Genomic DNA, 72,089 nt, shown 5'->3' with positions numbered 1-72,089 from the left:
TTCCACCTGCACCTCGCCAAAGTCCCCATCTTTTACAAAGTGTGCAGAAGCGTGTGTGAGATCAGGAGGAAGGTCCTGGGGGGAAATCAAAATGAATTTTGCTGCATCCCCTGATATCCCCTAAAAAACAAAATGGATGGTCAAGACTGCATCTGGGAGGCTAAGTGATATAAAATAGGTCACGCTAGGCTAGAGTCACATTATGTTATAAAGAGTGACCTGTCATGCCACATTCCGTTAAAAGAAAAAAAAAAAAAAAAAGAGTGATCAATTTGTCCACGCTTTCTGCTGTTTCAATACAGTGCCTAGTCAAAAAGTATGTGTACCTGATTAAAAAAAACCATCAAACTGAAAGACTCGCAAGTTATTTGCCCGTTAAATGCTAAGAGAATTTTTCGCAACCGCACAAAAGCAGGAGCAATAATTCAGAAAATGACCAACAAGGCGGTAATAACATCCACTAGACATAGAACACCACTTAACCCTTAACATCAGTATGCAAATTCTCCATAATGTTTTCTATACATTTCCTGAGGTACCAGCAAGGAGAATTTCTCTAACAATCAAGAGTTCCTTAAGTTAGTGATCATTTCCTTTATTCTCAAGACCTTCATGTTTGATTCAAGGGCGAAATTGTAAGGAGAGATTAGACGATAGTAACTCTTAGGGGTGAAAGAGTTAAATAGCTCGCGGATCTTTTGATCATCATGAAAAAAAAAGCAAAAACAAATACTAAAACAACAACAACCACAAAACAAAACAAAAAATAAATAAACATCAAATTCCTCTTAATTTTCTCAAGTCAAATCCGAGGAAATGCCACAAATTCACAACAAAGCAAAGGTCCTTACCGTAATGGAAGTTTTATCTGGAACCATCAACACTGTTTGTAAACAAACAAAATGTTTGTTAGTCTAGGGAAAAAACCTGGACAAAGTAAAGTCAGTGTGTTTCAAACCAAAACATGCTCCCCCCCCCCCCCCCCCGGAAGAAAAATGTTCAATGTACTTCACTTGGGAAAGAAAGATTACCTTGACTTTGCTCTCTACAACACAATCAGCAAAACTAACAACAAAAATTAAATTCAGTTTGGAGTTGTCATTACTCCAGTGTCATAACCAAGGATTGACGGGTACTCAAGAACCTGAGTTATGCTAGTATCGCCACTGCACAGCATTATGCCTTCCATTTCATTGACTAAATTGGGAAACTTCAAGTCAAAATTGAGTCAAGATCGAAATTCTGTTGTTACACCCACTCACTCATCTTGACAACATATGCAGCTTTTCCTTCTACTGCAAATGATTTTAAACCAGACCTACACTTCAAATCTTGTAAAGGCCAGCTCTTATTGGATTTTTGAAAAACTCTATCTGGTTGAATTGTCTAAACAGACATAAATCAAGGAATCTGCCCAAGAACCCATGTTTGAGGGATGTCACAAAATGAGACCAAAGAACCCCAAGACTTTTTGGAATTCTTTCAGTCAATTTAATCTTAACAACGAAAGTTTTGATAAAAAAAAAATTATAGTTTATAAGGACGTACTGATCCAAATTTTGGTTTTTCGAATCGTTACAATGACCATTAATCAAAGGTCATTTCAAATGATTTGCATTCAGAAGAAGAGCTACAGATTTCACACTGACAACACTCCTCTAACATCTCATTAGGAGATGTTGGAGGAGTGTTCTTAGTCTGCTAAGCAAATCAAATCAGATCAAACCAGTAGCAAAAGGCTCTACATGGATGGATAAAAGAACTCGACATCTTAAGACTGGTTAAATAATATACCAGCAGTAACCAGTCTCACATATCTCGTACATTACCCTGGTTCCCATCGTCTGATGAATCAGATGACGAGGCTTCATCATCCCCATGATATTCACTTTCACTTATTGCATATTCTGTAAAATGAAAAGAAATTCTTATCACTATAAATCCACTCCACTTTTAAAACCCTTAAGGCAAAACTTCCCAGCCTTTCAGTATTGAGCACCAACTTCCCTTAAAGTTTTGTTTGAAAGCCCCACAAGAATATTTTGCAAGAACGACCCAAAGAGGAGCTTTCCTAGGGAGAATGCGAATCCCAACTGAGAGCGTATGAGCAGATTGACATTGGATTTGATAAATTTTCAATTGACCAAAAAAAGAAATCCAAATCGCCTAGGTTAGATTTATTACGCTCAACAATTGGTCTGGGATACGCCAGCCACCGTCTCAAACAATTACATGACAAGCTGCAGCCAACACGACCAAGTTAAACATGTTTCTACGTTCCTCATAAAAGTTTGATGATTTGTGGTCAGATGTAAGCAAGAGAAAACCTTGCAAACAAAGATCATTGTGTTATGATGAAAATATTTCTTGAGTGAGGCAAGGCAGGGTCAAACATAACATAGGATGGAAAATAGGAGAATCTAGACTGCCTGAGGTATGCATTTATTATTCTGCAGAGTTTCAAAGAGTTGGATTACAGATTTCAGTCATTCTGCATATCTCCTTGACTTTCTGCAAGCTTTCAAGCAATGTCACAAAGTGAGACCAAAAAACCCTTGGACCTCTTTGGAGTTCTTTCCGTCAATTTAATCTAAAGGCAAGTTTTAAAAATAATCGCTCAAACATCACATTTCTGAGTGAAAAAAAATTCTAGTTTATGAGAACATAACAACCCAAATTTCGGTTTTTCAAGTCATAAAAATGACCATTAACCAAAATTCCTTTTAAAAGACTTATATTCAGGAGAAGAGCCGCAGATTCCATACAAAGAACACTCCTCCAAGGAGAAAGGTGAAGACTGAACCGCTTTTTGCTTTAATTTGGTTGTAATGTTCCCTCACACATTGTAGAACCTCGAGTTAACGAAGTCCTCGGTTTAACGAACGACAGTCTTCAGCTCGGCCAAAGTTACAGTAAAATGTACGAGATATAGCAAATTCTCGTTATAACGATAACAATCCAGAAGCCCAAGCGTGTACCATACCCCCATGTAACGGACAAATGTCAACACGTGACAAAAGACAAATGCGAAACAGACCAACAAGAATGAAAATCCTTCAATTCTGTAACCATAACACAACTTCACAGTTGACAGCCCATTATAAATGCCGACAATGACACTATCGACACATCTGTAGATCCGATCCGATCTATCTTCGCAAAACAGGGTAATTCAGTTTACCAACTGAGTTATAACGTAAATAGGCCACCGTAAAGAATTTAAAAGCTAACATTTGGAGCGTTAGCCCTTCGTCGATCGCTCTGGCGCAGCAACACAGCTTCTTTAGAAACTTAACTCCCTCATTCATTTATACAGGAAACGGTCTGAACCCGTGGGAAAAAGCACATTAAAATCACTCACCATCTCCGAATTCAGCCCCACGTCTAGACATATCAGGTAAATATTTATCCCAAACAAAATTTTTATCAAAAAGGACAAAAATCGATGGCCAAACCAACACACTATCGACGGCGTTCGTCGAGGGTCGAACACACAACTTTACAGTACAGCGGTCAAATTTAAAATATGTCATGTAAGCTTCAGCAATTGTTCCCCACGAAGAATTCAAAAAAGGAATTGTTCAAGATCGTTCTGAACAAAGGAGCTTTGAGGTCCTGCGGTAGTTTCTTGATTTTGTTTGGGTATTTTGTGGTTGTCATAAAATAACCACTAAGATATATTTCTCTTGAACAATTTTCATGGAATTTTTTACCTGTGAGCTAAATGCGAGTACAATTTTTTTTTTAACGGACACATAAAATAGCATTACACCGTTACTATTTTCTTCCGGTATCAATCATTAGGAGAAAAAGAAATATTGCTAAATGCGTGATCGCGTAGTTTATAGCGATTCCCAAAATCCTAGATTCATGAAAACAAGCCATCACACTACACTTCTCTGTTTTCTGTTTGCTCACATGTGGGTCACAGATATATATGTTATTTGCCGGCTGGGAGGTCCGTATGGTGAAAAACTGTGATCGAGGTCTTGAAAATACTGCCCGAGGCCGTAGGCCGAGGGCAGCATTTTCAAGACCGAGGTCACAGTTTTTCACCGTACGGACCGACCCTTAGCCGGTAAATAACATATTTATTGTTTTTAAACTTGACGAAATTCTTTCCGAAAGAACCCGAATGATTTAGGGCTGTAAATACGGCAAGATCTTCCATAAACTGAACAATTTTTGAGTGAGTAAATGGTAGTTAAAATAGAGGTGATGCAAATTAAAGAGAGATGCCTCAGCGAAACATTTTCATTTCCGCAACGATAAAGGTGATTTAAAAGGCTTCTTAACAAACTTTGAAACATTATTTTTACAAGTATCTGTCACAATCTGACACCTGTCAATTAGAGAGCGCGCAAGAAAAAGAAAAGCGAAGGAACATTTGAAAACCAACAGAACTAATTTGGCAAGGACTGTCACAACCATGTTTTCTTCAAAATCAGTTAATGATCTAACGGAAAGTATTATTCACTCTCATCGACCATTCACTCATGTACGAAGATTTACCTCTGTTCATTAAGTAAACGGCGAGGAAAGTAATTGTGAGTAAATTCAATTTTTTTACTTTAAAGTTGTGAGAGTTTGCTCGTTTGTTTGCTGCAATGGCGTGTGTGACTCTGGTCTTTCCTTCACAAAAACTAAATTCGAACGGCACACTTCAACGAGACAAAAGGGAATTTAATGCGGCTTTTTCTCAAAAAATTCCTTCAATTTCTGTTGAGCAATTTACGGTACAAATGTCCAAATTAAACGGAATTGGAAAGATTTACCGGGAACGTATATTTGTTGTAAACTTAAATTAAAACTTCGCTCGCTCTTTCACTACGAACAAATTGCTCGAGAAAATTCAGATATTAAATGAATGAAAATTCCATCGTTCAGTTTAACTGTAACCAAATACTTCACGTTTCAACTTTCTGGGTACTTTTTGTGGACAATAAAAATTAATTGCAGACGGTTTTTAGGCTGCTTGTCAACCAACGTAATGACACTATTGTTTATTCAAATTCATTCTGAAATCAATATTTTTCTGTCAACCAAAGTGATTTGATAGAGAGAAAAGAGAGGATTCATAAGTTATTTATCGGCTTGAGGTAGCGACCGACGTTTTGCTTAAAAATACTGCCCAGCCGGAAAACGAGGTATATTTATGAAAAAATGACAACGAAAGTTGGGATGTACTTACGAAACGAAACGAAAGCGTTACCGTGGCCCGTGAGCAGAGATAGGAAAATACTGACCGGGTAAAGAACCAATCAGATTGCAGGATTCGTTACCGTGCCCTCTAAAAAAACAATAAAAAGATATACAATTAACAAATAGAGAAGCCTTGACTGTGCTCTGTTCTGTTATAAAGCACGAAGGAAGCGGCTAGAGCACGAAAGAAGTGTAGGGAGAAACACGAGACGTAGTCGAGTGTTTCTTCCCACTTCTTGAGTGCTCTAGCCGCTTCCTAAGTGCTTTATAACAGAGCAGAGCACAGTCAAGGCTTCTCTATTTGCTTTACAATAAAGAATCCGTTCAATTACCCAAGCATTACATTCAATTTTCAAAACAAACTTTATTTCCAAAGCGAACAACAGTGTCGCCACCATGCTCTATACTCTCATAAAGCACGCTACAATAAGCCAATCAGAATCCCTGTTAGAATGGTTCAAATAATCTGATTGGCTGTACAAGACTAAAGCTGTCAAAACTGTCAAACCATCAAAGTTCAAAAACCATCAAAGTTCACATTCTACGATAGTTTACAAACTAAAATAGTTCGGCAAGTCGAATTTAACACTCACTTTTGCTTGAAGTTTTTAAGTCTCTAATACAGAACCTTGAAGTGAAATGTTCAGTGAACTTCAGCCGAATTATGGCTCATAAAAACACGTGAGTTTTTTCACATGACAAGGTAGAAAACAAACTGTTCAAGGCGAGTGCTTGTTAAATGAACGACAGCCGAATTCACCGGGACACTGATGAAGATCGCGCGGGATGACAGCGCCGCAAAACTCGGCTGCAGTGACTGATGTGACTTTCCACTCAACGTATCGGAAAGGATATCAGAACAAGCTCTTATTTTTTCACTCGAAGGGCGGCCGATGTAGTTTCTGAGGCTTGCTTTATTGTGATGACTGGAGATCGCCATGATGAGCGAGCCGCGATGAACTTCAGCATGATCATATTCTCTCAGACACCGTCATGATTAGTATGAATTTTAACAATTATGCCAGTTTGGTTATATTTTTCATCATTTCTGTTTTTTTTCTGTTTTGTTTTTGAACACTGAACTTTATATACTATACGAGTGTTAGCTGTGTTTGAATTTTATTACCGTACGTAAGCTTGCAATCTAACTGAGCGTGAAAATCTTTAAACTCGGAATGTCTATTTTGTTTTTCCTTTGAGGATTTTTGTATCTGCTCACGTTTTAGTAACGTAAATCACGGCGCCTGGTATCTTTACAAATGTTTGTTTGGTTCTTCTGTTGCTACTTGCCGGCTCGCTTGTTCCGAAATTTCGCCTTCAATTATCGGAAAAAAGCCAAAAAAGAAGTCCCGGAGAAGGTCGAACATGCAACAATATGGCAGATGGCGTGACAGCTGTAGCTCAGCTTTATGCTCCATACTCTCATAGAGCACGCTCTTTCAACCAATGACAGCGCGCGTTATATCCAAACTTTATTATAAAAACTAATAGAAATGTTTTCAGTATGTTTGAGCTATTTACTAGGTTATCAATGCGCTAATAAGCCTCGGCAGTAACGTTTGAATTTTGGACGGTAATGTCGTCTCTTAAAAGTAAACTAGACCCTGTGTGCAGGGTAACTGGGATACCTGGATGGTACTGGATCCGTGGAATCAAGTGTAGTGATACTACGCGTGTCGGACTAGTATACTGAAATAGTGAGCTCAAGTCTGGCCAAGGGCATACACCTGTCTCAAAACATAGGCATGCTATGCATGCAAGAGTTATTTTTTCTAGGGTGGGTGGATTACTTGAAACATTGTAAGTGGTCTACATTCTTACAAAAGGAAAGAAGATTATTAACGCGGGAAAGAATGAAAATGTCGAATTACCTCACACACAGGTATTTTGTGGTAGATTATGTGTGTTGTGCAAATAAATGTAACCAAAAAAAAACTGTATTTGTGCCACGGATACCTTTTAGTACAAAATGTAGACAGCAGACTGCAGACCGGATACAAAATATAGACTGCAGAGTGGGTAAAAAATGCAGACTGAGAATCTGAAGAGTTTTTACGTCTGGTATATAATAACATGTCATCTTACAGCTTACCGAGCGTCACGCAATCGCTTTTCCGCGATCAGCCTTCACGATTATTTGCACTATTGTGGAAAATTCCTGGCCCATTTCTTGATGAAAATCGATCGTAATATAATTTCAAGTCTTCAACATAGTCTTCTTACTTTGCGCGCGAGTTGGTTGGTTTGATGTCTGTACAGATTTTACCAATGTAATAAAAGTAAATGACGTGAATAATAGTGATGGTAAAGCAAGCTTAAAACGGCAACAATCGCCAGAAACTACAACGGATACACAGGGTATGAGTAAGTTTTATTGATTTTTCGAGAAAAATCTTCATATTTCGAAATATTTATCGTTGTAAATCGACCATATTTCGTTCCCTATACTATTCCTTATAACGTGTTCAAATTTTCAACGGTTCCTAGAATAACTTACTCTGAGTCACACAACGCGTGACGCGTTCGTAAATTAATCGTTGGCTCTTTCTCGAAACGTGACCTTGGGTCGCCTGTGACAAGACAATTGCGTAAACGATACTTGACATAATAACACTATACACAAAAAACACGGGATTTTGGATCATGTATTTATTAAAAAAGAATATCCATACAACTACAATGAAAACAAACATAAGATTCACCTTTCTGATCGTGAAATTAATACCATTCGCACTGTTATCGTAGCTACGTTCCCTGGCATCAAGTGAATCCAACGTGGCGTCTTTCTTCATTAGCAGTTTGTATCCATTTGAATTTTGTTCTTCAGTCTCACGGTAGTAGTGTTGTTCAATAGATTGCATAGAGTATATGCAGTTTGGTTTCAGATTTCAGATTTTGCTTTTTACAACGAGTTTACGTTTTCAACTAAGACATTGGCATACTTGGCATACAAGACATACAAGGCATTCAATGCTTTCATGGCTTTCAAGCGTTCGCGATTCTGTCCGATCCAAAATTACCGCTCAATAACATCTTTTTGTGTGGATTGGCCGCGAACAATACGACTTGTGTATGTGTCTATAACTATTTTGAGCGTTTGCCCCATAATTCTCCAGATGATCGTAACCCAATTACGTTGAAATACAAAACGACTGACAAAATAGTTTTATGGGCAACTAGACCCTGTGAGCAGGGTAACTGGGATACCTGGATGGTACTGGATCCTTGGAATCAAGTGTACTGATACTACGGGTGTCGGACTAGTATACTGAAATAGTCCGCTCAAGTCTGGCCAAGGGCATATACCTATTTCAAAACATAGGCATGCTAGGCGTGCAAGAGTTCCTTTTTTGTAGGGTGGGTGGATTACTTGAAACATTGTGAGTGATGTCTTCATTCTTACAAAAGGAGAGAAGAATATTAATGTGGGAAAGAACGAAAATGTCGAATTACCTCACTCACAGGTATTTTGTGGGAGATTATGTGTGTTTTGCGAATAAATGTAACCAAAAATAAACTGTATTGGTGCCACGGATACCTGTTAGTACAAAATGCAGACAGCAGACTGCAGACCGGATACAAAATATAGACTGCTGACTGCAGAGTGGGTACAAAATGCAGACTAAGAATCTGAAGAGTTTTTACGTCTGGTATATAATAACATGTCATCTTACAGCTTACCGAGCGTCACGCAATCGCTTTTCTGCAATCCGCCTTCTCGATTATTTGCTCTATTGTGGAATATTCCTGGCCCATTTCTTGAAGAAAATCGATCGCAATATTATTTCAAGCCTTCAATATAGTCTTCTTACTTTGCGCGCGAGTTGGTTGGTGTGATGTCTGTACAGATTTTATGAACGTAATAAAAGTTGATGATGTGAACAACAGTGACGGTAAGGCAAACTTAAAACGGCAGAAATCGCCAGAAAATACAACGGATACACAGGGTATGAGTAAGTTTTATTGATTTTACGAGAAAAATGTTCATATTTCGAAATACGTATCGTTGTAAATCGACCATACTTCGTTCCCTGTACTATTCCTTATAACATGCAGTTCCTCTCGTAACTTAACACCGAGTCACACAACGCGTGACGCGTTCATAAATTAATCGTTGGCTTTTTCTCGAGACGTGAGCTTGGGCCGCTTGTGACAAGACAATTGCGTAAACAATATTTAATATAACAACATTATACACAAAAAAACACAGGGTTTTGGATCACGTATTTATTAAAAAAGAATATCCATACAACTACAATGAAAACAAACATAAGATTCACCTTTCTGATCGTGAAATTAATATTATTCGTACTGTTATCGTAGCTACGTTCCTTGCCATCAAGTGAATCCAACATGTCGTCTTTCTTCACAAGCAGTTTGCATCCCATATAGTTATGTTCTTCAGTCTCACGGTAGTAGCGTTGTTGAATAGATTGCATAGAGTATATGCAGTTTGGTTTCAGATTTCAGATTTTGCTTTTTACAACAAGTGAACGTTTTTCAACTAAGACAGTGGCATACTTAGCATACAAGGCATTCAATGCTTTCATGGCTTTCAAACGTTCGCGACTCAATCCGTTCCAAAATTACCGCTCAATAACATCTTTCAGTGAGGATTAGCCGCGATTAATACGACTTGTATATGCGTCTGTAAGTATTTTGCGCGTTTGCGCTATAATGCTCCAGGAGATCGCAATCCAAATACGTTGAAATGCAAAACAACTAATCAAAGAGTTTCATTAGCAAAATCTCGTGTTCGTCATGTGACCCGGCCCTGTCTGTGCATGACAACGTCAATCATCATCAAGATAACACGAGTGATCAGCATGCGAACACCTCATTGGATCACAGTTAGTTGTCATGGTGTCGAGGGATAACACGCGTGATCAGTATGTGAACACCTCATTGGATCACAGTTAGTTGTCATGGTGTTGAGGGCCCAATGACCTCTGGGTACTATTGCGCAATTTTTCCATTTTGTGGCGGAGGAAAAAAAAAACTAGACCCTGTGAGCAGGGTAACTGGGATACCTGGATGGTACTGGATCCGTGGAATTAAGTGTAGTGATACTACTACGCAGACTAATATACTGAAATAGTGAGCTCAAGTCTGGCCAAGGGCATACACCTGTCTCAAAACATAGGCATGCTATGCATGCAAGAGTTATTTTTTCTAGGGTGGGTGGATTACTTGAAACATTGTAAGTGGTCTACATTCTTACAAAAGGAAAGAAGATTATTAACGCGGGAAAGAATGAAAATGTCGAATTACCTCACACACAGGTATTTTGTGGTAGATTGTGTGTGTTGTGCGAATAAATGTAACCAAAAATAAACTGTATTGGTGCCACGGATACCTGTTAGTACAAAATGTAGACAGCAGACTGCAGACCGGATACAAAATATAGACTGCAGAGTGGGTAAAAAATGCAGACTGAGAATCTGAAGAGTTTTTACGTCTGGTATATAATAACATGTCATCTTACAGCTTACCGAGCGTCACGCAATCGCTTTTCCGCGATCAGCCTTCACGATTAATTGCACTATTGTAGAAAATTCCTGGCCCATTTCTTGATGAAAATCGATCGTAATATAATTTCAAGCCTTCAACATAGTCTTCTTACTTTGCGCGCGAGTTGGTTGGTGTGATGTCTGTACAGACTTTACCAATGTAATAAAAGTAGATGACGTGAATAATAGTGATGGTAAAGCAAGCTTAAAACGGCAACAATCACCAGAAACTACAACGGATACACAGGGTATGAGTAAGTTTTATTGATTTTTCGAGAAAAATCTTCATATTTCGAAATATTTATCGTTGTAAATCGACCATATTTCGTTCCCTATACTATTCCCTATAACGTGTTCAAATTTTCAACGGTTCCTAGAATAACTTACTCTGAGTCACACAACGCGTGACGCGTTCGTGAATTAATCGTTGGCTCTTTCTCGAAACGTGACCTTGGGTTGCCTGTGACAAGACAATTGCGTAAACAATACTTGACATAATAACATTATACACAAAAAACACGGGATTTTGGATCATGTATTTATTAAAAAAGAATATCCATACAACTATAATGAAAACAAACATAAGATTCACCTTTCTGATCGTGAAATTAATACCTTTCGCACTGTTATCGTAGCTACGTTCCCTGGCATCAAGTGAATCCAACATGGCGTCTTTCTTCATTAGCAGTTTGCATCCATTTGGATTTTTTTCTTCAGTCTCACCGTAGTAGTGTTGTTCAATAGATTGCATAGAGTATATGCAGTTTGGTTTCAGATTTCAGATTTTGCTTTTTACAACGAGTTTACGTTTTCAACTAAGACATTGGCATACTTGGCATACAAGACATACAAGGCATTCAATGCTTTCATGGCTTTCAAGCGTTCGCAATTCTGTCCGATCCAAAATTACCGCTCAATAACATCTTTTTGTGTGGATTGGCCGCGAACAATACGACTTGTGTATGCGTCTAAAAGTATTTTGAGCGTTTGCCCTATAATGCTCCAGATGATCGTAATCCAATTACGTTGAAATACAAAACGACTGACAAAATAGTTTTATGGGCAAAAATCTCGTGTTCGTCATGTGACCCGGCCCTGTCCGTGCTTGACAACGTCAATCATCATCAAGATAGCACGCGTGAGCAGCATGTGAACACCTCATTGGATCACAGTTAGTTGTCATGGTGTTGAGGGCCCAATGACCTCTGGGTACTATTGCGCAATTTTTCCATTTTGTGGCGGAGGAAAAAAAAAAAAAAAAAAAAAAAAAAAAAGACGACAAAAAAACAAAGGCATTTTATGACTGGGCTACCACAGGTATCCCAGTAACTAGACCCTGTGAGCAGGGTAACTGGGATACCTGGTTGGTACTGGATCCGTGGAATCAAGTGTAGTGATACTACGCGTTTCGGACTAGTATACTGAACTAGACCCTGTGAGCAGGGTAACTGGGATACCTGGATGGTACTGGATCCTTGGAATCAATTGTAGCGATAATACGGGTGTCGGACTAGTATACTGAAATAGTGAGCTCAAGTCTGGCCAAGGGCATACACCTATTTCAAAACATAGGCATGCTATGCATGCAAGAGTTATTTTTTGTAGGGTGGGTGGATTACTTGAAACATTGTAAGTGGTCGACATTCTTACAAAAGGAAAGAAGAGTATTAACGCGGAAAAGAACGAAAATGTCGAATTACCTCACACACAGGTATTTTGTGGTAAATTGTGTGTTGTGCGAATAAATGTAACCAAAAATAAACTGTATTGGTGCCACGGATACCTGTTAGTACAAAATGTAGACTGCAGACCGGATACAAAATATAGACTGCAGAGTGGGTAAAAAATGCAGACTGAGAATCTGAAGAGTTTTTACGTCTGGTAAACAATAACATGTCATCTTACAGCTTACCGAGCGTCACGCAATCGCTTTTCCTCGATCAGCCTTCACGATTATTTGCACTATTGTGAAAAATTCCTGGTCCATTTCTTGATGAAAATCGATCGTAATATAATTTCAAGCCTTCAATATAGTCTTCTTACTTTGTGCGCGAGTTGGTTTGTGTGATGTCTGTACAGATTTTACCAACGTAATAAAAGTAGATGATGGGAATAACAGTGATGGTTAAGCAAGCTTAAAACGACAGAAATCACCAGAAACTACAACGGATACACAGTTCGCGACTCAATCCGGTCCAAAATTACCGCTCAATAACATCTTTTAGTGTGGATTGGCGCGAACAATACGACTTGTGTAAGCGTCTGTAAGTATTTCGAGCGTTTGGGCTATAATGCTTCAGGTGATCGTAATCCAGACACGTTGAAATACAAAACGACCGACAAAAGAGTTTCTAAGCAAAAATCTCGTGTTCGTCATGTGACCCGGACCTGTCCGTGCATGACAACGTCAATCATCATCAAGATAACACGTGATCAGCATGTGAACACCTTCACCCTCATTGGATCACAGTTAGTTGTCATGGTGTTGAGGGCCCAATGACCACTGGGTACTATTGCGCAATTTTTCCATTTTGTGGCGGAGGAAAAAAAAAAAAAAAAAGACGACAAAAAAACAAAGGCATTTTATGACTGGGCTACCACAGGTATCCCAGTAAATAGTGAGCTCAAGTCTGGCCAAGGGCATACACCTGTCTCAAAACATAGGCATGCTATGCATGCAAGAGTTATTTTTTCTAGGGTGGGTGGATTACTTGAAACATTGTAAGTGGTCTACATTCTTACAAAAGGAAAGAAGATTATTAACGCGGGAAAGAATGAAAATGTCGAATTACCTCACACACAGGTATTTTGTGGTAGATTATGTGTGTTGTGCGAATAAATGTAACCAAAAAAAAACTGTATTTGTGCCACGGATACCTTTTAGTACAAAATGTAGACAGCAGACTGCAGACCGGATACAAAATATAGACTGCAGAGTGGGTAAAAAATGCAGACTGAGAATCTGAAGAGTTTTTACGTCTGGTATATAATAACATGTCATCTTACAGCTTACCGAGCGTCACGCAATCGCTTTTCCGCGATCAGCCTTCACGATTATTTGCATTATTGTGGAAAATTCCTGGCCCATTTCTTGATGAAAATGGAGCGTAATATAATTTCAAGCCTTCAACATAGTTGGTTGGTGTGATGTCTGTACAGATTTTACCAATGTAAAAAAGTAGATGACGTGAATAATAGTGATGGTAAAAGCAAGCTTAAAACGGCAACAATCGCCAGAAACTACAACGGATACACAGGGTATGAGTTTTTTTTTTTTTTAGAAAAATCTTCATATTTCGAAATATTTATCGTTGTAAATCGACCATATTTCGTTTTCCCATACTATTCCTTATATCGTGTTCAAATTTTCAACGGTTCCTAAAATAACTTACTCTGAGTCACACAACGCGTGACGCGTTCGTGAATTAATCGTTGGCTCTTTCTCGAAACGTGACCTTGGGTCGCCTGTGACAAGACAATTGCGTAAACAATACTTGACATAATAACATTATACACAAAAAACATGGGATTTTGGATCATGTATTTATTAAAAAAGAATATCCATACAACTACAATGAAAACAAACATAAGATTCACCTTTCTGATCGTGAAATTAATACCATTCGCACTGTTATCGTAGCTACGTTCCCTGGCATCAAGTGAATCTAAAATGACATGTTTCTTCACTAGCAGTTTGCATCCATTTGAATTTTGTTCTTCAGTCTCACGGTAGTAGTGTTGTTCAATAGATTGCATAGAGTATATGCAGTTTGGTTTCAGATTTCAGATTTTGCTTTTTACAACGAGTTTACGTTTTCAACTAAGACATTGGCATACTTAGCATACAAGATATACAAGGCATTCAATGCTTTCATGGCTTTCAAGCGTTCGCGATTCTGTCCGATCCAAAATTACCGCTCAATAACATCTTTTTGTGTGGATTGGCCGCGAACAATACGAATTGTGTATGCGTCTACAAGTATTTTGAGCGTTTGCCCCATAATGCTTCAGATGATCGTAATCCAATTACGTTGAAATACAAAACGACTGACAAAATAGTTTTATGGGCAAAAATCTCGTGTTCGTCATGTGACCCGGCCCTGTCCGTGCATGACAACGTCAATCATCATCAAGATAGCACGCGTGATCAGCATGTGAACACCTCATTGGATCACAGTTAGTTGTCATGGTGTTGAGGGCCCAATGACCTCTGGGTACTATTGCGCAATTTTTCCATTTTGTGGCGGAGGAAAAAAACAAAAAAAACTAGACCCTGTGAGCAGGGTAACTGGGATACCTGGATGGTACTGGATCCTTGGAATCAAGTGTAGTGATACTGCGGGTGTCGGATTAGTATACTGAAATAGTGCGCTCAAGTCTGGCCAATTGCATACACCTATTTCAAAACATAGGCATGCTATGCGTGCAAGAGTTCCTTTTTTGTAGGGTGGGTGGATTACTTGAAACATTGTGAGTGATGTCTACATTCTTACAAAAGGAAAGAAGAATATTTATGTGGGAAAGAACGAAAATGTCGAATTACCTCACTCACAGGTATATTTGTGGTAGATTATGTGTGTTTTGCGATAAATGTAACCAAAAATAAACTGTATTGGTGCCACGGATACCTGTTAGTACAAAATGCAGACAGCAGACTGCAGACCGGATACAAATTATAGACTGCAGACTGCAGAGTGGGTACAAAATGCAGACTAAGAATCTGAAGAGTTTTTACGTCTGGTATATAATAACATGTCATCTTGCAGCTTACCGAGCGTCACGCAATCGCTTTTCTGCAATCCGCCTTCACGATTATTTGCACTATTGTGGAATATCTCTGGCCCATTTCTTGATGAAAATCGATCGCAATATTATTTCAAGCCTTCAATATAGTCTTCTTACTTTGCGCGCGAGTTGGTTGGTGTGATGTCTGTACAGATTTTATCAACGTGATAAAAGTAGATGATGTGAACAACAGTGATGGTAAAGCAAGCTTAAAATGGCAGAAATCGCCAGAAAATACAACGGATACACAGGGTATGAGTAAGTTTTATTGATTTTACGAGAAAAATGTTCATATTTCGAAATACGTATCGTTGTAAATCGACCATACTTCGTTCCCTGTACTATTCCTTATAACATGCAGTTCCTCTCGTAACTTAACACCGAGTCACACAACGCGTGACGCGTTCATAAATTAATCGTTGGCTTTTTCTCGAGACGTGAGCTTGGGCCGCTTGTGACAAGACAATTGCGTAAACAATATTTAACATAACAACATTATACACAAAAAAACACAGGGTTTTGGATCACGTATTTATTAAAAAAGAATATCCATACAACTACAATGAAAACAAACATAAGATTCACCTTTCTGATCGTGAAATTAATATTATTCGTACTGTTATCGTAGCTACGTTCCTTGCCATCAAGTGAATCCAACATGTCGTCTTTCTTCACAAGCAGTTTGCATCCCATATAGTTATGTTCTTCAGTCTCACGGTAGTAGCGTTGTTGAATAGATTGCATAGAGTATATGCAGTTTGGTTTCAGATTTCAGATTTTGCTTTTTACAACAAGTGAACGTTTTTCAACGAAGACATTGGCATACTTAGCATACAAGGCATTCAAGGCTTTAATGGCTTTCAATCTGTTCCAAAATTACCGCTCAATAACATCTTTCAGTGTGAATTAGCCGCGATTAATACGACTTGTATATGCGTCTGTAAGTATTTTGCGCGTTTGCGCTATAATGCTCCAGGAAATCGCAATCCAAATACGTTGGAATACAAAAAAACTGACCAAAGAGTTTTATAAGCAAAATCTCGTGTTCGTCATGTGACCCGGCCCTGTCTGTGCATGACAACGTCAATCATCATCAAGATAACACGCGTGATCAGCATGTGAACACCTCATTGGATCACAGTTAGTTGTCATGGTGTTGAGGGATAACACGCGTGATCAGTATGTGAACACCTCATTGGATCACAGTTAGTTGTCATGGTGTTGAGGGCCCAATGACCTCTGGGTACTATTGCGCAATTTTTCCATTTTGTGGCGGAGGAAAAAAAAAAAAAAACTAGACCCTGTGAGCAGGGTAACTGGGATACCTGGATGGTACTGGATCCTTGGAATCAAGTGTAGTGATACTACGGGTGTCGGACTAGTATACTGAAATAGTGCGCTCAAGTCTGGCCAAGGGCATACACCTATTTCAAAACATAGGCATGCTATGCATGCAAGAGTTACTTTTTTGTCGGGTGGGTGGATTACTTGAAACATTGTGAGTGATGTCTACATTCTTACAAAAGGAGAGAAGAATATTAATGCGGGAAAGAACGAAAATGTCGAATTACCTCACTCGCAGGTATTTTGAGGTAGACTATGTGTGTTTTGCGAATAAATGTAGCCAAAAATAAACTGTATTGGTGCCACGGATACCTGTTAGTAAAAAATGCGGACAGCAGACTGCGGACCGGATACAAAATATAGACTGCAGACTACAGAGTGGGTACAAAATGCAGACTAAGAATCTTAAGAGTTTTTACATCTGGTATATAATAACATGACATCCTACAGCTTACCGCGCGTCACGCAATCGCTTTTCTGCGATCCCCCTTCACGATTATTTGGACTATTGTGGAATATTCCTGGCCCATTTCTTGATGAAAATCGATTGCAATATTATTTCAAGCCTTCAATATAGTCTTCTTACTTTGCGCGCGAGTTGGTTGGTGTGACCTCTGTACAGAATTTACCAACGTAATAAAAGTAGATGACAAGAAAAATGTTCATATTTCGAAATATTTATCGTTGTAAATCGACCATACTTCGTTCCCTATACTATTCCTTATAACGTGTTCAAATTTCCAACAGTTCATCTCGTAACTTAACACCGAATCACACAACGCGTGACGCGTTCATGAATTAATCGTTGGCTTTTTCTCGAGACGTGAGCTTGAGCCGCCTATGACAAGACAATTGCGTAAACAATATTTAACATAGTAACATTATACATAAAAAAACACAGGGTTTTGGATCACTTATTTATTGAAAAAGAATATCCATACAACTACAACGAAAACGAACATAAGATTCACCTTTCTGATCGTGAAATTAATACCATTCGTACTGTTATCGTAACTGCGTTTCTTGTCATCAAGTGAATCCAACATGTCGTCTTTCTTCCCAAGCAGTTTGCATCCATTATAGTTATGTTCTTCAGTCTCACGGTAGTAGTGTTGTTCAATAGATTGCATAGAGTATATGCAGTTTGGTTTCAGATTTCAGATTTTGCTTTTTTACAACAAGTGAACGTTTTTCAACTACGATATTGGCATACTTAGCAGACAAGGCATTCAAGGCTTTCAAGCGTTCGCGACTCTATCCGTTCCAAAATTACCGCTCAATAACATCTTTCAGTGTGGATTAGCCGCGATTAATACGACTTGTATATGCGTCTGTAAGTATTTTGCGCGTTTGCGCCAAAATGCTCCAGGAGATCGCAATCCAAATACGTTGAAATACAAAACAAGTTTATCACGTGTTCGTCATGCGACCCGGCCCTGTCCGTGTATGACAACGTCAATCATCATCAAGATAACACACGTGATCAGCATGTGAACACCTCATTGGATCACAGTTAGTTGTCATGGTGTTGAGGGCCCAATGACCTCTGGGTACTATTGCGCAATTTTTCCATTTTGTGGCGGAGGAAAAAAAAAAAAAAAAAGACGACAAAAAAACAGAGGCATTTTATGACTGGGCTACCACAGGTATCCCAGTAACTAGACCCTGTGAGCAGGGTAACTGGGATACCTGGATGGTACTGGATCCTTGGAATCAAGTGTAGTGATACTACGGGTGTCGGATTAGTATACTGAAATAGTGAGCTCAAGTCTGGCCAAGGGCATACACCTATTTCAAAAAATAGGCATGCTATGCATGCAAGAGTTATTTTTTGTAGGGTGGGTGGATTACTTGAAACATTGTAAGTGGTCTACATTCTTACAAAAGGAAGAAGAGTATTAGCGCGGAAAAGAATGAAAATGTCGAATTACCTCACACACAGGTATTTTGTGGTAGATTGTGTGTTGTGCGAATAAATGTAACCAAAAATAAACTGTATTGGTGCCACAGATACCTGTTAGTACAAAATGCAGACAGCAGACTGCAGACCGGATACAAAATATAGACTCAGTGCAGACTGCAGACTGCAGACTGCAGAGTGGGTATAAAATGCAGACTGAGAATCTGAAGAGTCATCTTACAGCTTACCGAGCGTCACGCAATCGCTTTTCCTCGATCAGCCTTCACGATTATTTGCACTATTGTGGAAAATTCCTGGCCCATTTCTTGATGAAAATCGATCGTAATATGATTTCAAGCCTTCAATATACTCTTCTTACTTTGTGCGCGAGTTGGTTTGTGTGATGTCTGTACAGATTTTACCAACGTAATAAAAGTAGATGATGTGAATAACAGTGACGGTTAAGCAAGCTTAAAACGGCAGAAATCACCAGAAACTACAACGGCTACACAGTTCGCGACTCAATCCGGTCCAAAATTACCGCTCAATAACATCTTTTAGTGTGGATTGGCAAGAACAATACGACTTGTGTAAGCGTCTGTAAGTATTTCGAGCGTTTGCGCTATAATGCTTCATGTGATCGTAATCCAAACACGTTGAAATACAAAACGACCGACAAAAGAGTTTTCTAAGCAAAAATCTCGTGCTCATCACGTGACCCGGACCTGTCCGTGCATGACAACGTCAATCATCATCAAGATAACACGTGATCAGCATGTGAACACCTTCACCCTCATTGGATCACAGTTAGTTGTCATTGTCATAGTGTTGAGGGCCCAATGACCACTGGGTACTATTGCGCAATTTTTCCATTTTGTGGCGGAGGAAAAAAAAAAAACTAGACCCTGTGAGCAGGGTAACTGGGATACCTGGATGGTACTGGATCCTTGGAATCAACTGTAGTGATACTACGGGTGTCGGACTAGTATACTGAAATAGTCCGCTCAAGTCTGGCATACACCTATTTCAAAACATAGGCATGCTATGCGTGCAAGAGTTCCTTTTTTGTAGGGTGGGTGGATTACTTGAAACATTGTGAGTGATGTCTACATTCTTACAAAAGGAGAGAAGAATATTAATGTGGGAAAGAACGAAAATGTCGAATTTCCTCACTCACAGGTATTTTGTGGTAGATTATGTGTGTTTTGCGAATAAATGTAACCAAAAATAAACTGTATTGGTGCCACGGATACCTGTTAGTACAAAATGCAGACAGCAGACTGCAGACCGGATACAAAATATAGACTGCAGACTGCAGAGTGGGTACAAAATGCAGACTAAGAATCTGAAGAGTTTTTGCGTCTGGTATATAATAACATGTCATCTTACAGCTTACCGAGCGTCACGCAATCGCTTTTCTGCAACCGTCTTCACGATTATTTGCACTATTGTGGAATATTCCTGGCCCATTTCTTGATGAAAATCGATCGCAATATTATTTCAAGCCTTCATTATAGTCTTCTTACGTTGCGCGCGAGTTGGTTGGTGTGATGTCTGTACAGATTTTATCAACGTAATAAAAGTAGATGATGTAAACAACAGTGATGGTAAAGCACGCTTAAAACGGCAGAAATCGCCAGAAAATACAACGGATACACAGGGTATGAGTAAGGTTTATTGATTTTACGAGAAAAATGTTCATATTTCGAAATATGTATCGTTGTAAATCGACCATACTTCGTTCCATGGACTATTCCTTATAACGTGCAGTTCCTCTCGTAACTTAACACCGAGTCACACAACGCGTGACGCGTTCATGAATTAATCGTTGGCTTTTTCTCGAGACGTGAGCTCGGGCCGCTTGTGACAAGACAATTGCGTAAACAATATTTAACATAACAACATTATACACAAAAAAACACAGGGTTTTGGATCACGTATTTATTAAAAAAGAATATCCATACAACTACAATGAAAACAAACATAAGATTCACCTTTCTGATCGTGAAATTAATACCATTCGTACTGTTATCGTAGCTACGTTCCTTGCCATCAAGTGAATCCAATATGTCGTCTTTCTTCACAAGCAGTTTGCATCCCATATAGTTATGTTCTTCAGTCTCACGGTAGTAGCGTTGTTCAATAGATTGCATAGAGTATGTGCAGTTTGGTTTCAGATTTCAGATTTTGCTTTTTACAACAAGTGAACGTTTTTCAACTAAGAAATTGGCATACTTAGCATAAAAGGCATTCAAGGCTTTCATGGCTTTCAAGCGTTCGCGACTCAATCCGTTCCAAAATTACCGCTTAATAACATCTTTCAATGCGGATTAGCCGTGATTAATACGACTTGTATATGCGTCTGTAAGTATTTTGCGCGTTTGCGTTATAATGCTCCAGGAGATAGCAATCCAAATACGTTGAAATACAAAACAACTGACCAAAGAGTTTTATAAGCAAAATCTCGTGTTCGTCATGTGACCTGGCCCTGTCTGTGCATGACAACGTCAATCATCATCAAGATAATACGCGTGATCAGCATGTGAACACCTCATTGGATCACAGTTAGTTGTCATGGTGTTGAGGGATAACACGCGTGATCAGTATGTGAACACCTCATTGGATCACAGTTAGTTGTCATGGTGTTGAGGGCCCAATGACCTCTGGGTACTATTGCGCAATTTTTCCATTTTGTGGCGGAGGAAAAAAACAAAAAAAAAACTAGACCCTGTGAGCAGGGTAACTGGGATACCTGGATGGTACTGGATCCTTGGAATCAAGTGTAGTGATACTACGGGTGTTGGACTAGTATACTGAAATAGTGAGCTCAAGTCTGGCCAAGGGCATACACCTATTTCAAAACATAGGCATGCTATGCATGCAAGAGTTCCTTTTTTGTAGGGTGGGTGGATTACTTAACACATTGTGAGTGATGTCTACATTCTTACAAAAGGAGAGAAGAATATTAATGTGGGAAAGAACGAAAATGTCGAATTACCTCACTCACAGGTATTTTGTGGGAGATCATGAGTGTTTTGCGAATAAATGTAACAAAAAATAAACTGTAGTGGTGCCACGGATACCTGTTAGTACAAAATGCAGACAGCAGACTGCAGACCGGATACAAAATATAGACTGCAGAGTGGGTACAAAATGCAGACTAAGAATCTGAAGAGTTTTTACGTCTGGTATATAATAACATGTCATCTTACAGCTTACCGAGCGTCACGCAATCGCTTTTCTGCAATCCGACTTCACGATTATTTGCACTATTGTGGAAAATTCCTGGCCCATTTCTTGATGAAAATCGATCGTAATATAATTTCAAGCCTTCAACATAGTTGGTTGGTGGGATGTCTGTACAGATTTTACCAATGTAATAAAAGTAGATGACGTGAATAATAGTGATGGTAAAGCAAGCTTAAAACGGCAACAATCGCCAGAAACTACAACGAATACACAGGGTATGAGTAAGTTTCATTGATTTTACGAGAAAAATCTTCATATTTCGAAATATTTATTGTTGTAAATCGACCATATTTCGTTCCCTATTCCTTATAACATGTTTAAATTTTCAACGGTTCCTAGCATAACTTACTCTGAGTCACACAACGCGTGACGCGTTCGTGAATTAATCGTTGGCTCTTTCTCGAGACGTGACCTTGGGTCGCCTGTGACTAGACAATTGCGTAAACAATACTTAACATAATAACATTATACACAAAAAACACGGGATTTTGGATCATGTATTTATTAAAAAAGAATATCCATACAACTACAATGAAAAAAACATAAGATTCACCTTTCTGATCGTGAAATTAATACCATTCGCACTGTTATCGTAGCTACGTTCCCTGGCATCAAGTGAATCCAACATGGCGTCTTTCTTCACAAGCAGTTTGCATCCATTTGAATTTTGTTCTTCAGTCTCACGGTAATAGTGTTGTTCAATAGATTGCATAGGGTATATGCAGTTTGGTTTCAGATTTTGCTTTTTACAACGAGGTAACGTTTTCAACTAAGACATGGGCATACTTAGCATACAAGACAATTACAAGGCATTCAATGCTTTCATGGCTTTCAAGCGTTCGCGATTCAGTCCGTTCCAAAATTACCGCTCAATAACACCTTTTTGTGTGGATTGGCCGCGAACAATACCACTTGTGTATGCGTCTATAGGTATTTTGAGCGTTTGCGCCATAATGCTGCAGATGATCGTAATCCAAACACATTGAAATACAATACGACTGACAAAAGAGTTTTATGGGCAAAAATCTCGTGTTCGTCATGTGACCCGGCCTTGTCCGTGCATGACAACGTCAATCATCATCAAGATAGCACGCGTGATCAGCATGTGAACACCTCATTGGATCACAGTTAGTTGTCATGGTGTTGAGGGCCCAATGACCTCTGGGTACTATTGCGCAATTTTTCCATTTTGTGGCGGAGGAAAAAAAAAAAAAAAAAGACGACAAAAAAACAAAGGCATTTTATGACTGGGCTACCACAGGTATCCCAGTAAAAAAAAAACTAGACCCTGTGAGCAGGGTAACTGGGATACCTGGATGGTACTGGATCCGTGGAATCAAGTGTAGTGATACTACGCGTGTCAGACTAGTATACTGAAATAGTGAGCTCAAGTCTGGCCAAAGACATACACCTGTCTCAAAACATAGGCATGCTATGCATGCAAGAGTTGTTTTTTGTAGGGTGGGTGGATTACTTGAAACATTGTAAGTGGTCTACATTCTTACAAAAGGAAAGAAGATTATTAACGCGGGAAAGAATGAAAATGTCGAATTACCTCACACACAGGTATTTTGTGGTAGGTTATGTGTGTTGTGCGAATAAATGTAACCAAAATAAACTGTATTGGTGCCGCGGATACCTGTTAGTCCAAAATGTAGACAGCAGACTGCAGACCGGATACAAAATGCAGACTGAGAATCTGAAGAGTTTTTACGTCTGGTATATAATAACATGTCATCTTACAGCCTACCGAGCGTCACACAATCGCTTTTCCGCGATCAGCCTTCACGATTATTTACACTATTGTGGAAAATTCCTGGCCCATTTCTTGATGAAAATCGATCGTAATATAATTTCAAGCCTTCAACATAGTTGGTTGGTGGGATGTCTGTACAGATTTTACCAATGTAATAAAAGTAGATGACGTGAATAATAGTGATGGTAAAGCAAGCTTAAAACGGCAACAATCGCCAGAAACTACAACGAATACACAGGGTATGAGTAAGTTTCATTGATTTTACGAGAAAAATCTTCATATTTCGAAATATTTATTGTTGTAAATCGACCATATTTCGTTCCCTATTCCTTATAACATGTTTAAATTTTCAACGGTTCCTAGCATAACTTACTCTGAGTCACACAACGCGTGACGCGTTCGTGAATTAATCGTTGGCTCTTTCTCGAGACGTGACCTTGGGTCGCCTGTGACTAGACAAGTGCGTAAACAATACTTAACATAATAACATTATACACAAAAAACACGGGATTTTGGATCATGTATTTATTAAAAAAGAATATCCATACAACTACAATGAAAAAAACATAAGATTCACCTTTCTGATCGTGAAATTAATACCATTCGCACTGTTATCGTAGCTACGTTCCCTGGCATCAAGTGAATCCAACATGGCGTCTTTCTTCACAAGCAGTTTGCATCCATTTGAATTTTGTTCTTCAGTCTCACGGTAATAGTGTTGTTCAATAGATTGCATAGGGTATATGCAGTTTGGTTTCAGATTTTGCTTTTTACAACGAGGTAACGTTTTCAACTAAGACATTGGCATACTTAGCATACAAGACAATTACAAGGCATTCAATGCTTTCATGGCTTTCAAGCGTTCGCGATTCAGTCCGTTCCAAAATTACCGCTCAATAACACCTTTTTGTGTGGATTGGCCGCGAACAATACCACTTGTGTATGCGTCTATAGGTATTTTGAGCGTTTGCGCCATAATGCTGCAGATGATCGTAATCCAAACACATTGAAATACAATACGACTGACAAAAGAGTTTTATGGGCAAAAATCTCGTGTTCGTCATGTGACCCGGCCTTGTCCGTGCATGACAACGTCAATCATCATCAAGATAGCACGCGTGATCAGCATGTGAACACCTCATTGGATCACAGTTAGTTGTCATGGTGTTGAGGGCCCAATGACCTCTGGGTACTATTGCGCAATTTTTCCATTTTGTGGCGGAGGAAAAAAAAAAAAAAAAAGACGACAAAAAAACAAAGGCATTTTATGACTGGGCTACCACAGGTATCCCAGTAAAAAGACGACAAAAAAACAAAGGCATTTTATGACTGGGCTACCACAGGTATCCCAGTAAAAAGACGACAAAAAAACAAAGGCATTTTATGACTGGGCTACCACAGGTATCCCAGTAAAAAAAAAAAAAAAAGACGACAAAAAAAACAAAGGCATTTTATGACTGGGCTACCACAGGTATCCCAGTAAAAAGACGACAAAAAAACAAAGGAATTTTATGACTGGGCTACCACAGGTATCCCAGTAATTATGAGAGAGATTCTCCTTGCAGCGTTGAGTCCGTTGATAGAAGTTCAATGTTTTTTACTAACGTAAAGCGAAAAAATTTCTCAACGCTGAAACTTCAGATAATTCGTGAAATAACGAACGGGAATTTCAGGAATTGTACACACCTTACGTTTATGGGGAATTCTGAAGTAAATGAATGTAAATGACCTTTCCGATTTTGTTTCCTCAGTATGCGAAAAGCTCGATGGATTCCTTTACTAAAATACCTAGAAAAATTAAAACAGTTTCTCGGGTTATGCAAAAATCGAATACCACTGGTACGTTTCATTATATTTCAAACTCTGTTTTCAAAAGGAATTCTCACCTTTGTTGGTCCGTGGAGGCAATGCTGAGTTTCATTGCTTATGATACATTACCACCATTGTGTTTAAAGACGGGAGACGCTGCAAATGCGTAATTTGAAAAAGTATTTAGGTATACTAGATTACGCACTTGGAATGTTTTCCAAGGGCTTTCTTATTTATGAAATACTTTTAAATGTTTCAACACTTTTACGCCCGGTGCATTGCGTAAGTTTTTACAAAATTGCTGCAAAAGATCAAGTCTCTACAAGGCCCACATCGAACTGATAAAGACAAAAAATCAGCTAAAAATAAAAGAAACTGCCAACCATTTTTCGAATACCTCTATTGATTTAACTTCTTGGAGTGCAAGGCCTTCTTTACAAAGCATGTGAAATTAATAAGAAGGAACCTCTCGAGTATATCCTCGAACTCGTCTCTTAGCTCTTAACCAGTCCCAAGCCGCGTGTCGCTCGATAGATCGCAGGATATGATTGGCCACTGTATCACATTACGTCAGAGGACATATCTGCAATAAGAGGACATAAGTGCAACGGTACAACCCCACTACTTCTCCAAGGAAAGCACTATGTATCATCGTCCTAAACCAGATGAGCCCACGACATATCAGCGGCATCTTGTATGAGTATCCGCTGGTTACAACGTGACTTCCGCTTATTCTTGTTAAAGCGTATTTTACAGTGTACTCATGGAATAGGAAGTGCGTTTGAGCCAGTTTCTGGCAGATTTGAACAGAAAAGCGGGTCTTTTGTTGGAGTGTAATGACATTTTGATCGATGGCGCTGTTAACGAAATGTTTGGCTGGTTCGTAAGTTGTCGACCTGGTTTCGGTCGATCTGATTAATTGACAACACCCCTCGGGCAATACATATCATCGTCCCAAACCAGATGAGCCCATGACACGTCAGCGGAATCGTAGCGAGAGTCTTCTATTTTTCTGCTCGTTTCCGGCGAATCAAGAGACCGTGACCTGTGTGACTGACGATAAAGCGTCGTATTCTTCAATATTTTATTGCGAAAGTATTCTTCCCATAACTTGTACAAACTAATTTCTGTCTAGATCACATATTAAAGAAAAAATCTAGCCTGTTATAAAGGCGTTAAAAGGAGGATCGACACTTAAATATGACCGGCCTAATAGTTTCGGTCGATGTTATCCTCTGACCTCGCTATCATCGACCAAAAGCAGATTCAGGTCAAAGATCATTTGCATAACTTTGCACTGTAAAATCTTTCGATTGGAACAAACATACAGTTCTTTTCTGTTTGTAATAAATTAGCTTTACGTTTTATTTGACCATGATCTCTTGGTTTTTGTTCAACATCTTATTTGCTACTAATAAATATATTTGCCAAGGGGTGGTCCAGTTAATATTTAACACTCGTGCATTTATGTTTTGCGGCTCGCGGGTAAATATTGGCGGGAAATCTAAATGTTTGGTAGAAGAACAAACATGGCTGATAACAGTACACCTAAGGCTTCAAGATGGACCGTACAGTTTGACCCTTATTCCGGGTATGTTAACGATGAAAGCAGCGCTGACGAACTCATAAAACAGTACGAGATAGCTACGACGACACGCTTCACTGTATTTAAACAAACAAGAGGATTTTCAAATTGCAGTAGGCTGGGTAAGTAAGCTCACATGTAAAGATTTACAAAATAAACCATACTGACAGTAAAGTAAAGTGAAGTATAACTTTATTTAGACACTATAGGTATTTAAAGCCAGGGGCGTGTGAGATCGTGTTATTAACATGAAATATAGATAAATCAAAATAAAAAAAGGGATTTAACTTTTTTCCAATAATTATTGATATCTTAAGAATACATGTACACATCATTATTCTTCGGTTTACACTGGTCAGTTAGACTTTCAAAATTAACATGTAATTAAAATTCAACTTAGCTTCAAGTATCAATTTACTGTGAGCCTGCAGCAAGAGTTGGCAAGAAATGCTTAATTAATTAAGATCAAGCTTAAAGTGTCAAAACCCTACTCAGTGCTATTGACACACAGCTGCCAGCATCCCCATCCATTACACCAGTCCTTGGGCTACAACTGGGTGGGGCAGGCTTGATTTTCAGGCCCTCCATTTTATGCACCCATGTGTACATATGTACGTATGTGTTTGTGTACATGTATCGTATTGCTAACTTAGCTTGCTTCCTCTTCTCACATAAAAGAAAATGCAGATAAAAATGCTAAGAACCACCGTATACAATGGGCTGACTCACAGGAGATGACAGGATGCAGACTAAGTTTTGATGGCATCCCATTCCAAATTGTGGGGGTCAAAGTTTTAGAATGCCAAAATGGGCCAGACAGAAATAAGGCACTCAAAAGGAAGAAGGCTCAAAAGAGACTACAAAAAGATGTAAGCATGCATAATAATTAACTAAATAAGAATGTAAACAAGATGATATTATTACTTAAGGACTCCCAAAGAGGATATCATATATAGGGCATTACATAGTTATTGATTTACCTTCACCTATTTGCTCTTAAGCTAACAAGGTGGTAAGTCCCAACTGATTTTTCTAAGCAAGTTGGTGAGCACTCATCTCTCCCTCAGGGCTAATAGTAGGCAATAATGTTTTCTTTTTTACCACTTGCAAGTAAAAGGACATATCACATTTTATTTGTTAAAATAAGCAAAGTCGCAAAAAAGGACCACTGTGACTGCAGTTTACAAGGTAGGAATCAAGTACTATTTTAAAGAATATATTGATTTTATATTATGTCATACATGCATATGTATTGGAAGAAATGATACAATCTTCATAATTTAAGTATCATGTTTTAGTTGCAAGAACATTAGAGAGATTTCTATTTAAATGGTAGTAAGCTTCAATAAGTTTTATTATTTGAACTCAATAGTATTGGGATCAGGAAGACAAATTACAAATAAAACAATATTCTAAATTATGAGTTGCAGTTGATTGCAGTGCTATTGTTGTTGTTGCTTTTGTTATGCTTTGGTCACCTTGTGTGACCCAGAGAAAGCATGACACCTTTATACATCCTTCTCACTTGTAGAACAAAAACTTTTATATATCTACATTCTCTGAAAACACCTTAGGCCTAAAATCATAGTCATGTGATATCAATATATAACACACTGAGATCTAAGGTCAAGATGAGCTTTTGATTCCTTACCTTCTGTACTCATTTGGCAGAAATTGTGTCACTAAAACTGTGATGACACCACTTAAGGTCTTGTCTCTATTGTCTGCAAGAAATTGGTGCTTATATGTCCTATTCTTTCTTTCCACACCATTGGTAGTGTTCACTTTCACATTGAAGCGGTCCTTCCTGTATACCCAAACCCAGCGCTGCCAATAGAAACAAAGTGTCCAAGTAAACTTCATGAATATAAACTGCATGTAATCTGATTTTCATCTTGTGGATCTCCTTGTAAGAGCATCTTGGACCCATCTCAGACTCATGCTGAATGATTAATGGCCCAAAATGACATCATCCGAGGAGATGGCCTGTTTGATGTTTAAAGTCAGAGCGACAAGGATTTTAAGTGAACATAATAAGATGTGAGTGTAATTTTTAAGCCAAAAATCTTGAATTGTTGCTGGATAATTTATAAGGGATAATTCTACAATTATTATAATGTATGCAAGGGATACACTTGCCTGTCTTTCGGGAAGCCATGTTGTGTTCATCCACTTTTGGAGTCTTGTATTGGTCCTCCACAGTTCACTGTCTTGAAGATCTCTAAGTGCTAAATTGAAGTCCCCTTCTGTGGAAGTTCTTGCAAGGTTTCGCAAACTGTTCAGGAGGTTGTCTTTCTTGTCTTTGTTAATGCCATTCTTTGAGTTGTTGATCCACCGTACCCATGCTTGTTCTCGATGGAAATCACAAATATACACAAGACAGCCTGGAAAAGTTATAAAAATGAGTTGTAAAATCTCTCTGATAAGAGAATACATGCTGCCAACCACTTCAGCTAACACAAGGCCTATTGCATGCTAAAAATTAAACTACCAACAAAGGGTGCCTAGCATGACCTGTGAGCCATAGAGTGAAATAATAATACTATTACTACTACTACTACTACTAAAAATAATACTTATAATGCTAATAATAATAATAATACTAGTAATTTATTACTATCATTATTGTTGTAATAGTAACATTGATTTTTTCCAGGAATGGAAAATACACATTGACCCTTTTGCTTCCAAGATCTCAATGTTAATTATCCTTACCATCATCTACACATTTCTTATTTTTTAATTGATTCTAAAAGATTTCCAAAACTTTCTAGGACCAGAAGCCTTTTTCCAGGACTTTCCAATTGTGCAAATGCCAATATAAAATTCTGGGACTTTCCAGGTTTTCCAGGACAAGTATGAACACTGTTGATATTTTCATGAAATTAAAGTAATGATTTTGGAATGTCTGGAGAATTACTGGTAATTGGCAATAATTTATTGTCATTATTTTCAGGTTAGTCCTGTAAGAAATAATTTTTTTCTTTTTTTGGGGGGGGGGGGGAGGGGGGGGAAAGAACTTATTCCTAATAAGTATTGCCTCTCTATATTTCCCACTTGAAATAAAGAAAATGGTTATAAAATGGTTATTATCAATATTTACCAGTATATGTTTACATGCTTACTTGGAAACAGCCTTTCAATGGCATTGATCTCAGCCTCACTGAAGTCCACCATAAAGAAATCAGGGTTCCATGTTGGGTTCCAGTCCTTAATGAGCTGTAGAGCTTCATTAATGGCATCTGCATTTTCCAGCAGAACCACAAAAGAAGCAACAACACAGTAATCTACATTGGTTTTCACACACAGAAAGAATGTGGGGAGGGCATAGCGTGAAGTTTTGTATGTTGCATCCAGTAGGCAAATTTCACCACCATACTTAAAAAGCAGCTCTCTTTGCCACTTCGTCTGGTGAACAAGGAGGAGGTTGTTGGATGGATCACCTATACTTATTTTAATTACATCAGTGCTGTCTTCTTCCTTCAGTGACTGTGGTTGTTGATAGGACTCACTATCACTTGTAAGGCAGTAAGGCCTGAAAAAGAAATTATCATCTGGGCTTTCTTCTTTCCACTTCTTGATTTTTAAGTCAAGGTTTTCTTGATCACTTTGTGAATGTCTGCACACCACTGTGGCACGATACATGTGGTTCCTGACATCCATGGTTGTTGGGAAGAACCGTCTGTTGGTTAGATCTGGAGGCTGTTGGCCTGTGAAAAGTTCCTTCTTTACATAATGATGCAGGTGCTGTTGCATTTCAGAAACACAATTAACACCACTTCCAACAAGCTCATTAATTTTTTTAACCAGTGTCTCATCAATAGGCTGAAGTAGCCCAGCAGTCTGATTACACAACAAGAAAGAAAGAATAATTGCTTTATTATTTATTCATTTATAAAAAAAACACAACCTCATCCCCAGGTTTTCTTGGTCAACGGTTCAATAACCTGGAGCCGGCTGCTTTTGATGTCATTGGTTCAATATGAGAAAATTTTTTCCAAATTTGGTCAACAGCAGCTGGTTATGATGAAATATGTGAGTGGTTTTAAACCTTTCAGAAACAGGGAAATATTTTGAATGAATAATAATGCAAATTATACCAACATTACTATCGGCAGTCCTCTGGTAGGGCTTTTCAGTAATAGTTACAGAATGTTATAATTACAGAGTACTGAACACTGTATTTTTTAAGAAAATCCATTTAAAAAGTCCATGACGGCATTCCATTAAAACAGTGCCAGTGGAAATCCCTCTCCGATAAAATTGTGATATTATAGTCTTGACATTAAGTTTGAGGAATGAGTGCCAGTGTAGCTAAAAGAAGCTCTACATGTAGTACATTTTATTGGTCTTTTGTTGTGATGTATAATCTTTATTCATTCTTTATATATATTCGACATGACAGTGAAAGCAGCACAGTCTACAGTAGACTGATGATCTGTGTGAAGTTAAGTCACCTTCAATTCCCCACCAAACTTCAGTTTCCTGATTGCAAAAAAAATTTAATTGATGGCCAAGTACTTACCCTCCCCATGGGGTGAAATAAGTGATCCGTAGGTTTAGGAAGTAATATGTAAATACACTCCTCTGTAGCTATTGTTTGCTTCTTTTCTGACTCTAGGGATGTTCTCAGAAATTTTGACATTGTCTCCCTTCTACTCTTTGTGTTCTCTGAAATCTAACGATACAATGTTTTAATTAAAATAATATTTGAAAAATTGGTTTCTAAAATATTCACTCTGTTTCCATTACAGGTAAATTTGTTTCAATTCTGCACAACGAAATGTCCAAAGTCGCAAAAAAGGACCACTGTGACTGCAGTTTACAAGGTAGGAATCAAGTACTATTTTAAAGGATACTTTTCATTACTTCTAAGTTTATTGATAACTTGACTATTCCCATATGACTGCTCTATCTAACAATCCAATAAATCTATTTGGTTTCAGAAGGAGAATGCTGATCACTGCTATAACAACACCAAACAGCGCTTTATAGTACAGGATACGAAGAAATGTGACTGTCCAGCAAAGATCCACCTAAGGAAAATAATCAAGTATCCTGAAAATAAGGTCAGTTTATTTTAATTATTGAATAAGGGTTCAGGGGGCACTACCATTAACATGAATGATCACTAGCCTAATAAAGGGTGCTTAATCCTAATGGGCCTTGTGTTACATGTAGGTGAAGTGGACATATGATAAGACAACCTGGACATTTCGTTGTGCAGAATTGAAACAAATTTACCTGTAATGGAAACAGAGTGAATATTTTAGAAACCAATTTTCAAATACTATTTTAATTAAAACATTGTATCGTTAGATTTCAGAGAACACAAAGAGTAGAAGGGAGACAATGTCAAAATTTCTGAGAACATCCCTAGAGTCAGAAAAGAAGCAAACAATAGCTACAGAGGAGTGTATTTACATATTTCTTCCTAAACCTACGGATCACTTATTTCACCCCATGGGGAGGGTAAGTACTTGGCCATCAATTAAATTTTTTTTGCAATCAGGAAACTGAAGTTTGGTGGGGAATTGAAGGTGACTTAACTTCACACAGATCATCAGTCTACTGTAGACTGTGCTGCTTCCACTTTCATGTCGATTTATATAAAGAATGAATAAAGATTATACATCACAACAAAAGACCAATAAAATGTACTACATGTAGAGCTTCTTTTAGCTACACTGGCACTCATTCCTCAAACTCAATGTCAAGACTATAATATCACAATTTTATCGGAGAGGGATTTCCACTGGCACTGTTTTAATGGAATGCCGTCATGGACTTTTTAAATGGATTTTCTTAAAAAATACAGTGTTCAGTACTCTGTAATTATAACATTCTGTAACTATTACTGAAAAGCCCTACCAGAGGACTGCCGATAGTAATGTTGGTATAATTTGCATTATTATTCATTCAAAATATTTCCCTGTTTCTGAAAGGTTAAAACCACTCACATATTTCATCATAACCAGCTGCTGTTGACCAAATTTGGAAAAAATTTTCTCATATTGAACCAATGACATCAAAAGCAGCCGGCTCCAGGTTATTGAACCGTTGACCAAGAAAACCTGGGGATGAGGTTGTGTTTTTTTTTTATAAATGAATAAATAATAAAGCAATTATTCTTTCTTTCTTGTTGTATAATCAGACTGCTGGGCTACTTCAGCCTATTGATGAGACACTGGTTAAAAAAAATTAATGAGCTTGTTGGAAGTGGTGTTAATTGTGTTTCTGAAATGCAACGGCACCTGCATCATTATGTAAAGAAGGAACTTTTCACAGGCCAACAGCCTCCAGATCTAACCAACAGACGGTTCTTCCCAACAACCATGGATGTCAGGAACCACATGTATCGTGCCACAGTGGTGTGCAGACATTCGCAAAGTGATCAAGAAAACCTTGACTTAAAAATCAAGAAGTGGAAAGAAGAAAGCCCAGATGATAATTTCTTTTTCAGGCCTTACTGCCTTACAAGTGATAGTGAGTCCTATCAACAACCACAGTCACTGAAGGAAGAAGACAGCACTGATGTAATTAAAATAAGTATAGGTGATCCATCCAACAACCTCCTCCTTGTTCACCAGACGAAGTGGCAAAGAGAGCTGCTTTTTAAGTATGGTGGTGAAATTTGCCTACTGGATGCAACATACAAAACTTCACGCTATGCCCTTCCCACATTCTTTCTGTGTGTGAAAACCAATGTAGATTACTGTGTTGTTGCTTCTTTCGTGGTTCTGCTGGAAAATGCAGATGCCATTAATGAAGCTCTACAGCTCACTCATTAAGGACTGGAACCCAACATGGAACCCTGATTTCTTTATGGTGGACTTCAGTGAGGCTGAGATCAATGCCATTGAAAGGCTGTTTCCAAGTAAGCATGTAAACATATACTGGTAAATATTGATAATAACCATTTTATAACCATTTTCTTTATTTCAAGTGGGAAATATAGAGAGGCAATACTTATTAGGAATAAGTTCTTTCCCCCCCTCCCCCCCCCCAAAAAAAAAGAAAAAAAATTCTTTCTTACAGGACTAACCTGAAAATAATGACAATAAATTATTGCCAATTACCAGTAATTCTCCAGACATTCCAAAATCATTACTTTAATTTCATGAAAATATCAACAGTGTTCATACTTGTCCTGGAAAACCTGGAAAGTCCCAGAATTTTATTTTGGCATTAGCACAATTGGAAAGTCCTGGAAAAAGGCTTCTGGTCCTAGAAAGTTTTGGAAATCTTTTAGAATCAATTAAAAAATAAGAAATGTGTAGATGATGGTAAGGATAATTAACATTGAGATCTTGGAAGCAAAAGGGTCAATGTGTATTTTCCATTCCTGGAAAAAATCAATGTTACTATTACAACAATAATGATAGTAATAAATTACTAGTATTATTATTATTAGCATTATAAGTATTATTTTTAGTAGTAGTAGTAGTAGTAATAGTATTATTATTTCACTCTATGGCTCACAGGTCATGCTAGGCACCCTTTGTTGGTAGTTTAATTTTTAGCATACAATAGGCCTTGTGTTAGCTGAAGTGGTTGGCAGCATGTATTCTCTTATCAGAGAGATTTTACAACTCAGTTTTATAACTTTTCCAGGTTGTCTTGTGTATATTTGTGATTTCCATCGAGAACAAGCATGGGTACGGTGGATCAACAACTCAAAGAATGGCATTAACAAAGACAAGAAAGACAACCTCCTGAACAGTTTGTGAAACCTTGCAAGAACTTCCACAGAAGGGGACTTCAATTTAGCACTTAGAGATCTTCAAGACAGTGAACTGTGGAGGACCAATACAAGACTCCAAAAGTGGATGAACACAACATGGCTTCCCGAAAGACAGGCAAGTGTATCCCTTGCATACATTATAATAATTGTAGAATTATCCCTTATAAATTATCCAGCAACAATTCAAGATTTTTGGCTTAAAAATTACACTCACATCTTATTATGTTCACTTAAAATCCTTGTCGCTCTGACTTTAAACATCAAACAGGCCATCTCCTCGGATGATGTCATTTTGGGCCATTAATCATTCAGCATGAGTCTGAGATGGGTCCAAGATGCTCTTACAAGGAGATCCACAAGATGAAAATCAGATTACATGCAGTTTATATTCATGAAGTTTACTTGGACACTTTGTTTCTATTGGCAGCGCTGGGTTTGGGTATACAGTAAGGACCGCTTCAATGTGAAAGTGAACACTACCAATGGTGTGGAAAGAAAGAATAGGACATATAAGCACCAATTTCTTGCAGACAATAGAGACAAGACCTTAAGTGGTGTCATCACAGTTTTAGTGACACAATTTCTGCCAAATGAGTACAGAAGGTAAGGAATCAAAAGCTCATCTTGACCTTAGATCTCACTGTGTTATATATTGATATCACATAACTATGATTTTAGGCCTAAGGTGTTTTCAGAGAATGTAGATATATAAAAGTTTTTGTTCTACAAGTGAGAAGGATGTATAAAGGTGTCATGCTTACTCTGGGTCACACAAGGTGACCAAAGCATAACAAAAGCAACAACAACAATAGCACTGCAATCAACTGCAACTCATAATTTAGAATATTGTTTTATTGTAATTTGTCTTCCTGCTCCCAATACTATTGAGTTCAAATAATAAAACTTATTTAAGCTTATTACCATTTAAATAGAAATCTCTCTAATGTTCTTGCAACTAAAACATGATACTTAAATTATGAAGATTGTATCATTTCTTCCAATACATATGCAAGTTTGACGTTATATAAAATCAACATAACTTCCCACTTGGCTATTTTATCAGATGAGTGCCACATTCCTTGTGTGGTATGAACTAGTCAGTAATAAAATACCAAGTCATACCTTCTGTTGATAACATCACCTGGATTATAATTTCCTTCCCTAGGTATGCTGAAAATAACATGCGTAACTCAAGTGCTTATCGCCAGTACAATTCACATCTTCCAAGGTGGTTACACAATCGACCAAGACAGTTTATTACCCACTGCAGTCAACACCTTACACATGCACAATCAATAACAAAAGAAGACATCGCTCAAGAAGGAGATGGCCAGTTCCTTGTTAAAAGCCAAAGTGACAATAAAATTTCATACCATGTGCACTTTGGTGATTGCAGCAACATGCCTTCCTGCACTTGTCCTGACTGGCAAAGACATCACTGGCCATGCAAGCATTTTGTGGCTATCTACAAACATTTTCCAGAATGGGGATGGGAAGCAATGTCTCCTTACTACAGTTCAAGCCCCTATTTCCAGATTGATCCGAATGTAGTTCCACCTTTATCTTCTGAGGGATGTTCCTCCACTGACTGTACCATAATGCAGGATTCAACCCAAAAAGAGAAAGAAAAAGGATCAACGGAATATAGCAGTAAATTTACATAAAGTACAAAGAGTCCTGTAGCACATGAAGATTCTCATGTAGAAACAAGTCATTTGTAGTTGCAGTAAGCCATCGTGGTACAAAACCCGAAATGTTACCAGCATACTTCGCTGAGTAGAAAGTTAAGCAATTTTTCAAAAGCGCCGACTGTAATTTTTTTTAAGTCCTGTAATAATGAAAATAATTCTTCTGTAAAAAATTTTTCTTCTAGCAGACTTAAATTTTCTGAAAAAAATAACATACAATGTATGGAAAAACTATCACAAACAACAGGGCAGATTCAAGGAAAGGTACAGCCATAGGCACTATGAAGCAAACATCCCCACCACTCCCAAAATGCATTATCAGTTGCCTCAGATGTCCAGGCTGCCCAGGGAACAATTTAAACATTAAATAAGTACAGTTTTGCGTATTCAGATTAATTACTGCTAGGTGCATTATTTTATGACAACGTACTTTAACAAGTTAGGTATATCATATATTTCATATCACAAAAGCAAATAATTTCTGGTGTTATCGCTAATTGGGATATCAGATCAAGAAAGAAGAAGGTTATTAATAAAGAGTTTAATTTTAGCTGAAGGTTTTTCGAGTTATTAATTTGACAATTCACTGTACGTTGTAAAATTACAAAGCAAAACACTAAATTTAGGTTGGAAAACACTAAAATACTTACTCACCTTCGGTCTAAAAACGTTTTTCACTTTACTGCTGTAAAAATTTGAGTTTGTGTTTCTTGTATACTCCAATGTGACTACATACGCTCGTGGCAAAAACTTTGAAAGGTCACGCAAGCAAGCAAAGGCCTGGGCACAAATTCAGTAGGCTTGGCTACTTAGTTGAGCCTGGTTTCTAAGTGATATTGCACCATTGCACCATTCGCCTTTGACGAGACATCTGTTTTTGTCGCATTTGTTGAAATTTATCATTTATTCATCGAATATGGCTAAATGTGGAGCTGAATCCCGTGATGGTGAGTCATTTTAATTTGCTTTTTTTCAATTGGCGCAGAACTTTTTCGAAAAAAAAACTACACTATTACATATTATCTTCAAACCTTTTACTGTTTATATGAACGAGGGAGGGGCGGTAAGTTTCTGAAGATGCTGTCTTACTGAGTCAGACGTTAGACGACGTGCTAACGCCCCAAATGTCAGCTTTTGAATTCTTTACGGTAGCCTATTTACGTATCAACTCATTTGATAAACTGAATTACCCTGTTTTTGCGAAGATAGTTCGATCGGAGTTACCGATGTGTCGATGAAATCTGTAATCCAATCCTCAAAACTCTGCAGAATAATAAATGCATAACCGAGGCGGTCCAGAAAATCAGTACAAATCCTTGGTTTATATTACGTTTGGCCCTGACCATTGTCAGGTTAAACATAATTTTTTTTGGACAACTTGTCTTTTTTCTTCCTTATTAATTTCATAACTGAACTTTGTACCTCAAACATGGATTCTTTGGCAGATTCCTAGATATACATCTGTTTAGACAATACAACCGGATAGAGTATTTCAAAAATCCAATAAAAGCTGACCTTCACGAGATTTTGCCTCAAGGGTTTTGAAAGTGGTGTGAATTTATAGTGCCAAGAATTTCTTTACGTAGCAAACGAAAGTGGACATGATGGGGATAACCAAGCCTCGTCACCAGATTCATTAGACCCATCACACGATGAAAACCAGGGTTATGTATGATCAATCGCTCCGACGAAGAGCTAACGCTCGAAACGTCAGCTTTTTTACCCTTTACGGTGGCTAATTTACGTTTTCAACCCAGTTGTTAACACTAAATTACCTGCTATACTCTCCCACCAACGCAGCACCACAGTTTCTTTAGAAACTTACCCCTTTATACATGAGACTGGTCGCTGTTGGTATATTATTTAAAATACATTGACTTTATTTTGTCCAGGTTTTTTCCCTAGACTAACAAACATTTTGTTTTTTTACAGTAATGATGATTCCAAATAATATTTCCATTCAGGTAAAGACTTTTGCTTTGTTGTGAATTCTTTGTTTTGTTTTATGGTTGTTGTTGTTTAGTATTTGTTTTTACTTTTTTTTTTCATGATGATCAAAAGATCCGCGGGCTATTTAACTCTTTCACCCCTAAGAGTTACTATCGTCTAATCTCTCCTTACAATTTCGCCCTTGAATCAAACATGAAGGTCTTGAGAATAAAGGAAATGATCACTAACTTAAGGAACTCTTGATTGTTAGAGAAATTCTCCTTCCTGGTACCTCAGGAAATGTATAGAAAACATTATGGAAAATTTGCATATTGATGTTAAAGTGTTAAGGGTTAAGTGGTGTTCTATGTCTATGTGGTGTTCTATGTCTAGTGGATGTTATTACCGCCTTGTTGGTCATTTCCTGAATTATTGCTCCTGCTTTTGCGCGGTTGCGAAAAATTCTCTTAGCATTTAATGGGCAAATAACTTGCGAGTCTTTCAGTTTGATGGTTTTTTTTAATCAGGTACACATACTTTTTGACTAGGCACTGTATTGAAACAGCAGAAAGCGTGGACAAATTGATCACTCTTTTTTTTTTTTTTCTTTTAACGGAATGTGGCGTGACAGGTCACTCTTTATAACATAATGTGACTCTAGCCTAGCGTGACCTATTTTATATCACTTAGCCTCCCAGATGCAGTCTTGACCATCCATTTTGTTTTTTAGGAGATATCAGGGGATTCAGAAGAATTCATTTTGATTTTCGACCAGGAGGAGGTTCTTCAAGATCTCGAACACGCTTCTGCACACTTTGTAAAAGATGGGAACTCTGGCGAGATGCATGTGGAACTTGTGAAAAGAAATCCTCACAATCTGATTGGTATTTTTCCATGTAAGTACACGTATCAAGCGTTTCTGTGTTTCCCCTTGCTACAAAACAGCTTTTGTCGTCATGCCTTTCATTCCACACCCTCCATAACTATATAAAAGGATCTATGTTGTGCCCCTAGTAACTTGTTTGAGAAAGATTAGATTATCAACTGTTTTCGCCAAAAAGATTTTGAAGACTCCTTTTTTTTTTTTTAGAATCAAGTGTAGTATCCTGTTGCTAGCAGAGCTTATCTCAGATCCCGTGGTTTAACGCAACTGGGAGTATCACAACACCTCCTAAAAGGAATGCAGAGTAAAAAAATGTGAATGCTCGGCAATTTGCTTACTTTTTCCAGACTGTTCGCTGTTTCTCCAGGTCTTGAACCCAGACCTCTTGACGTGGGGTTGGGGTGTTAGGCCATGAGACACTCAAATAATTTTCCCCCCTTTCTGAAACATATCCGTTTTACATTATCCTATTTTGTGCTTCAGCTTCTTTAACACCTGGAAAATTCAGGGTTAGAGTAACATCCTCAGATGGCTCATTCCTTGGAATAGCTTTCTTTAGCTGTTGGGACAATACTTCAAAAACATTGGAGCAACTGAAGCGCAATCGCAACCTGCAGAGTATTTTTTTGCAGTACTGCATCCAAAATATTGGAGTATTACCAGTTCCTTATGACGTTGCTGCTCCTGGTATGTTGTTATATTTTAATTGTAATGATATTGATTCTGCTGAGCTTTTCAACCCGTCATCAGTAAACTTTTTTAGATGAATTTTGTGTTATCACAAGATTACCCTCCAGCCGATAGGAGGGCCTCTTGTCTTCTGTATGCTCTCAATTGGAATTTGCATTCTGCCAGGCTCTTCCTTGGGGCGTTCTTGCAAAACATTCTTAAGGGGCTTTCAAACAACCGCATTTGAAGAGAAGTTGGTGCTTTATACTGAAAGACTTTCATCCAATCTTTTTGCCCAAAGAATTCAAAGTATCGGATTTTGCCTCCCCTTGTCCTATTTGTTTTTTAACAGAAGTACACGTAAGTTAAGTCAATACTGGCAAAGAATGCTGCTCAAGATATCGAAAGAACTGCAATTATATTAGTATCCTTTTTTTCTAGTATTATGCGTCAAGTTGGTTTATCCATCCATGCGCATTCTATATCACAATGAAAGACTGGGAAGTTTTGCCTTAAGGGTTTTAAAAGTGGTGTGAATTTATAACGATAAGAATTTCTTTTTACAGAAGATGCAGCAAGCGAAAGTGGATATGACGGGGATAACGAAGCCTCGTCATCTGATTCAGCAGACGATAGGAACTGAGTTAATTTATGAGATATGTTGAACTGGTGGAACTGAGTTAATTTATGAGATATATTGGACTGGTTACTTCTGCTATGTTATTTAAGTTGTCTTATGTGTTGAGTTCATTCACCATCCATGTAAAGCCTTTCGCTATCAGTTTGGTCAGATTTGGTTTGGTTTGAGGAATTATAACAGATTTTAATGCAATTTACTTATGAGAGCTTGAATCAAAACACAGGTTTCGAGGAAAACTAATGACCAATATGACGTGCGGGACATTACGTACCCCTCGTAAACATAGGACCCGTAATATTTTTGAGAGGAAAAAAAACATATCATTACTGTCGAGCACAGAAGTTATATTGACTATGTAAAGGGTGGCATTTTATTTTGATATGATGCAGGAGTACTTTGTTACTCTAGAGTAAGGTTTTCAATAGACCACCGGTAACTGGTTAGAAACCCCTGCTCAAGGGAAGTGTAATTATTGGCTGTTTTTCTTCTACGTATGCTTTTTACTATCAGGTGAATTAAAAGGCTCCACCTGAGAGTGAAAGGTCGCATCTTTGACCAAAAAATATGAAGAAGAATAGAATGAAATCAAGGCATCCTTTTGTTTCCTGTGAATTTTCTAAGCTGATTTCACGTGGTTTTCAGTTAATTCATGAACGCGTCACGCGTTGTGTGACTCGGTGTTAAGTTACGAGAGGAACTGCACGTTATAAGGAATAGTATAGGAAACGAAGTATGGTCGATTTACAACGATACATATTTCGAAATATGAACATTTTTCTCGTAAAATCAATAAAACTTACTCATACCCTGTGTATCCGTTGTATTTTCTGGCGATTTCTGCCGTTTTAAGCTTGCTTTACCATCACTGTTATTCACGTCATCTACTTTTATTACGTTGGTAAAATCTGTACAGACATCACACCAACCAACTCGCGCGCAAAGTAAGAAGACTATATTGAAGGCTTGAAATAATATTGCGATCGATTTTCATCAAGAAATGGGCCAGGAATATTCCACAATAGTGCAAATAATCGTGAAGGCGGATCGCAGAAAAGCGATTGCGTGACGCTCGGTAAGCTGTAAGACGACATGTTATTATATACCAGACGTGAAAACTCTTCAGATTCTTAGTCTGCATTTTGTACCCACTCTGCAGTCTATATTTTGTATCCGGTCTGCAGTCTGCTGTCTGCATTTTGTACTAACTGGTATCCGTGGCACCAATACAGTTTATTTTTGGTTACATTTATTCGCAAAACACACATAATCTACCACAAAATACCTGAGTGAGGTAATTCGACATTTTCGTTCTTTCCCACATTTATGTTCTTCTCTCCTTTTGTAAGAATGTAGACATCACTCACAATGTTTCAAGTAATCCACCCACCCTACAAAAAAGTAACTCTTGCATGCATAGCATGCCTATGTTTTGAAATAGGTGTATGCCCTTTGCCAGACTTGAGCGCACTATTTGAGTATACTAGTCCGACACCCGTAGTATCACTACACTTGATTCCAAGGATCCAGTACCATCCAGGTATCCCAGATATCCTGCGCAAAGGGTCTAGTTCATAGAAATTCTTGGATCGAATGGTACTTCCTCTTCAGCAATTTTTGGGACTTTCATCTGCTCACTTTTCTCACAAAGTTCTACCAGTTCAACCTTACGTTTTCCTTAGCTTTGAATGCCCCTTTATTTTAAGTATTCTTTTAACCAAGGAACTGGTTTACAGTGAAAACTGCTTGCAGCAGGGTGCGTTCGCAGAAATTTTTTTGGGATCACTTTCTGAAGGGAGTTACTACATCACGGGCGACGAGTGGGGGATGAAGAAAAGACCGAAATACGAGTGGCCAGCGTGGAAACAAATTTAGTACTTCATATAGAGACATATCAGTTATAGTTGCGGAAAACAACAGTGTTGTAAAGCCGAAATATCAACAGTATACTTTGCTAAATAAAATGTTAAGCAATTTTTCAAAAGTGTTGATGGCACATATATCTTTTACTGCTGTAATAAACAATAGAGGCATCGGAAAAGCCATCGGTGGCATCCGGAAAGGCACCAAGAAGAATTATACTTACGTTTTGTAACTTGCAAAAAACAATCGTATTGTAAAGCAGTAGTAGAGTAGTAAACACAAGCTCAAATTTTTAAAGGAGCAAAGAGAAAAACGTTTTGAGACTGACAGGTAAGTAAGTAAGTATTTTAGTGTTTTACAACCTAAATTTAGTGTTTCCCTTTGTAATTTTACAACGTACAGTAAATTGTCAAATCAATAACTCGAAAAGCTTTCAGCTAAAATTGAACTCTTTATTAATAACCTTATACTTTCTTGATCTGATATCTCAATTAGCGATAACACCAGAAATAATTTGCTTTTGTGGTATATACTATATGTATACCTAACTTGTTGAAGTACGTTGTCATGAAATAATGCACTTAGCAACAATTAATCTGATTACACAAAACTGAGTCAACGTTTAAATTGTTCCCTGGACTGCCTGGACATCTGAGGCAATTGATAATGCATTTTGGGAGTGGTAGGGATGCTTACTTCATAGTGGCTATGGCTGAACCTGTCCTTGAATTTGCCCTGTTGTTTGTAACAGATTTTCCATGCATTGTCTTATTTTTTTCAGGAAATTTTAGTCTGCAAGAAGAAAATTCTTTTACAGAAGAATCCTTTTCCTGTAACGTTTACAACTGTTGCTTACGTTTGCCATATTTCTGATATTTTTATCATAACAGAATTTTTCACAAAAATTATTTGACATTGAATTCTTATACAAATACTGCAAGGTCAAGCCTGCCCACGAACCTATCAAGGTGGTGTTGAAAACTACAGTAAGGTCTATTGAATATAGTTAAAGTACTAAATTTTACGTCATGACTTACTACTACAGAATATGGGGCTTTTTTATGATTAGGTACCAAACAAACAAAAAAATGCTTTCTTGGCTCATTTGCATCAAGCCACGCAACATAATTCACAAAGATTATTTGACATTGGATTCTCATACAAATACTGCAAGGTCATGCCTGCCCACCAACCCATCAAGCTGGTGTTAAAAACTGCAGTAAGGTCTATTGAATGTAGTTAGAGTACTAAATTTCACTTTGACTTAAAATTATAGAATATGGGGCTTTTTTTATGATTAGGTACAAAACAAAAGAAAAAAGCTTTCTTGGCTCATTTGGATCAAGGCACCTCATATAATGCAATCAATGTCTTGTTTTCTGTATCGCGAGTCATTGCTCAGTTGGAATTGATATTTAAATCTTAATTATAATCATTTAAATCCAACTGAATGTATTTCTTTCATTACTTTTCCACTGACTGCCAAACCAGCAAGCCTTGAAGCATTAAACTGTGGGGACTTTAAAAAAGGCCCTGTATTGTTTACATGTAGCTGCTTTGGGGAGGGGAGTGGTAAAGTTTCAAATTTGGTGAAGAGTATGTAACACAATAATAATAATGATAATAATGTTAATAATAATAATAATTCATTTTTTCCATCCTTTGTTGCAAACGCATCTGACCCAGAGTCATTATTGGAACATACCAGAATAGCCTTTTTATTAATGCAAGGCCTCAGTGGTGCACAGATATGATATGAAAATAATTTTCTCTTGTGTAAGGCATCAGTCAATTTAGGAATTACCAAGTGTAAAATTTCAAGTCAATATGGTCCAGAAACTACTCGTTTTTGTAGAGGGTGGAGCTGGGAGGGGTGGAGGGGTCGAAATTATTAGGTTTGCGTACCGTTTTCACTCTGCACTCTGAGCACTCATACATGCACACTTCAGATGGTTGCTCAACACAACAGCGTCAAAAAATAATCAAGCAAATAACTAAGACGTGCAAAGCTTCCACGGTTAATATAAATTTACCGCTATAAACAGTGAGAAGGCCTTACAAATTTTCCTCGTAGCTTCTTTAAAGGTACAACTTCCTATGACGTTCTAACAAGATTATCAAGTTGTCAAAAACATATTTTCATATGATTGATACCAACTGCTTTGTTAAGTCGAAATAAGGTTAATGTCAAGAATAAATAAGCGGATGACTACATCTACGACGAATTTTGTGTTCCGTTAAAAAAAGTACTTGGTTCAATTACGTAGTTCACCGAAAGGTTAATTTTGTTTGCCTGCTAGGATTTCTTTTAACATTGAATACATTTTCAAGACCTGTACTCGAAGAGGTTCACTTCTTGAGATTGTTCTGCAATCTAGCGAGTCCTTCGGAAAAACCTCACCGAGAGCAGAGCGAAGACACTATTCAGAAGCAAGTATTTCCTAGGTTTGAAATTCCCTTCGGTTCCATTTGACCGTGAGTAGTGTTTAGAATTCACGAAGAAAACGTATTTTAGCCAAAGGCAGAAGATTCGTATTTGAACGGAGCGCAGAGAGATAAGGTAATATTCTTTCCCGCAAAAATGACAAAAAATAGGGTTAATTGATAACTTCCCATTTGTTTTTTCTCGCACAAGTAACAAAAATGTTCCCTTCCCTGTCCCCATCCAATCGCACTTCAACCAGTCGGGGGAGGTGAGTGTAAAAATCATCAGAAGGCTTGGTTACCTAATTGAGCCTGGTGTCTAAGCTCCTTCCTTCAGAAAGTGGACCTAATTGGTCAGCATTAGATTCCATCCACCAAAACCACCTCGGTCGAGAGGGACTGAGATGGAATGATGGACAACTCATGACTTGTTATACTAAATGAAAATTGCGAAGCTACGACAACATGCCGACTTATCCCGATGATCTAAGTGTATTATTTGTTTGGGAAATTGCGTCAAAACGTTTTACTCAAGAAATGGTAAGTATTAATTTATTGTTCGATTGTAGAATTGTAAAACATTTGACGCAATTTTATGCAGATATTTCACGTATTTAAAAGGTGCCCAGGTGTTACGTAGTTTTGGTGGGAACATCCACCTCCAGGAGCCAATATATGATTGCTTGATAGAAAGCAGAAAATGCAGAATTGCATATATTTTCTCCTTTGTCAGCAGCATATGTTAGTGAAGAGTTCTTATAATTGTTAACTTCTAAACCATCTTCAATTTAGCTAAGATTGAACTGTTATCACGTTGGTCATAAAAGTATTCTGAGATCAATGTCATATGACCCATTCATGTGTGTATTTGACCTTTTGAATTAGGAAGCCATAGGTGACAGTAACACAAAGGTTGCAGATAAAAAGAAAATATTATGTACAGTACTTCTTCCGCATCTTTTCGTTTCCTTTTCTCTCCAGCTGTTCTATCTATGCCGTGCTGGCAATTGAACACTTTCCTTCCCAAAATTAGGAAAGGCACACCAGTAAAAAACTAATTTTTGCTCCATAAATATCTCATGCATCTTCCCAGAGTATTTTGTGACTTCTGTCCGAGGAGGTGAGTTAACCCGAATGATTCCATAATTGTAGTATCATCCAAGCCATGCCAAAGGACTTGAACTTGATAAACTAGTGAGAATGCACGATAGCGAGACATGACTCCTCCTTGATAGAGTGCTCAATTCAGACATGAAAGCAAAGCTTTATAATGCCAAAGAGCTATATCAATATAAATATATACCAGTGTTCCTGAAACCTTTGTCAGCTTTAAAGCAAGAAAACTTCGTCGTCAATATTGTTTCAAATTCCGCAATAAGTTTATGCGCCTCATCAACAGAATTAACGTATCCTAAATTATCCGCATGTCTACTATCAAGCAAAGGTTCGCGCTTTAAAATTCCCCCATGCTGTTTCTGTTTGTTCCTCAAGAATCATGAGATTTACAGCTTCGGATGTTCAGCTACATCACCGGCGGATTTCCGAGAATCTTCGGTTATATTTTGCAAGTCATTAAATATTCCATCTCAGTCCCTCTCGACCGAGGTGGTTTTGGTGGATGGAATCTAATGCTGACCCTAATTGAACGCTCGTAAACACTGAGAATCTGAGAGTATAAATCGTACCTTGTCAGCGGCAGTACTACATGTAAAACCCAGTTGGAAGAATAGCAATTTGAACGACATAGGCATCTCCTCACAAAGAACAGATTCGGGCAGTTATCATTTCCTTGTGACAGGAATTAAGATATTCCAAATCATCTGAAAACAGTCAGAAAACTGTTAGAAAATTTGTATACGATATGACGAGGAGGGACCTATCACCGCCGCAGTGCTATCGAGGCAATCAATGTTTCCTTCCATGTCTTGATAAAGAAAAAATCATAACAAAGTTCGAAATAAAAGATTTAATGAAATCATAATGTCATAATTCCACCTTTCAAGTAACTTATTATCCACATGCAAATCGCAACTTGTCACTTGAACGAAACTCCCCATGGTTAATATGTAATCCGGATTGCTTCATGACAGCGATTTCATCACCATTATTTTCCATACTTTTCTCCCGGATTTTTAGCACTTAGAGATCTTCAAGACAGTGAACTGTGGAGGACCAATACAAGACTCCAAAAGTGGATGAACACAACATGGCTTCCCGAAAGACAGGCAAGTGTATCCCTTGCATACATTATAATAATTGTAGAATTATCCCTTATAAATTATCCAGCAACAATTCAAGATTTTTGGCTTAAAAATTACACTCACATCTTATTATGTTCACTTAAAATCCTTGTCGCTCTGACTTTAAACATCAAACAGGCCATCTCCTTGGATGATGTCATTTTGGGCCATTAATCATTCAGCATGAGTCTGAGATGGGTCCAAGATGCTCTTACAAGGAGATCCACAAGATGAAAATCAGATTACATGCAGTTTATATTCATGAAGTTTACTTGGACACTTTGTTTCTATTGGCAGCGCTGGGTTTGGGTATACAGGAAGGACCGCTTCAATGTGAAAGTGAACACTACCAATGGTGTGGAAAGAAAGAATAGGACATATAAGCACCAATATCTTGCAGACAATAGAGACAAGACCTTAAGTGGTGTCATCACAGTTTTAGTGACACAATTTCTGCCAAATGAGTACAGAAGGTAAGGAATCAAAAGCTCATCTTGACCTTAGATCTCACTGTGTTATATATTGATATCACATAACTATGATTTTAGGCCTAAGGTGTTTTCAGAGAATGTAGATATATAAAAGTTTTTGTTCTACAAGTGAGAAGGATGTATAAAGGTGTCATGCTTACTCTGGGTCACACAAGGTGACCAAAGCATAACAAAAGCAACAACAACAATAGCACTGCAATCAACTGCAACTCATAATTTAGAATATTGTTTTATTTGTAATTTGTCTTCCTGCTCCCAATACTATTGAGTTCAAATAATAAAACTTATTTAAGCTTATTACCATTTAAATAGAAATCTCTCTAATGTTCTTGCAACTAAAACATGATACTTAAATTATGAAGATTGTATCATTTCTTCCAATACATATGCAAGTTTGACGTTATATAAAATCAACATAACTTCCCACTTGGCTATTTTATCAGATGAGTGCCACATTCCTTGTGTGGTATGAACTAGTCAGTAATAAAATACCAAGTCATACCTTCTGTTGATAACATCACCTGGATTATAATTTCCTTCCCTAGGTATGCTGAAAATAACATGCGTAACTCAAGTGCTTATCGCCAGTACAATTCACATCTTCCAAGGTGGTTACACAATCGACCAAGACAGTTTATTACCCACTGCAGTCAACACCTTACACATGCACAATCAATAACAAAAGAAGACATCGCTCAAGAAGGAGATGGCCAGTTCCTTGTTAAAAGCCAAAGTGACAATAAAATTTCATACCATGTGCACTTTGGTGATTGCAGCAACATGCCTTCCTGCACTTGTCCTGACTGGCAAAGACATCACTGGCCATGCAAGCATTTTGTGGCTATCTACAAACATTTTCCAGAATGGGGATGGGAAGCAATGTCTCCTTACTACAGTTCAAGCCCCTATTTCCAGATTGATCCGAATGTAGTTCCACCTTTATCTTCTGAGGGATGTTCCTCCACTGACTGTACCATAATGCAGGATTCAACCCAAAAAGAGAAAGAAAAAGGATCAACGGAATATAGCAGTAAATTTACATAAAGTACAAAGAGTCCTGTAGCACATGAAGATTCTCATGTAGAAACAAGTCATTTGTAGTTGCAGTAAGCCATCGTGGTACAAAACCCGAAATGTTACCAGCATACTTCGCTGAGTAGAAAGTTAAGCAATTTTTCAAAAGCGCCGACTGTAATTTTTTTTAAGTCCTGTAATAATGAAAATAATTCTTCTGTAAAAAATTTTTCTTCTAGCAGACTTAAATTTTCTGAAAAAAATAACATACAATGTATGGAAAAACTATCACAAACAACAGGGCAGATTCAAGGAAAGGTACAGCCATAGGCACTATGAAGCAAACATCCCCACCACTCCCAAAATGCATTATCAGTTGCCTCAGATGTCCAGGCTGCCCAGGGAACAATTTAAACATTAAATAAGTACAGTTTTGCGTATTCAGATTAATTACTGCAAGGTGCATTATTTTATGACAACGTACTTTAACAAGTTAGGTATATCATATATTTCATATCACAAAAGCAAATAATTTCTGGTGTTATCGCTAATTGGGATATCAGATCAAGAAAGAAGAAGGTTATTAATAAAGAGTTTAATTTTAGCTGAAGGTTTTTCGAGTTATTAATTTGACAATTCACTGTACGTTGTAAAATTACAAAGCAAAACACTAAATTTAGGTTGGAAAACACTAAAATACTTACTCACCTTCGGTCTAAAAACGTTTTTCACTTTACTGCTGTAAAAATTTGAGTTTGTGTTTCTTGTATACTCCAATGTGACTACATACGCTCTTGGCAAAAACTTTGAAAGGTCACGCAAGCAAGCAAAGGCCTGGGCACAAATTCAGTAGGCTTGGCTACTTAGTTGAGCCTGGTTTCTAAGTGATATTGCACCATTGCACCATTCGCCTTTGACGAGACATCTGTTTTTGTCGCATTTGTTGAAATTTATCATTTATTCATCGAATATGGCTAAATGTGGAGCTGAATCCCGTGATGGTGAGTCATTTTAATTTGCTTTTTTTCAATTGGCGTAGAACTTTTTCGAAAAAAAAACTACACTATTACATATTATCTTCAAACCTTTCACTGTTTATATGAACGAGGGAGGGGCGGTAAGTTTCTGAAGATGCTGTCTTACTGAGTCAGACGTTAGACGACGTGCTAACGCCCCAAATGTCAGCTTTTGAATTCTTTACGGTAGCCTATTTACGTATCAACTCATTTGATAAACTGAATTACCCTGTTTTTGCGAAGATAGTTCGATCGGAGTTACCGATGTGTCGATGAAATCTGTAATCCAATCCTCAAAACTCTGCAGAATAATAAATGCATAACCGAGGCGGTCCAGAAAATCAGTACAAATCCTTGGTTTATATTACGTTTGGCCCTGACCATTGTCAGGTTAAACATAATTTTTTTTGGACAACTTGTCTTTTTTCTTCCTTATTAATTTCATAACTGAACTTTGTACCTCAAACATGGATTCTTTGGCAGATTCCTAGATATACATCTGTTTAGACAATACAACCGGATAGAGTATTTCAAAAATCCAATAAAAGCTGACCTTCACGAGATTTTGCCTCAAGGGTTTTGAAAGTGGTGTGAATTTATAGTGCCAAGAATTTCTTTACGTAGCAAACGAAAGTGGACATGATGGGGATAACCAAGCCTCGTCACCAGATTCATTAGACTCATCACACGATGAAAACCAGGGTTATGTATGATCAATCGCTCCGACGAAGAGCTAACGTTCGAAACGTCAGCTTTTTTACCCTTTACGGTGGCTAATTTACGTTTTCAACCCAGTTGTTAACACTAAATTACCTGCTATACTCTCCCACCGACGCAGCACCACAGTTTCTTTAGAAACTTACCCCTTTATACATGAGACTGGTCGCTGTTGGTATATTATTTAAAATACATTGACTTTATTTTGTCCAGGTTTTTTCCCTAGACTAACAAACATTTTGTTTTTTTACAGTAAAGATGATTCCAAATAAGATTTCCATTCAGGTAAAGACTTTTGCTTTGTTGTGAATTTTTTGTTTTGTTTTGTGGTTGTTGTTGTTTTAGTATTTGTTTTTGCTTTTTTTTTTTTCATGATGATCAAAAGATCTGCGGGCTATTTAACTCTTTCACCCCTAAGAGTTACTATTGTCTAATCTCTCCTTACAATTTCGCCCTTGAATCAAACATGAAGGTCTTGAGAATAAAGGAAATGATCACCAACTTAAGGAACTCTTGATTGTTAGAGAAATTCTCCTTGCTGGTACCTCAGGAAATGTATAGAAAACATTATGGAGAATTTGCATACTGATGTTAAGGGTTAAGTGGTGTTCTATGTCTATGTGGTGTTCTATGTCTAGTGGATGTTATTACCGCCTTGTTGGTCATTTCCTGAATTATTGCTCCTGCTTTTGCGCGGTTGCGAAAAATTCTGTTAGCATTTAACGGGCAAATAACTTGCGAGTCTTTCAGTTTGATGGGTTTTTTTAATCAGGTACACATACTTTTTGACTAGGCACTGTATTGAAACAGCAGAAAGCATGGACAAATTGATCACTCTTTTTTTTTTTTTTTCTTTTAACGGAATGTGGCATGACAGGTCACTCTTTATAACATAATGTGACTCTAGCCTAGCGTGACCTATTTTATATCACTTAGCCTCCCAGATGCAGTCTTGACCATCCATTTTGTTTTTTAGGGGATATCAGGGGGTACAGCAGAATTCACCTTAATTTTACTCCAGGAGCTTCCTGGTGATCTCACACACGCTTCTGCACACTTTGCAAAAGATGGGAACTTTGACAAAGATGGGAACTTTGACGAGATGCATGTGGAACTCTTGAAAATAACTCCTTGCAATCTGATCGGCATTTTTCCATGTAAGTACACGTATCAAGCGTTTCTGTGTTTCCCCTTGCTACAAAACAGCTTTTGTCGTCATGCCTTTCATTCCACACCCTCCATAACTATATAAAAGGATCTATGTTGTGCCCCTAGTAACTTGTTTGAGAAAGATTAGATTATCAACTGTTTTTGCCAAAAAGATTTTGAAGACTCCTTTTTTTTTTAGAATCAAGTGTAGTATCCTGTTGCTAGCAGAGCTTATCTCAGATCCCGTGGTTTAATGCAACTGGGAGTATCACTACACCTCCTAAAAGGAATGCAGAGTAAAAAAATGCGAACGCTCGGCAATTTGCTTACTTTTTCCAGACTGTTCGCTGTTTCTCCAGGTCTTGAACCCAGACCTCTTAACGTGGGGTTGGGGTGTTAGGCCATGAGTCACTCAAATACTCCTCTGAAACATATCCGTTTTACATTATGTGTGACACAATATTTGTCCTATTTTGTGCTTCAGCTTCTTTAACATCTGGAAAATTCAGGGTAACAGTAACATCCTCAGATGGCTCATTCCTTGGAATAGCTTTCTTTAGCTGTTGGGACAATACTTCAAAAACATTGGGTCAACTGAAGCGCGATCCCAACCTGCAGGGTATTTTTTTGCAGCAATGCATCCAAAATATTGGAGCATTACCAGTTTCTTATGACGTTGCTGCTCCTGCTCCTGGTATGTTGTTATATTTTAATTGTAATGTAAACTTTTGAGACAAATTTTGTGTTATCACAAGATTACCCTCCAGCCGATAGGAGGGCCTCTTGTCTTCTGTACGCTCTCAGTAGGAATTTGCATTCCGCCAGGCTCTTCCTTGGGGCGTTCTTGCAAAACATTCTTGAGGGGCTTTCAAACAACCGCATTTGAAGAGAAGTTGGTGCTTTATACTGAAAGACTTTCATCCAATCTTTTTGCCCAAAGAATTCAAAGTATTGGATTTTGCCTCCCCTTGTCCTATTTGTTTTTTAACAGAAGTACACGTAAGTTAAGTCAATACTGGCAAAGAATGCTGCTCAAGATATCGAAAGAACTGCAAATATTTTAGAATCCTTTTTTTCTAGTATTATGCGTCAAGTTGGTTTATCCATCCATGCGCATTCTATATCACATAATGAAAGACTGGGAAGTTTTGCCTTAAGGGTTTTAAAAGTGGTGTGAATTTATAACGATAAGAATTTCTTTTTACAGGAGACGCAGCAAGCGAAAGTGGTTATGACGGGGACAACGAAGCCTCGTCATCTGACTCGGCAGACGATAGGAACTAAGTTAATTGTTCAATTTATGAGATATATTGGACTGGTGTTACTGAGTTAATTTAGGAGATATATTGGACTGGTTACTTCTGCTATGTTATTTAAGTAGTCTTATGTGTTGAGTTCATTCACCATCCATGTAAAGCCTTTCGCCATCAGTTTGGTCAGATTTGGTTTGATTTGAGGAATTATAACAGATTTTGATGCAATTTACTTATGAGAGCTTGAATCAAAACACAGGTTTCGAGGAAAACTAATGACCAATATGACGTGCGGGACATTACGTACCCCTCGTAAACGTAGGACCCGTAATATTTTCGAGAGGAAAAAAAACATATCATTACTGTCGAGCACAGAAGTTATATTGACTATGTAAAGGGTGGCATTTTGTTTTGATATGATGCAGGAGTACTTTTTGTTACTCTAGAGTAAGATTTTCAATAGACCACCGGTAACTGGTTAGAAACCCCTGCTCAAGGGAAGTGTAATTATTGGCTGTTGTCCTTCTACGTATGCTTTTTACTATCAGGCGAATTAAAAGGCTCCACCTGAGAGTGAAAGGTCGCATCTTTGACCTAAAAATATGAAGAAGAATAGAATGAAATCAAGGCATCCTTTTGTTTCCTGTGAATTTTCTAAGCTGATTTCATGTGGTTTTCAGTTAATTCATGAACGCGTCACGCGTTGTGTGACTCGGTGTTAAGTTACGAGAGGAACTGCACGTTATAAGGAATAGTATAGGAAACGAAGTATGGTCGATTTACAACGAAACATATTTCGAAATATGAACATTTTTCTCGTAAAATCAATAAAACTTACTTTTACTTACTTACTTTTTCTGCCGTTTTAAGCTTGCTTTACCATCACTGTTATTCACGTCATCTACTTTTATTACGTTGGTAAAATCTGTACAGACATCACACCAACCAACTCGCGCGCAAAGTAAGAAGACTATATTGAAGGCTTGAAATGATATTGCGATCGATTTTCATCAAGAAATGGGCCAGGAATATTCCACAATAGTGCAAATAATCGTGAAGGCGGATCGCAGAAAAGCGATTGCGTGACGCTCGGTAAGCTGTAAGACGACATGTTATTATATACCAGACGTGAAAACTCTTCAGATTCTTAGTCTGCATTTTGTACCCAGTCTGCAGTCTATATTTTGTATCCGGTCTGCAGTCTGCTGTCTGCATTTTGTACTAACAGGTATCCGTGGCACCAATACAGTTTATTTTTGGTTACATTTATTCGCAAAACACACATAATCTACCACAAAATACCTGTGAGTGAGGTAATTCGACATTTTCGTTCTTTCCCACATTAATATTCTTCTCTCCTTTTGTAAGAATGTAGACATCACTCACAATGTTTCAAGTAATCCACCCACCCTACAAAAAAGTAACTCTTGCATGCATAGCATGCCTATGTTTTGAAATAGGTGTATGCCCTTGGCCAGACTTGAGCGCACTATTTGAGTATACTAGTCCGACACCCGTAGTATCACTACACTTGATTCCAAGGATCCAGTACCATCCAGGTATCCCAGATACCCTGCGCACAGGGTCTAGTTCATAGAAATTCTTGGATCGAATGGTACTTCCTCTTCAGCAATTTTTGGGACTTTCATCTGCTCACTTTTCTCACAAAGTTCTACCAGTTCAACCTTACGTTTTCCTGAGCTTTGAATGCCCCTTTATTTTAAGTATTCTTTTAACCAAGGAACTGGTTTACAGTGAAAACTGCTTGCAGCAGGGTGCGTTCGCAGAAATTTTTTTGGGATCACTTTCTGAAGGGAGTTACTACATCACGGGCGACGAGTGGGGGATGAAGAAAAGACCGAAATACGAGTGGCCAGCGTGGAAACAAATTTAGTACTTCATATAGAGACATATCAGTTATAGTTGCGGAAAACAACAGTGTTGTAAAGCCGAAATATCAACAGTATACTTTGCTAAGTAAAATGTTAAGCAATTTTTCAAAAGTGTTGATGGCACATATATCTTTTACTGCTGTAATAAACAATAGAGGCATCGGAAAAGGCATCGGTGGCATCCGGAAAGGCACCAAGAAGAATTATACTTACGTTTTGTAACTTGCAAAAAACAATCGTATTGTAAAGCAGTAGTAGAGTAGTAAACACAAGCTCAAATTTTTAAAGGAGCAAAGAGAAAAACGTTTTGAGACTGACAGGTAAGTAAGCAAGTATTTTGTGTTTTACAACCTAAATTTAGTGTTTCCCTTTGTAATTTTACAACGTACAGTAAATTGTCAAATCAATAACTCGAAAAGCTTTCAGCTAAAATTGAACTCTTTACTAATAACCTTATACTTTCTTGATCTGATATCTCAATTAGCGATAACACCAGAAATCATTTGCTTTTGTGGTATATACTATATGTATACCTAACTTGTTGAAGTACGTTGTCATGAAATAATGCACTTAGCAACAATTAATCTGATTACACAAAACCGAGTCAACGTATAAATTGTTCCCTGGACTGCCTGGGCATCTGAGGCAACTGATAATGCATTTTAGGAGTGGTAGGGATGCTTACTTCATAGTGGCTATGGCTGTACCTGTCCTTGAATTTGCCCTGTTGTTTGTAACAGATTTTCCATGCATTGTTTGTTATTTTTTTCAGGAAATTTTAGTCTGCAAGAAGAAAATTCTTTTACAGAAGAATCCTTTTCCTGTAACGGGTACAACTGTTGCTTACGTTTGCCACATTTCTGATATTTTTATCATAACAGAATTTTTCACAAAAATTATTTGACATTGAATTCTTATACAAATACTGCAAGGTCAAGCCTGCCCACGAACCTATCAAGGTGGTGTTGAAAACTGCAGTAAGGTCTATTGAATATAGTTAAAGTACTAAATTTTACGTCATGACTTACTACTACAGAATATGGGGCTTTTTTATGATTAGGTACCAAACAAACAAAAAAATGCTTTCTTGGCTCATTTGCATCAAGCCACCCAACATAATTCACAAAGATTATTTGACATTGGATTCTCATACAAATACTGCAAGGTCATGCCTGCCCACCAACCCATCAAGCTGGTGTTAAAAACTGCAGTAAGGTCTATTGAATGTAGTTAGAGTACTAAATTTCACTTTGACTTACAATTATAGAATATGGGGCTTTTTTTATGATTAGGTACAAAACAAAAGAAAAAAAGCTTTCTTGGCTCATTTGGATCAAGCCACCTAATATAATGCAATCAATGTCTTGTTTTCTGTATCACGAGTCATTGCTCAGTTGGAATTGATATTTAAATCTTAATTATAATCATTTAAATCCAACTGAATGTATTTCTTTCATTACTTTTCCACTGACTGCCAAACCAGCAAGCCTTGAAGCATTAAACTGTGGGGACTTTAAAAAAGGCCCTATATTGTTTACATGTAGCTGCTTTGGGGAGGGGAGTGGTAAAGTTTCAAATTTGGTGAAGAGTATGTAACACAATAATAATAATGATAATAATGTTAATAATAATAATAATTCATTTTTTCCATCCTTTGTTGCAAACGCATCAGACCCAGAGTCATTATTGGAACATACCAGAATAGCCTTTTTATTAATGCAAGGCCTCAGTGGTGCACAGATATGATATGAAAATAATTTTCTCTTGTGTAAGGCATCAGTCAATTTAGGAATTACCAAGTGTAAAATTTCAAGTCAATATGGTCCAGAAACTACTCGTTTTTGTAGAGGGTGGAGCTGGGAGGGGTGGAGGGGTCGAAATTATTAGGTTTGCGTACCGTTTTCACTCTGCACTCTGAGCACTCATACATGCACACTTCAGATGGTTGCTCAACACAACAGCGTCAAAAAATAATCAAGCAAATAACTAAGACGTGCAAAGCTTCCACGGTTAATATAAATTTACCGCTATAAACAGTGAGAAGGCCTTACAAATTTTCCTCGTAGCTTCTTTAAAGGTACAACTTCCTATGACGTTCTAACAAGATTATCAAGTTGTCAAAAACATATTTTCATATGATTGATACCAACTGCTTTGTTAAGTCGAAATAAGGTTAATGTCAAGAATAAATAAGCGGATGACTACATCTACGACGAATTTTGTGTTCCGTTAAAAAAAGTACTTGGTTCAATTACGTAGTTCACCGAAAGGTTAATTTTGTTTGCCTGCTAGGATTTCTTTTAACATTGAATACATTTTCAAGACCTGTACTCGAAGAGGTTCACTTCTTGAGATTGTTCTGCAATCTAGCGAGTCCTTCGGAAAAACCTCACCGAGAGCAGAGCGAAGACACTATTCAGAAGCAAGTATTTCCTAGGTTTGAAATTCCCTTCGGTTCCATTTGACCGTGAGTAGTGTTTAGAATTCACGAAGAAAACGTATTTTAGCCAAAGGCAGAAGATTCGTATTTGAACGGAGCGCAGAGAGATAAGGTAATATTCTTTCCCGCAAAAATGACAAAAAAATAGGGTTAATAGATAACTTCCCATTTGTTTTTTCTCGCACAAGTAACAAAAGTGCCTCTCAAGTCAACCCATCAAATATTGGTCTGTCTGCTGATAGTGTTCTTGATAGAGTCAGAATCTTCGATCACCTCACCCCCAAAAAACAACACCTGTTGTTTGAAGCGAAGAGATTTAAAGAACAGAACCAATACCGCTTCTGCTGGGCCAAGAATTCCACGATTTATTTACGCAAGAGTGAGGGTTCCCGACCGATAAAGATAACGGACTTTGGTAGTCTACAGCGACTTGTCTCGGACACCTGACATTATCAGTTCGATAAGTATTTACTATCATCTACTTTTAATAGTTAGTTTTATTCATGAGTGCTAACGATCTAAACTCTCGCGATACTCTATCTTTATTCCGTGAGCTCCCATATTTTGGATTAAATGTAAACTTAGCTCATGGTCAATTTAATAATTGTTTACCTTCTCATTTACCGGCCAAAAAATACCTAGAAAAACTCTCTAGCATTTATGATCTTAATCTTTTCAAGCTAAACGCACTTGAAGACACCAATCCGAGTGATAGTATCTATAATCATCGTATCCATAGTCGATACTACTCCCCATATAGTTTCTACAAATTTAAAAGTGAACTTCCCAGTCGTGTCAGTGATTCGAGCTTCTCTCTTTTACATAATAATATCAGGAGTCTTAAGCGAAATCTTGAAAACTTTCAAGTTCATCTATTGGACGAGTTAAATTTCGAATTTAGCATTATAGGAGTCTCAGAAACTAAAATAATCAGTGGTAAAGAAATGGATTTTAATCCATGCATACCTGGATACGTTTTCGAATATGTGCCGACACCTCTAGCTTCTGGAGGTGTTGGCTTGTATATTAATGATTCCCTGAAATATACTGTCATTGAAAAAGTATCTGATGAAACCTTCCAGTCACTTTGGATCGAAATTCAACTTCCACAGAAAAGTAACATCATTTGTGGTATCATATATAGACAACATAACTCTCCCAAACGTTTCCAAGAATATTTTGATGATAAACTTGAAAGACTAATTACCTCAAATAAATCAATATATATTATGGGCGACTTCAACATAAACCTCCTTCATGCCGAAACTTCCTGTTATGCTCAGGACTTCTTACTTTCTCTTCAAAGCTTTTCATTTATCCCAACTATTGACAAACCAACACGTGTTTACAATAACTCAGCCACCCTAATTGATAATATTCTAACAAACAAAGTTGATGTTGAAATTACCAGTGGGAATATTATCTCTGACATAAGCGATCACTATTCACAATTCAGTATTTCTCACAATTTTATTCAGCGGCCAAAACGCGGAAAGCAAAAACGCAGAGACTTTTCTGGTTATTCCAGGAGCAAGTTCAACTCTGAACTCTCTGATGCTTTGGTAAGCCAAACTAACTTTCGCGATCAGTTTGATGTCGATACAGCTTTTTCTTACTTTTACAATACACTATTGGCACTCGTTGACAAACATGCTCCTTTAAAGACTGTTTCGAATCGCAAGCTTAAGCAGTTCTCTAAACCATGGATAACTAGTGGCCTTAGAAAATCCATCAAAATAAAAAATTCTCTCCTCCAATCGAGTGATCTTGTAAATTATAAAATATACAGAAATAAAATTTCTAGTCTTACTCGACTGAGTAAAAAGAATTATTATCATGCGTTCTTTGCTGAAAATTTAAACAATATGAAAAACACCTGGAATGGAATAAATAGGCTAATTAACGACAAAAAGAATAGAAAACGAGTCATTTCTTCCCTTAAACGTCCTGATGATAAAAGCTTAACTAATGATCCTCTTGAGATTTCTAACATCTTCAATAACTACTTTTCTTCGGTCGGTAAAAACCTAGCTTCACGCGTACCTCGTTAATCTCGCTTTTTTACCGAATACTTGTCTCCCAATTATAATCCAAGCTCTTTCTTCTTTGATCCAGTTACGCCAGAGGAAATTGAGCGTGAGATACTTTTGATCCCTAAAAATAAAACCTACGGTCTCTACTCTTGTCCGATTCGTATTTTAACTGACGCAAGATGCGTTATCTCGGGCCCTCTCTCCATCATCATAAACATATCTGTGCAAAAGGGCATCTTTCCATCCAAACTGAAAAAAGCGAAAGTTGTTCCTGTGTACAAAAATGACGATGAGACTGAGCCTGGTAATTATCGTCCGATATCATTACTGTCTATTTTCAATCGGATATTTGAAAAATTAATGTACCACCGCCTCAAATCCTATCTTGGTAAAAACGATATTCTATTTAAGTCACAGTATGGCTTCCGCGAAAACCATTCCACGCAACATGCCATTATTGATATCGTTAATGTCATACAAAACAATATGGACCAAAAACTTTTCACTTGCGGGATCCTTTTAGACTTAAAAAAGGCCTTTGATACCATCGACCATTTAATCTTGCTTCAAAAACTTAATCATTATGGTATCAGAGGAATTATCAATGCTTGGTTTGCCTCGTACCTTCTCGGTCGTTCACAAGTAACTGAAGTGGGTTTTAACTTATCTACCCGGAATGTATGATCTCATGTGGTGTCCCACAGGGGTCTGTGCTTGGTCCTCTGTTATTCTTTATCTATATTAACGATATTCACAACTCTTCAGCGAAATTGTCATTCTATCTCTTTGCTGATGACACGAGCTTGTTGTATGCTGACTCTAATTTGAAATCTCTTGAAAAAACCGTCAATAGCGAACTGCTCAAAGTCTCTGACTGGCTTAATGCAAATAAGTTAACGCTCAATGCTACAAAGTCAAACTATGTTATCTTTCGTCCATATCAACGTAAGTTGAACTACTCGATTAACATTGAAATGATCGATAACTGTACTCAAATTCCTACCACGCTTCAGTGCGAAGACCATGTTAAATATCTTGGCGTCCTATTGGACAGCAACTTAAGCTGGAAATTTCAAATAAATAATGTTGCATTAAAAATAAGCAGAACTGTTGGTGTTGTTGCCCGTCTTAGGCACTTCGTCCCACGTACAACCCTTTTAAATATTTATCAATCATTGATCTTGCCTCATCTGACATATGGTTTGGCGGCTTGGGGTCAAGCTGCCAAAACCCATTTAAAAAAAATCCTCGTGCTTCAAAAACGAGCCCTTCGTTTGATGTACTTTTCTGAACCTAGAGCCCATGCTGTGCCTTTATTTATTTCCTCGAAAATTCTACCCCTACAAATGTTATATGCTGAAAAAGTATCTTCTATAATGTTTGACGTTTCCTGCATGAATGCTCCGTCTAACATCTGTGATTTCTTCACTAAAGCTAATTCAAAGCACAGGCATGAGACCAGGTTTTCTTCGTCTGGAAATTATTATGTTCAAACTTCAAGACTGAATCTAAATCAAGATTCTTTTTCCAGGTTTGGAGCTAAACTTTGGAACGCAATTCCTAACGAATTTCGTCAACTCTCCAAAGGAGCTTTTAAGAAAAATTTTCATGACTTTTTGCTCTCGATAATGGAAGCAGAGGACGATTATGTTGAAGTGCCCATTCTCCTACAAAAAATGGCAAATTCTGCATCCTCGACTCAATGTATATAATTGATAGTTTTGTTAGTAGTAAATTTGATTGTAATATCATTCTGTAAGACTATATATTTTGTAACTTTAGCTTGTTTTTTTTTTTCAGTAGTTCTTATTTATCCAGATAGTTTATTTAGTTACTTTACAATTATTATATTATCTATTATGACTGCTGTAACCTTTCCTCTCCGCCTGCCTCGTCTAGCTTTTGCTATTTGCGGGTGGAGATGGCAAAATGATTTGCATGAAATAAAGTATAGTGTAGTGTTGGTAAATGTTCCCTTCCCTGTCCCCATCCAATCGCACTTCAACCAGTCGGGGGAGGTGAGTGTAAAAATCATCAGAAGGCTTGGTTACCTAATTGAGCCTGGTGTCTTAGCTCCTTCCTTCAGAAAGTGGACCTAATTGGTCAGCATTAGATTCCATCCACCAAAACCACCTCGGTCGAGAGGGACTGAGATGCAATGATGGACAACTCATGACTTGTTATACTAAATGAAAATTGCGAAGCTACGACAACATGCCGACTTATCCCGATGATCTAAGTATATTATTTGTTTGGGAAATTGCGTCAAAACGTTTTACTCAAGAAATGGTAAGTATTAATTTATTGTTCGATTGTAGAATTGTAAAACATTTGACGCAATTTTATGCAGATATTTCACGTATTTAAAAGGTGCCCAGGTGTTACGTAGTTTTGGTGGGAACATCCACCTCCAGGAGCCAATATATGATTGCTTGATAGAAAGCAAAAAATGCAGAATTGCATATATTTTCTCCTTTGTCAGCAGCATATGTTAGTGAAGAGTTCTTATAATTGCTAACTTCTAAACCATCTTCAATTTAGCTAAGATTGAACTGTTATCACGTTGGTCATAAAAGTATTCTGAGATCAATGTCATATGACCCATTCATGTGTGTATTTGACCTTTTGAATTAGGAACCATAGGTGACAGTAACACAAAGGTTGCAGATAAAAAGAAAATATTATGTACAGTACTTCTTCCGCATCTTTTCGTTTCCTTTTCTCTCCAGCTGTTCTATCTATGCCGTGCTGGCAATTGAACACTTTCCTTCCCAAAATTAGGAAAGGCACACCAGTAAAAAACTAATTTTTGCTCCATAAATATCTCATGCATCTTCCCAGAGTATTTTGTGACTTCTGTCCGAGGAGGTGAGTTAACCCGAATGATTCCATAATTGTAGTATTATCCAAGCCATGCCAAAGGACTTGAACTAGATAAACTAGTGAGAATGCACGATAGCGAGACATGACTCCTCCTTGGTAGAGTGCTCAATTTGGACATGAAAGCAAAGCTTTATAATGCCAAAGAGCTATATCAATATAAATATATACCAGTGTTCCTGAAACCTTTAACGTATCCTAAATTATCCGCATGTCTACCATCAAGCAAACGTTCGCGCTTTAAAATTCCCCCCATGCTGTTTCTGTTTGTTCCTCAAGAATCATGGGATTTACAGCTTCGGATGTTCAGCTACATCACCGGCGGATTTCCGAGAATCTTCGGTTATATTTTGCAAGTCATTAAATATTCCATCTCAGTCCCTCTCGACCGAGGTGGTTTTGGTGGATGGAATCTAATGCTGACCCTAATTGAACGCTCGTAAACACTGAGAATCTGAGAGTATAAATCGTACCTTGTCAGCGGCAGTACTACATGTAAAACCCAATTGGAAGAATAGCAATTTGAACGACATAGGCATCTCCTCACAAAGAACAGATTCGGGCAGTTATCATTTCCTTGTGACAGGAATTAAATTTTCCAAATCATCTGAAAACAGTCGGAAAACTGTTAGAAAATTTGTATACGATATGACGAGGAGGGACCTATCACCGCCGCAGTGCTATCGAGTCAATCAATGTTTCCTTCCATGTCTTGATAAAGAAAAAATCATAACAAAGTTCGAAATAAAAGATTTAATGAAATCATAATGTCATAATTCCACCTTTCAAGCAACTTATTATCCACATGCAAATCGCAACTTGTCACTTGAACGAAACTCCCCATGGTTAATATGTAATCCGGATTGCTTCATGACAGCGATTTCATCACCATTGTTTTCCATACTTTTCTCCCGGATATCTTTTACAAGCTTGAAAAAAGATGAATATAACGCAATCTCCCGGTGATTTACACGAGAGGAAGTCAAAGGTCTCTTTAATTTCCCCCTGAGGTGGCCGGCTCACCAGGAAGAAAAAGGAGATCGTTCGGTCCAATATTGTTAGTCTGTGGAGATTATCAAGCCAATAACTTGAGAAGATTGTGCCCTTTGGTTCATCAGTGACAGCATTAATTATTTCAAATCTGTATTTCTCGGTCCAAACGACACCAAAAATAGTTCCTTTGTAGTTTTGTAAGCACTTTCTAGAGCATTTTATTGTCAAGGGAAATAAATCTCAAGGCTCAAAGCCAATATAACGTTCGAGCACGTGAAAGACTCCCTGAAAAAAGCTAAATTTTGGTAATTAATTGTGATGAAATCCCTTTTCCGTTTTCTGTACTGCATGGATACTGAGTAGTTCAAAATCTTCACTTTGTGATGATTTTCGCGTCGTACAAATTGCCATTGTTGCGACTGGGTTTTACATGTATTACTGCCGCTGACAAGCTGCGATTTCTGCTCTCAGACTCTCAGTGTTTACGAGTGTTCAATTGAGGTTTTCTGCTTCTTTTTGGCTGTTTTTTACTTAGAATGCGCGGAAATCTGCTGATATATCCAAAAATGTCCATTTCTCGTCTTCTTTGGTGCGATCGATGGAAACTTCATGGAGAAATACAGCGTCATGCCATCGTTACAACGTACATGTTTATGACAAATGACTGGTGTGAGGATAGTTTCGTACAGATCAGCCGACTTCAACATGTTTCAAATGACATACAAGTATAACAGTGTATCTTCAGAGGACTTCGGATCGCTCAAATTCCCATGAAAGAAGGTGCAGCACTCGGAATCTGGATGATATGCACACGACTTGAGCTATATGTTTGTAGTTAAGTCGGGTAGTCCTCCATAAAATTTGATCAATTTTTTTAAAAGATGACAACCAGAGGCGAGTTTTCTCTTCGGGATATTGCTCATAAGATAACATTCTTCCAAAGCCTTGCATGTTTCATTTTTCTGAAACATTTGTTGTTAAGAACATTAGATGCAAACATCGCCGAATTATGCAATATCTGATTTTGAGCTTTTTTCGCGAATTGCTCCTATAAACATATTACATATTTAAAAACTAGAATATTATAACCAGCTAGGTGGATAGTTTCAGTTCCAGTATTGGTGTACTTTCGGAGAAATTCAGATAAACGTTTTCCCTGTTTTACCCGACAACAAAAATGACCGAAACTGTACCGAGATGAATAATCTATTGGTGTGTTCACATTCACTCCCAGGGAAAATTGAATGAATTAAAGTGAAGACGAATGATGTCACTATATATGGTAGAAGTGCCAATTTGTAATGGTGTGTTTAGCTTGAGATAGAGAAATAAACATTTCACTCTTTTTTTGCGACGAAAATGAGGCCCCAGGCCTCGAACAAGCAGCCGTTGTTACCATGGCAACAAGAGTGCTGCGACCTTTAAAAAGGGCATTTTTGTGCATCCCCCTGAGTGCCTAACTGCATGTAAAATTTGAAGGGGGGTTGAAAATTTTCATTTCCCAAGATGTTTGATTTTTACAGAGACTTGTTCTTAATGTCCACCTCAAGTATCAGTCAATTTGATTGACGGCTTGTCAATCAACAGAGGCAAATAAACGACTGAGTTTTTCGACTTTTCGATTCATCCAAATATTTGACAACTTTGAAAAGTGAGATGCAAAGATCTTTATTAATTTTTTTTTTAGCTTAAGCAGCTGTACCCTCTCCTGCAGTCTTCGTCTAAATTTAAAAGGTCACTCCTTATCTTCTGCCTTGTTAGAGGCGGTTGCCTTACTAGTTTCCTCCCCTGTCCAGCTCATGTCAAGGAGATAATTCTTTGCTTTCTGAGAAAAGGTGGCTGCAAAGAGCTCATGCAAAGTCCATTTGGCTAGTTAGGGATGTTTCGTCAGATATTTACCTGAGGTCCGACCTTCAACGTGGCCACCCCCTTTAAAATGGCAAGCCGGTCTTCGTCCATTTTCTCTTGATCTTATCGCAGGCGGATTTTTTTGTCAGCTTCACTGTGTTTGCCTTTGTTAGGGTGCTTTTGAATGGCAGCCAATGACTGAAACGTCTTGATACATCCTTCATCTTAGCAAGAATATCTCGCTTTCTTGTTCTGTCTGTGACGGATTGGATATAGTTCTCGCGATGACCCGCGTTCAGGGATCTGTGCACGTTGCTGATAACCACCCACTTCTACGATTAGTTTGCTGAAGGTTTCTAGAGTCTAGTGAGACCCTGAGGTGCTCCAAACTGTGCCAGTTGGTCTGCGCTATAAACTTGTCGCAGTTCTAAAGTCAGAGGGAGGGTCGCCCACCTCTATTTATGTGAGTGTCTCTACAGTACCTGCGTATCCCAAGCAATCATATGATATAAAGTTCATTTCAGTCACAAATCATTAGTTATGAAAACTGATGTTCAGACAAGCGCTCTTCTTGCCCTTCTTCCTTATTCATTGCCGACTCTAAGATAGCAGTTACAGTACGCGTTCTATTAGGTTTACAGTCACCTTGCCACCAGCTTTGATTTCTTCAGCCATCTTCAGATTCACCTCTCTCTCAACTTTACGTGTCCGATTTTTATGACGAGGATACTGGCATTTACAAACCCGAAGGTCTGAATCTCATACCAAGTTGTGCACTATATTTGAGATATATCGTGAAATCGCGGCCTTCGTAATCTCCAAATAAGCCAATAAGCGCTAGAATAAGCTTCTTCTCGGACGAAACGCATGTTTGGGATGCATTGACGAGTTTAAAGGTGTGAGCTGTTGCCATCCCTGGCCAGCGCGAGAATTGAGAGCCTTTTAGACACTCGATTTCTTATACGGCATCACTATGAAGACGTAATACAACTGATAAACCTACACTACATAGGATTAACAATGTCTGTTGCGCTGTTGCGAGAAGGAGGAAAATATTACCGACAGTGCAAATTCTTTAAGAGTTTCAGAGACTTTTCAAAGATGTCTATCTTTGGTTGTCACAAAAAATTGACCCTCCTTTAAATTTACTGAGAAAAATGAACTTACAAACTCCTTACAAACAATTCTGCTTTTTCCTCGGGTTGTTATAAAACAGGTCATAAATTGACCAGTGAATAAAATATTTTGAAATATCGTTCGGAATTTGCCTTTTATTGCGTGCAAATCAAGGGTAGACAAAGTTTATAAAACATTTGACAAGAATTTCATGGAGTTCACCTCGATAATTTTCAAGTCAAGACGCACCAAGCTAAGTGACATCGCCCTCCAGTAAAATAATTTTCCAAAGAATAAATGTGGCGAGCGTGGGGAAACGCACATTTTTTTCATTATTGTGATCAAAGCCCAATGATGTAACTAAATTGGTACTTACGGTATCAAATCATTGATTATGACAGGGTGAGCTTAATTTTTCTGTCGAAATAACTGCACGAACTGAGAAAGTAAAAACTTGTATTTATCTCCCACGCATTTTGTCTGACAATAGTAGACTTCATCAAGGAGTTTTACAAGTAGGGTAAATAAGTTTGCTCATATACAAATAGTAAGTAAGTTGTCTCTTTACTATTGAAGCTAGTGGATATAATTCGCCAGGTGCGCCTACGGTGTTATACATGCGTGACATTTTTCCGACGTTACATGTACGAATACGTAATCTGTTTGAGGGTCACAGATTTAGTGTAAATATTTGACCCCTCGACGTCACGTAATGTCTCTAGTTTACAGAGGTCTTAGAAAGCTTCATTACTTGGATTTGCCTTCTGCGCCTAGAAGGCTACAAGCGAATTTCTCAGGTGTAATTGCTTTTGATTTCTCAACTGATGTTGTCGCAAACACCTTTTGGGAGTCACGAAACAAAAAAAACTTATAGAGACCTAATTTCATGTACTAATGGAAGTAAATGGCAAATAAAGACAAATTCTCTTGAGATATAAAGTTATAAATAACAGGGGTTCTTTGAAACAAATAGTGATAGAAAAGGTTTCAGTTCTGGTCAATATTGACTTTTCATAACCTACTTCCAAATCTGAGGGACGCGTCGAGGGATTAAAAAAAAACATACATGTGTGATAATGCAAGGAGGAGAATAAAAATACAAATAAAGAAAAAAGAGAAAACATAGAAACCCGTGTTGCTGCGCGCAGATATCTTTTGAGCCAGACCTACACACTTATGCCAGACACCAAGCAAAGAAACTCGAAAGAGTGTATATGAACTTGCTCGCACGTGCACGCAGGAAAGGCCATGACAATCAGCGAAAATAATGGCAAATGCAGATGATATTTGCAGTCAAAAATCAGGAAAATAAGATGACAGAAGGATAAAGAACTTTCTGGAGGTGTCTTCTTAAAAAAAAGAAAAAAAATTTTTACTTCTCATGAAAGGTCACGCAGTCACGCTACAAATACTATTTCTACGTGGAATTTCTTGATGGTGGAAACATGGCGCAGTTAATAAATTTTATGGGGCTATTGATATTTCCTATCAAATAAGGGAGGCAGAGTTTCCCGAAAAGCCGAAATTGTTACACTCGGGAACTTGTACATCAACAAGCACGCGGCATGTGAATTTAAAATCTCCTCTCCTGTTACAGCTTCCTTATTGTGAACTGTGCGATAATGATAATAAACAATCAAATTGTAGACTAATGAATGTCTTGTTTTTGTACAAGTGCCCTATTTCCTGATTTTAGAAAATCTTTAAAGAAATAAACGACAGGAGAAAGAAGCGCTACGATTTTCCCATCGACTTTTCAGCTAAAAACACGTCGACAGAGCTGGTATCTTTGTAAACAGCGATTTGTTTATTTAGCACTCGAGAAAAGTCAACTCAAAAACTTTACCTAAAACGGTGGTTTGTTCACTTAACAATAAAGGTAGGTTAATTTTTAAGTTAAAATTGATATATTTAAATGAATCAAAACTGAAGTAGAGACCAAACACGTCGAGTTTTGTCCCAATAGCGTGCGATTTGCAGTAGGAGTACAGCAAGAAAAATGGCCTAACTCCGTGAAAATGCACGCTATATATTTTGGTCTGGCGCGCTCGCTTTTCACGGGCCAAAAATAATATTTTTATTATTTCTACAAGTCTTTGAAGCAAACAAACATGCTTGAACATTTTAGACCTTTTCAAATACCTGAACTGAAAGTTTTTATTTGTGTAGATTTAACAATTAAAATGATGTTTTCTTTGCTGTAAACCTTTTGTTTACATTTATATTTCATTAATATTCATATTTTGGATTATTCGGACTCTCAATTATCTGGACTATTTACTGAGGTCCCGATGAGTCCGGATAATCGAGGTTCGACTGTAGTTCATCTGCTAATAAGCTTGATGGTGCTTTTTTGTTTTCTTTCAGTGATAACTAAAATAAGCCATTGCTTTTCTTGGGTAGGTTAAGTGTCATTTGGGGCTGTTTAGAATGAAAAGCTATCTCAGCCAGAATCTTCTGTTAAATGATTGCCCCGCTACAATCCCCTAACCCACAAAACAAAATTTAAACAAGTCAAAACTCGAAAGAAAAAAAAAAATGGAATGCTGCTGCTTTCTCCGCTCTCCTGCTCATTGACTTCGGTCGTCAGGACGAAATAAGTCCTGCCGGTTACTCTGACTTGCGTTTCAACAACCTGAGCGAGAGGTTTATCAGAGTCAATTGAGGAGTTTTTCAGGGTCAGTCGGGTCCAGAGTTCCTAAAAACGAATAAGCCAGTTTTCGGTGATGTTATTGGCTGGTGACTAAATTAAATATGAAGGTAGTTAAGTAATGGACTTCATTTTACAAGGGTAACGCGTCACCGTAACTACAATTACTGACAAACCTGTGGCCCCCAATTATGGTTCAACAAGCCTTTGTTATATATGAGGAAAAATGCTCCAAATTTGAAAAAATGAGGGTCACCTTGACAACCGATCCCCAAAAAACTGCAATCTCTCTACAGCGGCCTCTGTCTTTTGCCCCTAAGATGGCCGTCATGAAGAGATAAGACTGTTTTTTAAACTCGTCGTGTTTTGAAAAAAAAAAAAGGAAAAGAAAAAGGAAAAAGCCTTCGAGCTCGACAGTATAAGTGTTTCAAAATAGTTACAAGAACGTACCTGCCAAAGGTTATGATAAATCTTGTCCTTCACTTTTCGTTTTACCAACCATAGAATCTCTCACGAATTGTGACAGTGTTTCCTTATCTTGATCGTAATAGCAGAATTCAGTCTTTCCAAGAATTCTTCCGGTCGAAGAATGCACTCTGACAGTTACATTACCAGGCCTATCTGATGCTGAGGCACAAAATTGAAAAAATACAGTTAACAAAAAATAACATTAAATGCAAGAAAAGTATACGAAAAGGGGAAGTATAAAATCTTTTCGAGTATTGGAGCCATAAAAAACTTACCTGGAATTTGACCAATCAAATTAAAATCATTAGCTCTTTCCAAGTGAGTGACAGCCTTCTTTCCAAATTCTGCCCAGGCAGACTTTACTTCCGGTGGGAGACGCTTCAACATAACTATGACAAATAGTGATCCACCCTGAAAGAAACGCATGCCACTGGTTAAATTTATCTAGAATAGCAACGTTTTAAAAGGAGGAATACGCCCCACATGGTTTCTAGGACATACTTGTGCTTTCAGTGTCAACCCTATGAATGCAAGCACACAAAATCGAAAGATAATTAAACGTTCGGAAAAGTATATATGCAAGTCAAGTGCGAGCGCAAAAAGGAGGTATACTAATTTAGACAAAAAGAAAATTCTTTACCTCCATGGGCCCTTTCTTTGGGATGATTTCCAAAATATCTAAAAACAAATAAAAGTTACTTTATTAAGTCGGTGTTCACAGGGTATTTCAAAGGCTAACTCGAGTTTGGCAGACACTGCTTATCACAGTTGATATGAGTTTGCTAACTTATTAAGTGGAACCTTCATCCTAGGGAAAACCTCAGGACTAGGAAAAGAGTCCCTTGGAAAGAGGTTCTCCCTCAATGAAGGAACAGCTTCTAGATGGAACTTTTACTCAGGGGACAAATAGAAACCATAAAAGTGTCTCCAAAAGGAAGGCCTTTCTTCAATGAAGGTAAGAGATACAGTAGATTCTCTATTCAGGGTACAAGCTCAAGACCACAGAAAATTTTTCCTGAATAGGTGTTCCTTCAGTGATGGTAACAGATACAAAGATTAAAGAGAAGTTTATTTTATTACATCTGGATCCAAGTCGGCTTTCCTTGAAGGTTTTACTTAAATAAACGTTACCCAAACAAAAGTTCTTAACTATTAGAAGACAAACATGTATGTACCTTCAGGCTTTTCAGATAAATCTTCTGACGACAGAGGCTGTAAAATAACAATATCTATTGAATTGTGAATGGTTAAAATTTCAATTGTAGGTTAGATCTAGAGACAGATTGTTAGATTGCAATATGCAATTTAGAAGACAAGAAATTGTTTTGTTTTGCGTAGTGATGTAGAACCAATAATTGATTGTTGTTTAACAAAAAAAGCAATAAAAAAAGAATGGAAATTCTTTACCTCACTGGAACCTAGTTCAGAGGATGTTTCTGAAATATCCAAAAACAAACAAAAGTTACTCGCTTAAGTTGGTGTGAAAAGGGCGCTAGATAAAATACCTTAATTATGGAAAAAAGTACAAAAAAAAAAGAAATTTTCCACTGAGCGTTGACAGAAATCCTGGGTTGCACAGATAGAGCAGTTTTTTTCACAGTATCAAAAGTGACCCTGGATTGCTTTGGTTTTGCTTTATTTCCGTGATCGGTCCAGAAAATTCGCACCTTCAAGTCAACCAATCAAATGCAAAAACTAACACCAATCCCAACTTGGTCACACGCGTTTTCCCGTGATTTAAGTCGGTTGCCTGTTTTATGTTGAGTTTTCATCGGTTAATAATTATTATTATTAATCTTTGTTCTGATCGATAGTTGTGATTATTATGGTCTGGGTTTTTTGACGCTCAATTCAGAACTTCTCTAATGCTTTACTGCGCAAGTGATTGATCTGGAAAACATGCACCGCGATAAAATATAACGCTAAAACCAGTCGCAGCTTGGGTAGTTCGCGTTTCTCAGCATTTGAGGTTGTTTGTTATTGAATGTACTAGAATTTATCCTTAGCTCCTTTAAATACCTAACTTTGTTCTGATTGGCCCTTCTTTCCAGTGAACTTACCTGAAGCCATCTTGACATCTATTGGTTCCTGTAATAAGACAAGACACGAGCTCAGGTAGCAGGCACCTTTGAGCATATTCACCTCTGTTTTAACATTTATATTATTATTAATTGCAAAGACGTATTCATACTCCTAATCTAAGGGGTTTAATAGTTCGAGCAAATGATAGTTGGAAAAGAATCGAGAAGGCCATTCCTGAATCTCCAAAAATTTAACACTTAATCGCATTAAGCTTCCTTGCGTGTCAGTCTAACATAGGTCCCTCAGGACACCACGAAATTGATGTAAATCCAACAGCGAGGGGTGGATTGTTCAGAATCTGAAGGGAATGGGGAGGTGGAGTAATTGAAAGTTTCTACCTCGATGGGACACCAAGTGGAATGGAATCCTACGATATGAAAAAAACACACAAGTTAGACTTGTCCAGGATAGAATGCTTTAAATAAAAAAACAAATAAACGAACACACGCGGAAGTCAAAACTTTTACACAAAAAGAAGAGATTTTCAATTGATTGTCGAGGCTCATCCAGGATTGCACTAAAAATGCTTCACTAAACCCACAATTCGTCAAGAAAACAAACACTCGCATAAAGTTTGAATGTAGAACTATAACCAAAAGAGGCTTGGTCTTTCAGATTTCAAGTCCCGAAGTTGTATGTTCTAGGATTTATTCTCAGCTCCTTTACACATCTACTTACGTTCCGATTGGCCTTAGAGAACACTTCGGTTTTCATTAGGAAAGTGCTATCCTTTAAGTGTACCTACCTGAGTCCTTCTCGCCCCCCTCTCGTTCCTGTAATAGGAGAAGGAACCAAGTTAGCTAACATTCTACTTTGCACATATTCGGGTT

The 72,089-nt window shown here is 37.8% G+C and overlaps 5 protein-coding genes and 2 pseudogenes across 6 annotated transcripts in view; 4 read left to right on the top strand and 3 right to left on the bottom strand.

Annotated features, from left to right (window-relative positions):
• The window catches only part of LOC136277247 (uncharacterized), a 5,975-nt gene extending 2,493 nt beyond the window's left edge, over positions 1-3,482 (bottom strand). Inside the window, exons 1-4 of the mRNA XM_066159009.1 lie at positions 3,362-3,482; positions 1,830-1,907; positions 852-883; positions 1-120 (exon numbers count right to left, since the gene is read on the bottom strand). The exon at positions 1-120 is cut by the window's left edge and continues 43 nt beyond it. Of these exons, the coding sequence (XP_066015106.1) occupies positions 1-120; positions 852-883; positions 1,830-1,907; positions 3,362-3,392 (261 nt within the window). The 5' untranslated portion in view covers positions 3,393-3,482. The remainder of the gene's footprint in view (positions 121-851; positions 884-1,829; positions 1,908-3,361) is intronic.
• A 26,761-nt stretch (positions 3,483-30,243) lies between these two features.
• On the bottom strand, positions 30,244-31,785 carry LOC131769182 (uncharacterized; annotated as a pseudogene).
• A 315-nt stretch (positions 31,786-32,100) lies between these two features.
• Positions 32,101-33,906, top strand: LOC136277369 (uncharacterized; annotated as a pseudogene).
• A 3,511-nt stretch (positions 33,907-37,417) lies between these two features.
• LOC136277249 (uncharacterized) lies at positions 37,418-41,505 on the top strand. The gene is made up of 5 exons (XM_066159011.1): positions 37,418-37,519; positions 38,505-38,536; positions 39,232-39,397; positions 39,868-40,071; positions 40,620-41,505. The coding sequence occupies exons 1-5, from the start codon at positions 37,489-37,491 to the stop codon at positions 40,694-40,696; spliced, it is 510 nt and encodes a 169-aa protein (XP_066015108.1). The 5' UTR covers positions 37,418-37,488; the 3' UTR covers positions 40,697-41,505.
• Positions 41,506-45,334: 3,829 nt separating this feature from the next.
• LOC136277246 (uncharacterized) lies at positions 45,335-49,308 on the top strand. Its single transcript, XM_066159007.1, has 4 exons — positions 45,335-45,517; positions 47,114-47,202; positions 47,515-47,690; positions 48,254-49,308. Exons 2-4 carry the CDS (start codon positions 47,173-47,175, stop codon positions 48,750-48,752), a joined length of 705 nt encoding a protein of 234 aa, XP_066015104.1. The 5' UTR covers positions 45,335-45,517; positions 47,114-47,172; the 3' UTR covers positions 48,753-49,308.
• A 306-nt stretch (positions 49,309-49,614) lies between these two features.
• LOC136277248 (uncharacterized) lies at positions 49,615-53,708 on the top strand. The gene is made up of 5 exons (XM_066159010.1): positions 49,615-49,723; positions 50,709-50,740; positions 51,432-51,612; positions 52,089-52,298; positions 52,812-53,708. The coding sequence occupies exons 1-5, from the start codon at positions 49,693-49,695 to the stop codon at positions 52,886-52,888; spliced, it is 531 nt and encodes a 176-aa protein (XP_066015107.1). The 5' UTR covers positions 49,615-49,692; the 3' UTR covers positions 52,889-53,708.
• A 14,137-nt stretch (positions 53,709-67,845) lies between these two features.
• Positions 67,846-72,089, bottom strand: part of LOC136277245 (uncharacterized) — a 16,919-nt gene continuing 12,675 nt past the window's right edge. For both annotated transcript variants that reach the window (XM_066159002.1, XM_066159003.1), the window contains exons 14-22: positions 72,005-72,032; positions 71,598-71,626; positions 71,238-71,265; positions 70,585-70,613; positions 70,353-70,389; positions 69,818-69,855; positions 69,453-69,588; positions 69,160-69,336; positions 67,846-68,757 (exon numbers count right to left, since the gene is read on the bottom strand). In XM_066159002.1, coding sequence (XP_066015099.1) covers positions 69,170-69,336; positions 69,453-69,588; positions 69,818-69,855; positions 70,353-70,389; positions 70,585-70,613; positions 71,238-71,265; positions 71,598-71,626; positions 72,005-72,032 — 492 coding nt within the window. In that variant the 3' untranslated portion in view covers positions 67,846-68,757; positions 69,160-69,169. The remainder of the gene's footprint in view (positions 68,758-69,159; positions 69,337-69,452; positions 69,589-69,817; positions 69,856-70,352; positions 70,390-70,584; positions 70,614-71,237; positions 71,266-71,597; positions 71,627-72,004; positions 72,033-72,089) is intronic.

The sequence above is a fragment of the Pocillopora verrucosa genome, chromosome 12 (assembly GCF_036669915.1).
Source record: "Pocillopora verrucosa isolate sample1 chromosome 12, ASM3666991v2, whole genome shotgun sequence".
In the NCBI taxonomy this organism is placed as follows: Eukaryota; Metazoa; Cnidaria; class Anthozoa; order Scleractinia; family Pocilloporidae; genus Pocillopora; species Pocillopora verrucosa.
Note: the sequence above shows the minus strand (reverse complement) of the source record. Positions and strands in the feature narration are given on the sequence as shown.

Excerpts from the sequence above, each read along its gene's own strand:
- LOC136277249 (XM_066159011.1), top strand. The coding sequence starts at position 37,489 with ATGGCTAAATGTGGAGCTGAATCCCGTGATG. Across the intron at positions 39,398-39,867 it reads TCTGATTGGTATTTTTCCAT|CTTCTTTAACACCTGGAAAA; the intron begins GTAAGTACACGT and ends TTTGTGCTTCAG. Across the intron at positions 40,072-40,619 it reads TTATGACGTTGCTGCTCCTG|AAGATGCAGCAAGCGAAAGT; the intron begins GTATGTTGTTAT and ends TTCTTTTTACAG.
- LOC136277246 (XM_066159007.1), top strand. The coding sequence starts at position 47,173 with ATGAACACAACATGGCTTCCCGAAAGACAG. Across the intron at positions 47,203-47,514 it reads CATGGCTTCCCGAAAGACAG|CGCTGGGTTTGGGTATACAG; the intron begins GCAAGTGTATCC and ends TTCTATTGGCAG. Across the intron at positions 47,691-48,253 it reads CTGCCAAATGAGTACAGAAG|GTATGCTGAAAATAACATGC; the intron begins GTAAGGAATCAA and ends TTCCTTCCCTAG.
- LOC136277248 (XM_066159010.1), top strand. The coding sequence starts at position 49,693 with ATGGCTAAATGTGGAGCTGAATCCCGTGATG. Across the intron at positions 49,724-50,708 it reads TGGAGCTGAATCCCGTGATG|TAAAGATGATTCCAAATAAG; the intron begins GTGAGTCATTTT and ends GTTTTTTTACAG. Across the intron at positions 52,299-52,811 it reads CGTTGCTGCTCCTGCTCCTG|GAGACGCAGCAAGCGAAAGT; the intron begins GTATGTTGTTAT and ends TTCTTTTTACAG.